The sequence below is a fragment of the Argentina anserina genome, chromosome 2 (assembly GCF_933775445.1).
Source record: "Argentina anserina chromosome 2, drPotAnse1.1, whole genome shotgun sequence".
Lineage (NCBI taxonomy): Eukaryota > Viridiplantae > Streptophyta > Magnoliopsida > Rosales > Rosaceae > Argentina > Argentina anserina.
The window spans coordinates 12467563-12539053 of NC_065873.1; the positions used below are offsets into that span (position 1 = coordinate 12467563).

Consider the following 71491-nt stretch of genomic DNA (forward strand, 5'->3'; position numbering starts at 1 on the left):
GTAATACAAACAGGAGTCACTTTAGAAATGGACCCAGATCACATCATAGAATTTGGATCGGACGCCCTATATTTATATTTCACAATGTATAACTAATCAAGTCTGGTTTGATTGTTCATTTTCCTTTAGCTTTGAACTTTATACCTATCTATTTCTATAGTTTTGAACTTTTGATAGACTTCAAACTTGCCACTTGATGATAGAAAATAAGCATTGCGCACGAGTGTATTGGCGTTGCTAGTCCATTCCAACTTCCGTACACCGTACAGCTTCTTCCATTTTCTATTTTCTTTGGTTGATCTCTCATTTTCTTTATTTCTGTATAATACAATGCAAAAATAATGGGCATTACAAATCGACACTATCTCCGTCTGTCGTCTTGTATAATACAATGCAAAATAATGGGCATTACAAAGATCAAGAAGTTGTGGTTGACTGGTCATGAACTAAGCTAGCCTCTATGGCATGCAGAATGACTTATCTCTTGTGGTTGTGGATAATCATTCTACAAGCTAGTAAAAAGGTATTTGAGAAAGTAATGTGAATTGCGGAAACATGTGTATATTTATGTGATTATCTTTAGAGATGATAACTGTAGTAGTGCATTTGAATCACGTTTAAACATGTGTATATTTCCAATTTATCGATTTATATTTCATGGGGACGAATAATAGTATCTCATCACTACAAAAAATATGGGTAAAGCGCACTTTTGTTTCGTGGGACTTCGACGTTTCGTGGGCACAAACAGTGAACAGTGGCTTTTATTTTGAAAATGATTACATCTGTGGGGAATCTCTCTCTCATATATCCAATTCGTGGCATCGGAAACAATATTACCATCTCACATATGTGAAAGTACTCCTTATGCTGACGGTTTTGCCCCTGACCCATATTGCTTCTACTGAATTAGCACAACAGCTGTCGACATTTGTATGATTCCACTCTCCACCGCTTGGGTTTGTTTATTTAAAAGAGTCCAGGGAAAGGATCTAGGGGTTCAAATCTCTTGAAACTGTGCAGCGAAAGAGGCAGATTTTCTCCGTCTTCAAGTCTTCGATCTGAAACCTCTCGTCTCCAATGCAGATGCAGGGTTTACAAGTTAAGCATCTAATCTGCTCTTTGCTTTTCCTTTATTTCATTATAAGCAGGAATCAATTGATTTTAATATAAATCACCCCTCCGGATTCAATTTGTTCTAATTATTATTTATACAAATTGGTTTGGCAAAGAGCCGACGAACAATGATTCTCTAGGTGGATTGGGTGTTTTAGTAGTTTTGGAAGGTTTGTCATTATTGTTTTGTTTTATCAATTATTACTCAATTGGTTTAGCATCACTTGAGGTTTATCATCTATGCTCTTCAATATTTGTAGAGTTGTCTTCCCCAAATGTAGTTCTCCAATTAACTTGTGTTTTCAATTTTCAATAGATCTTGTCAGTTGTCACCTACTTGTAAGACTAAGCAAATTTTCTACAAGAATGTCATTTTGTGAAATTGCGTTCGTGGATATATGATGTGGATTTGGGGGTATATATATACTTTTTCAAATTGGTGAAAGATAAAACTGGTGGTGTAATATATGATTGAGAAAATTGTACTATGTTTTTCAGTATTAATGGAGAGCGGCAATATAATTGTATGCAATATAATTAGTGAAAACTTTACAGTGATTGAGACTTGAGCATATGTAATCTACCTATCTATTTTTAGAGTAGTCAATGGTTACGATATTATGCAGACAGTGAGCTAATTCAATTATATACGGCTTGGAAGCTTTAATATAATTATTGCGACACTCAACAATACAAAACAAGACCTAATTCAATTACTTTATATGACATTATTGTAGCAAATTAGATTTCAACGTTCTTTAAAATGTTCTTATATGATATACTCTTACTTGTGTAGGTAAAGAATGGGCAAAATCACAAAATATGAAGAATCCCAGATTTGGCTCATTCAATTCATATGCCCTCACTTTGCTTGTGGTCTTCCACTTTTAGGTGATTCAAAATTTTTATTTCTGGTGTTAACAAGAAAGTAGTCAGCAGGTAGAGGAAATAATTTAGACTATTTAGCTTCATTTCTTGTCATCTTGGTTAATTCATAGCAATGTGGTTTGCTAGAAATAAAATGTTAATAGCTAACTTCTGTGGATCTTTAACCTCTTCATACTTTCTAATTTTACGCTATAGCCTACAAATTTCCATATTTTAATCAGTCATCAAAGAGTTATGATGTAGTTTTCATTTTCTTTCCTTGGGAAATTTCGATTATGTGCTATGCTGTGTTTACCAAGCTGAATCTTTCCATTACCCAATAATGCTTGAGATTAATTTGTTTCAGTGTCATGGTCTTACTTCTATGCAGTAAAAATAATTACAAATCAGTTTTATGCAATATGTATTTCTGCATTCGTGCTTCTAGTTTATAATCTCTTAATTTTCTTTTCAGACATGTACACCTGCAGTATTGCCACCACTTAAATAAATATATCCAGGGAATCTCACCAATGATCTTCAAGGTAGTGAAAATCTAAAAGCCTTAAACAGGTTAATAAAATTATGTCTACTTATTGACCACTCATTGATAGTAAACTTTAAAAGTGTGGTTGATATGGTCTGCAGTGTTCAAAACCATCTAGATAACCAAAAAAATTCTTGAGTTTGTGATTATTTACTTATCTCTACTCTACTGTGAATCCATGGTTTTTTTTTTTAAGGAAATGAATCCATAGTTTGTTAACATGACTTTACTAGAGGTATTTAGACCACATGTTAAGCTAAAGCCTAAAGGTTTATATATACTGAAAACATGATAGTTGTGACAAACTGATAGCTTACTTGTGTGGGAATTTATAATTATGTTCTTTAAAAAATTTCCAACTTTTCTGATTCCTTATTATGATACCAGATCATATTTTGAAGCATATTCCTTCCCCGGACACCACTCATGTCTCTACATATATAAGATCCATTTGAAAGGTCTGTATTTAATAAGTAATTCTATTGACCTTAATTGTATACCAAATATCTAGTTCATTAGTAACAGCTTACATGGAGAGTTTTCTGGCTTGTCAATTTTGTAGTAATTTAGTTGCCAACAGCTTAAGCATTGGAGCTTCAAATGACAGGTGATTCCTTCCATCTAAGCTTGGTTTTAGTGTTTTAAGTATCGATAACACGTGAGGATTGATGTAATTTACAGTTGATTTTAAAAATAGTTGTTCATATGTTTTGCAAGCAGCCACGAACAGGTAATAGATACCATGTTGAAATGTTTCTGTTTAAATTTGCAGAAAAGATAAGTGAAATCAATGGTTTGTGCGTGAAGGAGAATTGGTGTATGTCCACAATAGCTACAATTTAGGGATTAGCTTATTTGTTAGTAGACAAGCCAACAAGGTTAGAGAGTTTGAGGGTTTGATGCTAATTAGGTTGTGTTTGTATCAAGGATCTGATATTTATATTTGATGAGTTGAACGAGAATTTCGCTGTTATGTACATTATACGAAAATCCGGTGATTTTGGTCTCATGGACAGTCAATTGACTGCCAGGGTTTTTTTTTATATTATATTAATGGAGCCACGAAACAAAACTAATCGTGGAACACACAGTGGGTGGGTCTCATTGATAGAGAATTCCCACGAATACTTTGGATACGTGATACAATTGGCCATTAGCCACGGGAGTAATAAGCACATTTCCTGAAATTGTCGCTGCACTGTGGCGGAACCCCAATGCCCACATATATACGTGGGGAAGTGAGCAATACCCACGAATCCAGCACGTGGGTGATACCCATATTTTTTGTAGTGCATTTAGATTTAGCCTCACTTTCATCCTCGCTCATTGTGCGGGTTCCATTGATCTAGACGTAAATTTGAACGTAGAGCAGTGTGTTAATTGATCGATATAATATTAACTAGGTGGTGATAGCTAAAAAACCAGCTAGACATCACGTTCGATAAAACTAATTAACTAGAGCATAATGAACTATATTATGAGAAACAGCATTGGCTTCGAGACTTCGAGTTCTACCATGAGTACCATGGAAGCAATTCGCAGAGGTTATAAACTTATAATTAGAAATCGATGCGATCGATACTATATTTCAAAAACAAGTAAATAGTAGGTTTGCGGATTCGATCATATATGCATCTATGATCGACGGAAGCTTAATTTGTGCAAACCCTACCTATAGCAGGCTTGCATGCATGGAGATCTTAATTACTAGGGTACTCAATAATTACGTACTAAACCTTAGACTCAAAACAATTGCATAACCTACAAAGATAAGTGATGAAGGCATGCAGATACTGTATTCAAGTCATAAGATAAGTGATGAAGGAACCAGAATAGAAACTGAGATCGAAATTGATCGAGGATTTTTTCGGATATCATTTTGTATTTTCGTTAAGTGGCTCATGATCAGTACGCGCGTATTCGATCATATACATATAACATATTAGTTGATCGAGTTTCAGACGTGACAACAGATTTGAACTTATAATCTGGAGCTACAGATTCATATATAGCAACATATCTTAGGATCTATATGGTCCCAACTACTCCAAGTGATCGAATATTTTTGCGCATGCCTTTGACATGCCAATTTGTTTCAACACTAATAGAGAGAACAATATATAGAAAACCAGTTTATCAACATCAAACTATATTCTCTGAATTTACATTCATCAGATGAAAAAGTTTCGGCTAGCTAGATCTAATAGCATTGACATATGAGAATCTAATCATTTGAAAACTACAACTTGACTCTTGAGGGGAGAAAAGAGAGGAATTTTACCGGAGATAATGAGATTTTGTGACGACCTTATTATAAAAGAACAAAAGGCTGAAGAGTGCTCTTCTGGTGTAACCTACAGCTCACTGATAGTGATATGATCGATGCTCTATCCTAGCATGAATGCATTTCTTTTCTGTTGTCTAAAAACTGAAGAAAAATGATACTCCGATTACAAGTTGTGACATAAGCCCAACTTGTGAGGACACCAGCATGTGTTATGGACTAGAAATCTCAAATCTAGAATGGACTGATACATGCACAGTTACTTAAACATTAATGAAGAATATTGAATATGTTACACCCATCTCTGCATGTTTTCGTTTTTTTCGTTTTGCTTTTCCTTTTAAATATGACGATGTGATTTTGATAGTTTGATCATCGAATTTTATCACTCTCCTACTGTGATAGATACACTTGTAATTTTGTAAATGAGTTGTACAAAAGAAGCTAATGATTGAGCTCAATAAGTTTGCCAGAATTGGCATCCTCACGAACCCATGCCCGCAGTAAACAATTCTAGTTAGGGGTTAACTCCAAATCATGAAGATTCATTAATGTGGAGGTGCTATCCTCATTTTAACGTACGCCTCCTATTTTAGTGCAACTTCAACAATGAGGGTGTTAAAATTGAGTCATTTTCACTCTCAACAAGGTAAAATCTAAGCACAACTTAGATTCAACGATCAAGCAATGACCTTTAGTCGGTAAGTCTAAAAAATAACCAAAAAGAAAACAGAAAATTCTAGGGTGCGCTGCTGTATGTTATACAACAGCTGCATCCATCACACAATCACACCACCACCCCACGTGCATCATAATCTTTCCTCTTTATCCACCTTCAGATCTTGTTGTATGCTATACAGCAGCTGTATAGAAGATGTACCCCAAAACAACACTATCAAAGAGAATTGACGTCTACCTCATCAACTGCATGCAACTCGTACTTCGATAGTACTGTTTTGGTTACTTTGGACCCTAAAGTAAAACGAACAATCCGCCAAAAACTCCAACTAGTTAAATATCTCACCAATCTTCTTAATATCATTAGACTAGTTGGTTCGTCAGTGACATGACTGTTAACTGATGTCAACCGTGATTGTTAGTGGAAGTCAACCCGCATGATTCGTTAGTGGCGGTGCTGGTTAATTCCAGCTGAACCTTGATATATAATTTTTTTAAAAGAACCCCATTATTTCTTTAGAGAATTTTTTTAGAGTCGACGCAATGTCATATATTAATTAAGAAAATGTACAAAATAATATGAACACATTCTGCCCTCACAGGCTACGATAGTTTTTAAAATATGCAGAACAATCAAAACCCTAAACTAGAGCTCTAACTATCCCTATGTTAAATCTCTGAAGATTGGCCCATAAGTAATCGAGAATTGTTAGTAGAAGCTAAGTTATTTATAGAACTTGAGAATCCAATTAAGCTAGAGGAGCAACCCCATCCTGGGTGTCCTCATCAAAAACCACATCCTCCACCACCACTTCGGGCTCATCAGAAACTACTCCCTCCACCCTCACGGGCTCAGTAGCCTGCTCAACAATGTGCTCATTAGTAGGCTAGCCCAAATCCATATCCAGCTTCTTCATCGACCCATCGGGTCTGACCTTGTACATATTTTTCCCTCTACGGCCCAGTCTTCACCAGGGCCTCTCCCGCCATCTTGGGCTTGTTCATCGAGCCTTTTGGGAGGGCTTATGCTTTTTTGCATAGGGAAATGGCTAGCAGTCCATCTTGGTGCAACAAGCTCAACTCTGCCGTAAATAACAGAAATAGCGATGACTTTTCCATCACCCGGACCACCGCTGACCTTTGTCTCTTCAATTATGTAGCAACCTTCATCTTTGTCGCACATTTAGTTCAAACCATAGGACTAAAGGCAGCAGTAACCTCCACAATTTATGTCGAAGACGACGGAGGAGGAGGAGTTGGCACCACAGTAGTCACCAGCCTAAAACGGGCCGCAAACTCGGTCCCCGTGAAGCTCGAAATTGAGAAGCCAAGCTGTGGTATTGCCAGCGTCATTCCAGATGAAGAAGAGGCTCCAGAGGAGCCCATCGCTGCATGTAGCCCAAAACCTAGCCCAAAAGGTTTATGGTTTCTGAATGGTTGCACCACAGTCAAGCTCCACGATGATCCCGATGGCAAACCAACCACCCTTGCCTCTGAGACGTTCCGCGACCCTGCACACTGTCCATTATGCTCCATTAGCCCACAAACTCTACAGTACCCCGACGTACGCTCATAGCGAAAGGTGGGCATGGCCGGAACCTTAACAGACTCAAACTCAAACCTTATCGGCGGGAAGGCCTCCCAAATGGGTTAAACAGCCGGTGGAAAACCCTAATCCAAGCCATGGCTCCTCTCTTGATCTCATTCGCATTGATTTCCTCCAAATCTCCCAAGGATTCCCCGACCTAAGTCACTACCCCTTTAGTCATCAAAGCCGGCGGCAACCCAGGGACTCCCACAATCACCGGAAATCTAAGAATAGGGATAGAGGCTGGATTTATAAGCCCATCTTATTTGGTCGTGACAAACAAGGCACGGTTGTAAAATCATGGCCCGTTCGAAATCACATAGTCACGTTCCTCTTCACGTGAGAACTTCAAAATATATAGATCACCTTGAGCCCTCATATGCAAACGGTTCTTATACCCCCCCCCCCCAACAGAGGTAAGGGCTCAGATCAACACATTGTGAAACAACAGCTTCTTCATACCTACTAGACGACCTACAATAAATGGTTGTCTTGAAAATCGCAGCATCTCCGACTGCCCCGGCAAAAACAATATTTCCCTTCTCTTTGATGGCGAGAGTTGCAGAAATCAAGAGGAGATGTTGTCTGACATGGTGACTGAAGAGGTGCTAAGTAAAACTAATGCAAACCCTAGAGAGAGAGAGAGAGAGAGAGAGAGAGAGAGAGAGAGAGAGAGAGAGAGAGAGAGAGAGAGAGAGAGAGAGAGAGAGAGAGAGAGAGAGAGAGTAGCGGTATTTGCTTCAACTTTACATAAATCATTTTTAGAGAAATTGTTAGAGAATCTCTTATATCAATGTATAAGAGTGTTGATTTTCAAAGTTGTCGAGTCGTTCAATAATCAAGTCAAGAAGTACTATTAGAGTCTCTTTTAAGTTCGAGATTATTAATGTGATGAAATAAAATAGAGTTAAAAAGGGGCAAATTAGAAAATAAAATAGTATAGTTTTCCATCGTAAATTAGAAACATGTCACCACTTACTTCTCCATTATAAAAAGGTTATCTCATTTAACTGGAAATTAGAAAATAGTCAACAAGGTTTAAACAAAATTATAAACATAGTCACTTTTTAAATATTTTTCAAACTGTTTGTCATTTGTTACTCTTTTTCTTCTTCTTTTTCTTCTTCTAATTCGATCATAACTTTGACTTCCAGGGATGGATTTGAGCGTGGTTGGTACCATTGGAAATATCTCTCTCCCCTCTTTTATTTGATACCATACCCACTCTAAACCGACTATTGTACAAGGCGCAACAACCCTTGTAAGGGGCTACCGTCATCCATAGTGGTGCTCCAAACTATTCCGGTGAAACCAGAACTCAAGGCTCCCTAATTTTAGTTATTCTCTTCATTCTAAGCATACTCATACCAATATCTTTTGAGTTTCAACATAATTTCACTTATTTAGACATTTCTCTCGACATATCACACTATCTATCACTCAAACTATCACGTTACATGTCATATTATCTTTTACACAACCAGCTACAACTGATGTCACACTACCTATCACTTTCTTGGGCATGTTGAATGAAATATAGTCAATTGTTAGTTCTTCAATTGTACATAAAGTGCAGCGAATGAAGTGGCACAAAACAATATTTAGCATTTAGGGTTTAGCGTCACACTAACTGTTACATTGTTTTATGTGACTATGTTGTAACAAGAAGAAGAAGAAGAATGACTAGAAATAACAAACTTTTGTCTACTGTTATGTGATCTTGAACTTCCTAAATCAACTCATACGATCCAAATATTAACATTAATGTTGTCATACAGAACACTACCAGTAAATCACCAGTCACACTACCAATCACACCACAAGTCACATTACTAGTTGTACAAAGCCTCTATGTACGTTTTGAAGCACTTCTCTTTGATGCACACTACAATTCAATATGTTGAACCATCACCCTCCCCTTTCTCTCTAAAAGTTTGATTTCTCCAAGAATAGAAGGAGAAGCTGAGGCAGCCATCTCTTATCTCCACCGAGCTATTATTCATCCATCCTTTTGAAGATCTCTTTAAAAGTGTAACCATGAACACCTTTGGTTTTTTTCTATATGTTTTGCAATTTGACTATTTTGATTCTTATCAATGATATTTGGATTTTTCGTTTTCTATTTAGACTGAAAGCATGTTAGATGATTAATTTCAAAATACCATAAAGCATGTTAAAATATTAGGATTTATAGTTTGTGATTTCACCATGTTCTTGCATGATTGTCGAATATGTGCTTAATCTATTTGTGATATTGAGTTGTTAGTTACGAGTGCACGCTTACCACTACTTGTGAGCAATACACCTAGATGCTTGATGACATGATCATTGGGTTAAGTAATAAGTAGTAAAGTTGATTCAATGATAAGTTAGTTAAGATATGTATTGGCATGAACTTGAGGATACTCCTTATCAGCTTTGATCAACACTTTCATGTTCTTAATGCTTTAATATGTATTAGGTTAGTGATTAGCTAACACTAGGTTTTACATGTTAAAAAGTTTTCAATCTGGAAGATGATCAATCAATTGTGAGAATGAAGTTAGGAAAGTAAAACATTAAAAGTCTCTAAGCACTAGAAGTAGTGTAATAACTCGATTTTTCGGGATCAAATTGTATGAATTCTTAGAAATTAATAAACTCAAAAAATTTAATAAATCGCATTTTTCGCTTCACAACGTCAATTCGAAAACAAAACCGTCTTCGGAAATCTAAATTTGAAAAACGTTACGTTTCCGCGACGCGGGAGTTGACTTTTACTCCGTTGCTCATTTTCAAAAACTTCCTTCACGAAAGTTGTAGAGCTCGTCGATACGATTTCATGGACACATCACGCGTTCTAATCGGACATCGTATGTGAAAGTTATCATCGACGAAAGTTGGTTTCTGATTTTGGAAATTATATAAAAGGAGATGTTTGGAAAACTCTTGTTTCCAAAACAGGAAACCTCACCCCGCATCCTCTCTCTCTCTCTCTCTCTCTCTCTCTCCCTGACCCTCTCACCTCTCGCCGGCGATCTCCCTCCACCGGCCTCCGTGCTCGACACTGCCAGTGTCATTAGGATCGCACGGCCACGACGCATCGACCAGTGGTGACGGCGACGCACCCCAGGCAGAGATTCAGCAAGAGCTCGGAGCCACGATAGTGAGCTCTTCCTCTTCCTCCTCGATGTGATTCGACCTATGGTGAGCCTCGAATCGAGCAGCAACGCCGTCGACCTCCTCCCCTCGAATCCGAGACATTGCGGCGGCGATTGCGGCGGTCTCCGGCCGGTTCTGGGCAAGCTAAAGGTACGGTTGTGATCTCCTCCTCCTACTCTTCGATTTTCATGTTGATTGTGAGTTGATTTGGTTGGGTTTGGCCGGAGGTGTTGGAGGGGCGCGTGTCGCCGTCTGTGGCGGCGCGTGATGGCGTGTGGAATGGTGCAGGGGCGGCAAGAGGCCGTGGAAGGGATGAGGAGAAGAAATGGGTGAGATTTGGGCGGCGGTGGGTGAGCTATGCACTGGTTTTGGAAGTGCCGCGTGAGCGCCATGCGCGGCTGCCGGAGGTGGCGCGTGAACAGTATTTTTCAAACAGTAATTTTTTGTAAAAAGTGATTTCTATATGGTAAATGTAAAAAGTAAATTACGTATAGTAAATGTAAAAGTAATTTACGTACAGTAAATGTAAAAATAATTTACGTACAGTAATTGTAAAAGTAAATTCTGAAAGGTAAATCAGTGATTGGTATTTACTGGAAAAATAATACGTAAACAGTATGTACATGAACAGTGACACGTAAACAGTAATTACATAAACACCGTAAATTGCTTATCAGTAACAGTACAATTGATTCAACATTTGAGGTTTTACGTAATGTTTCTAATCACTTCTTATCCAATCTAGGTAATCGACTAAACAAGTGAAGGATTTGCTTTCGGATAGTGAAAATTATGCTCAGGAAGATAAGGCGAGTAAATCTCACTATGACAAGTCTACCATTGGCGGTGATTCATAATTACGTTTTATTTTAAAAGATTGAAATATGATATATATATATATATATATATATATGAAATAGTGGGTTGTGTATGTGTATAAATAGTAAAATCGATACATATATATATTGGTTGCTATATTATATACTATCACATTCCTATTCAAATGAGTTTATTTATAACCATGATATTTGTTTTATTTAAGCATGAATCGCTTGTCTTTTTTTGCAATAACATGTGAGAAATGTATTGTACGTGGTTTTAACTTGAGTTATGTTAAAACATTTTTTCTATCTTTGGACCTGTTTTCGGACGTGTTGGCATGTCGGAACCTAGCCTTGGCCGGACGACATTTACAATTCAGTTAGAGCTCTGGTCTGTCTACCAGTGTACTGCATGAGGGGTAACAGATGGGTTACCAGCTTATGAGTACCCATATTTTTGAGAGATTGGGAACATATCGGTTGCCCAATGCCCGACGGTGTACTGCATGAGGGGTAACGGATGAGTACCTAGGTCTCATGAGTATCCGTACTATAAATGTAATTGGGTAAACAGATGGGTTGCCCGATTTCTCATGAGCACTTATATTTTCAAATATTATTGGACAACCAGATAGGCCGTCCTGTGACTCATGAGTACATTTATAAGTGAATGTTTTCAGTATTTACTCTTGTATTACTATGCATGTTATATTGTTGTTTTACTCATACGAGCTGCAAAGCTTACCGGGTTTGTGTTTGCAATCCCGGTGCACCTATTCGATGGTGTAGGGGATAGTTCTGTAGGTGTGGATTAGCATAATTGATGGAATACTCTGAAGACTTTAAAGTTTCTTTATTTTATTTTGTGGTGAGGATTGAGAGGATTTTACATTTCCATTTGATATAATGCTTGAATTATAAATTGGCTTTGTAATAATCAATTCGACTGAGACGTTTTATGAACTTAGTAATGATACGCTGTGACAATAAGATGATTTCGATTTATTGAGATTGTTTTAGAGTTTTTTTTCATGGCTTCGATTTTAAGTTTAACACTTGAAATTCGGGGTCGTGACAAGTAGTGACATGAGTGACACATAAGCTACTTTGCATAAGTTTACGAGATGACTTCTGTTTCAAGATGTAGGGATTATCTTATTCTTGAGGTAGCCTCTATGTGAGATAAAAGGGCAGCAGTAATTTCTATGTGAGATAGGTTTCTATGTTCTCGATTAGGAATTGTGAGATGAAATATGTTCTTGGTCGGTTGTTTGTATGACATGACTGAATCGTAGATATCCTGGGTGTTATGTGTTAATGTGTAGTTAATTATACTCTACATCTTCCATTCATCTATCCTTACATTGTTGCGTTGTTTGTGTGAGTCCTTGATTGTCAATTCTATTTGTAAATACATCACCGAGTCCGAATGCCAGAAAATACATCATTGAGTTCGAAGACCAAAAACATATTTTAACATAACTCGAATGTTAAAACCACACGTACAATATATCAATCCAACCTATGACGCTTTTTGATTCATAACTTTCCCGTACGAACTCCGATTTAGGCGTGTCGCATGTCCACGAATTCGTATCGACGAGCTCTACGACTTTCGTGAAGGAAGTTTTCCCGAAAAACTTACACATCAAAAAGTCAACTTTTAGAGTCGTCACACGTAGTACGACTCTCATTCTGAGTAAAATCTAAAACTATTATCGCAACGAATCATAAAAGATTCGGGTCGTATCAAGATAAGGAAGAATGACTTGCACCACTTAACAATACTTAGCAAGGTAGCCACAAATAAAATGGGTACCTTCCACTCCCGTGCTCCCCTGACCAATGCCTAACACTCTTGCTTACCCTGCAGGTAACTGCCTCTGCTAGTGTCCTTATTGTCCCTGTCGTCGTGGGCACTCCCTAGCAAGGTATCCTGCCTTACCACACCTGAAGCATCCCTACCTCCTAGTTTTTGTGCAAGCCGAAGAATAGTGTCCCCAATCACCACAAGCATAACATCTCACTGGTGCCACCTGTTGAATATGCGTAGCACTTATAGGTGCGGCTACCACCCTAGCTAGAGTATGGTGATGGGTCCTCTACATCAATGATGTTCTTGTACTCAAGTCTAAGTCCATGTAGAAACTTGTGATCTAATAAGGTTGCATCCGTTGGTCTAACAAACCGATACAACCGATCAAACTTCTCCTCATACTCCTGAACTGTCATATTCCCCTGCTTAAGTTCGAGGAACTAAAGCTCAAGCTCCTCCTTCACTGTAGCTGAAAAGTACTTATCCCCGAAGAGATCTAAAAACTCCCATAGGTAAGAGTTGACACATCCCTTGTCCTTTTCGTACTCTTCCACCAATCAAGAGCGTCATCTTTCAAAAAGAAGGTGACTATCATCCTCTTCTCCACCTCGGAACACACTACCAGATCCAGGTAGGTCTCCATGTTCTCAATCCAATGGTCAGCTACCATATGATAGAGACCTCCGTGAAAGGTTGGTGCTGCCAACCTCGAAATGTCCCTGATCAGCCTGAGAACTCATCCCTCATCATGGACGATGATCTCTGGACCAGGCTACTCAATATGAGGTTCCTACTCCTCATGGGTTTGTTGAAGGTTCTTTGGGTCATTTAAGTTACTAAATGATTTTCATTGTCACTTAGGTACTTGTAGTGCATTGAAGAGAGTGAGTGAACTCACTTAGAGTTACGAATTGCTAAGCGGAGTAAGGTGAGTAAACCTGACGTTTAACCTAGTTACCAATGGCGGTAACTATACATATTTACCAATGGCGGTAACTATACATATTTACGTTTATTTTTGGTATATTTAGGTTGTTGTGTGATTGTTATATTAGTATATATATATATATATGTACTTCTAAATGGTAATGAGAATGTGCATATATTATCGTTGAATATATATCGTTACATTTTATTTATGAAAGATATTGAGTATAATTTGTTGGATTATATTGTGTGGAGGATGGGACTGAGATGAAATAAAATGTATCTCTCGGTAAAATGGAGGTTTGTGGATGAAATAATTGTATAGTTAAAGTGTTGTTTGCTTGATTTGGCCGGATTGGAAGAAAATGTACCTTCCGACATATATTATTGATATTGTAATTGTTTGTGTATTGTTTGGTTGGAAGAAAATAAAATATGCCTTCCGGCGATATTGTGTGTTTGTGAGATTTTGCCCAAGTGACATGTGGTGTGGGTCAAGTCGTTTTGTCTTGTGGCAGCTAAAAGGAAATTGTTTAGTGATTGTGGAGGAATCGACAGGGAGGATAGGAAAACGCACCTCCCAGTAAAGTGGGTTTATATGTGGATGTGATCGATTTGGTGGTGTTATCTTGTTTGGGTTAGCATAGTCCTAGGATCATTAACTATTTAAAAATCATCTTTTAATTATGTTTTGTTTTTAAAATATATGGACTTTATCGACTACGGCTCATGGGTAAGTAAAATGAGATTTTATTAAAATGGTTCAAAACGGTTGATGGTTAGGGAGGCTATGTTAATTGTTGAGTAGCTTACAGTTGATGTGTGTGCGATGTCAGCTTCTTATTTCTTACCTGTATTTTTAAAAGATTTCCTGAACTACACTTTTATGCAGAAATCACTATTCATTCTTCTGTGTTTGTTTTCTATATGGTGAATTCCTAAACTACGTTATTATGCAAGAATCATTACCTTTCTCCTATGTTTTCTTTTGTAAGTGTAATCTCCTGAATTAAATTTTATGCATGGATTATACCTATTGTATATTCATATTTATTTGTTTCGTGAATTCTTGATCTATGCTTTCATGCAGGATTCACTATTTGTTTTTTTTTTCTTGCCTGCGTGGGTGTGGTTGTGTTGTGTGGGTTGGTTAGAGTATTACAATATATCATAGGTTGGATTGATATATTGTATGTGTGGTTTTAACATTCGAGTTATGTTAAAATGTGTTTCTGGTCTTCGGACTCAGTGATGTGTTTTCTGGCCTTCGGACTCGGTGAGGTGTTTTCTGGTTTTCGGACTCGATGATGTGTTTATGGTATTCGGACTTGGTTCTTTTTATAGGTGCGATGTGGGTGTCACAGTAACCCAAAAATGGTGTGCGTGAGTTGGTGTTATTGTGAGATATATGATAAAGTTGTCTTGAGAAATATGATGATGTTGGTGTGAGATATATTGTTGATGTTATTGTTTATTTGTGGAGTATTTATGTTTAGTTTACTCATATCAGCTGTGAAGCTAACCGAGTTTGTGTCTGCAATCCCGGTGCATCAATTAATGGTGCAAGAGGTAGTGCTGCAGGCAATGGTCTAAAATATCGCTTATCGGTATCGTATCGGTCGATGGGTAAAACGATATATCGGGTATATATCGATATATATCGGTTTTATCGGATTTGCTTATTTTCAATAAAATTTATAAAATTATACTTCAATATGTACCAAATAAACTAAAAAATGTACTAAGTAAACTAAAGAAAATAAATACTTGATTTTATGACAATTAAAGTACACGAACGACACCTAATAATAAAAAATAGGTATTTAAAAAATATATAAATTAAAAATATATATGAAAAAATGAAAAACAAATATAAGTTTTTCAAAAAAAAAAAGGAAATAAATAGTAAAAAAATTAAACAAAAATTGAAAAATAAAATAAAAATAAAAAATTGACCGATATTTGACTGATATTTGACCGATATTTGACCGATATTTGACTGTTGACCGATATAGTCAACCGATATGGCGATATCGTATCGTTTTCTAAATATCGCCGGTATATCGGCCAATATATCTGATATTTAGAATACTGGCTGCAGGTAATACATAGCTGTCGTCGAAGGATTGAGCAGTTGTGCAGTAATTAGTTGTCTTGTAGCTGTTTATCTTTAATGTTTTGGTAAGAGTTGAGAGCAACTATAAACTGTACATTAACTTGTTGTAACTGTGAGTTGTAATTCCTTTGTAAATTGAGTTGAATGTTTAAACGCAGGATTGATATGCATCTGTAAAGTAATTTCAATTGTATTGAAGTTATTTTAGAGTGTTAGCATTCTAAATTTTGAAATTTTATTGTTCAGAATTTAAGGATGATACAATGTGCCTATTAGACCGTTATCACACCCTTGCAGCATCGGGTCGTTGATCGTCATGCAACTAGATATGTGTTGATCGATTCGATTACTCGAGATCAATATTAACCTTGTAAACATCGTTAGTAGTATAAAGCAAGAGGGTATCGTTCACAAACCGGGGATCCAACTAGGGTAAAGAATCACAAACATTTAACAATCAAATTCATAAGAGATATAAAGATTTGATATAGAATCGTATGAAGAACATAAAAATAAATCCTAAACTAATATATACATGTGATCAACCAACCAACACATAAACATCACCAAACAAATCGTCACAAGTAGCTTCAAAATCATAATCTCATCCTATGCAAACACCGAGCCTTAGCGGAGAAGTATTGAGTGATCAAACAACCTAATGTCGAACTAGGTTACTTAGCGCATCCCTAACTCGAAACATGACATGGTAATCCTATCTTAGCGCTTAGAAATTATAAGGTAACATGTCATTCTCAATCTTACCACTTTATTGATTCATCTCTTATCTAATTACTTAGCGCATCTTAGATAACAAACGGATCATGGTTAATTCCTAGTGATTACTAACAAGTCAAGCATGTCACTTACTTTAACAAGTTAACAAAAACAGTTAAGAATCCTATATGCAAAACTAACTTAGCGCCTTGAATCACATATAGTTAACGCACAAGAAAGAGAATCATTAAATCATTGAATTTTAAACTCACGACATCTACATAGAAATCATAAAAAACAAAATCAGAACTACTTTATAACATCTTGTAAAATCGTAAACTACATAAGAGTATTCCACAAATTCGGAACTAGCCAAAAACATAAACACAACATCACACAAAGAATCCAAACCGAAAACATAGTTGAAGAAGTAACGAGTTACACTTTGTAAATCTCCTTAGCGGTATCAAAACAAGGCAGCATGGCTTCAACTTGAATGGCAATCCTAGGCGTAGCGCTTTGGATCGAATGAAATGAAAGGAAGATGGTGTTTTCGGCTTGAATGGCTTTGAGGATGATGAGTAGTGTTTAAGGCAAAGCTTTGGCTAGTCTTGTGAGCAAGGTTGATGATTTATTTTATGTGAAAATGAGGTTCTATATATAGAGAAAGAAACCCAAGGGAGGCTGTCCACAAAGTTGAAACCAAAAGGTTTCCTAGATTTTCTCAATTCGGAAAATCTGACCTTTGTGCCTTGTTGTGGCCATAACTTTCTCTAGAAAATAGAAACAAAGAAATATGAAATGAATCATACTCGAACAAGGAATCATATCTCAACAAGGATTCTTGACACTTAGCACGATTTCATCATCAATTCACTCATCATCGATATAAGCTCTACCTAGACACTTATTCATACAAAAGAAACTAAAATATACTAAATAAGAGGTAACAAAGAGTAAGAATATGGCATAAACATATTAAGAACGTCACACTTTGTGCTCCTATCATGTGTCTGCCATGAAAGCTGAACCACGAGAATAAGAGAAATGAAGGCGAGAAGATTGAAGACGATGGCGCGGTGCTTGGAGGCCGCTAGCAGCCAACACTGGTGAGTAAGGATGGAGGCGTGGTCATTGAGATGATGAGGAAGATGAAGTAGAAATTGAGATCCATGATGGAAGTTGTTCTGTGGAACCAGAAGAAAAAAGATTTGGCAATGACATCGTGTAATTTTCAACAACGCTTTAAGGCGTTTGACAATCTGATTTTAAAAAAAAAATTTGAAATTTTATTCGACTTTTTTCTTATTTTAAATATCAATAATGACTTTTTTTTTATAAGAGGTCAAAAAAACAATCTTTGTAAAGTTCCTATAAATAAAGGTCGGTAAATAAAAAAAACAATTAAGGTGTGTTCGTCAACTAGTGCTCTAGCATTCTCATTGGTAGAAAGGTAGAATCAGAGTTGTGAGCAAAATCCCCGCAGAGAAACAGTGAGCAAACCAGAAGCCACAAGAAGCTCCGTCTCTCCGGCTCTCTCTCTCTCTCTCTCTCTCTGTCGCCGTTTGTCGAAAACCAAATGGCGGAATCTAAAGAGTCCACGTCGTCCAGTAGTCCACTCACTCAACCTCAATCCATTTGGAATGATAATCGATGCACACAATGACCCACTTGAATTGGCATTTTCCGACGGGAAGTGGGCCAATTAGATCCATTCCTTAAAGACAGTTGATCCACGGGCTGACTATGTAAGATAGCGTTTCTGAGGGCTGGCGTGGTATGGGTCCATGAATTTGACATTTGTGGCAAGATCTGGCGAGCTCCTGTGCATCGGAGGCTAGTGTGGGCCAATAATATCCTGTGCGGAGTGTCTTTGCAGCCAATGCGCGGCTGCCGTAATGGTTGCCACAATCACCGCTGTGGATTTCGTTCAAGATCTGCTTGCCTTCTTTGGTTGTGACGCATCTAAGGTCGGCGTTTAGCAGACCTTGGCGATAGAGCGTGTTGTTCCGCAGGTAGTATATTACCGCTCGCCTCCTTAGTTGCTTTGCCATAGTCTCATCTTCGGGTAGCCTGCCGTTACGCTTGAATGTTATTATCTCATCCATCCATGAGGCTTGATCGCGCTCTACCTGGCATATCTGTTGCAAGGTCTGGTAAATGGAAGGATGGTGGAGAATTTCGACCCTGGTATCCTTGTGGCATTGGTGTGGTTGCTCCGTGGCGAGTCTTGCTAAGGAGTCCGCTCTTGCGTTATTGGCCCTTGGTATTTGATTGATGTGGTAGAATTCAAATCGCTTTAACAGCGGTGTGGCGTACGCCAAGTAGGCTGCTAATTGCTCATCTTTGGCAGTGAAGGACCCGGTAATTTGATTGACCACGAGCTGGGAGTCGCTAAACACATTGATGCTGGTGGCACCCGTGCTGAGGGCCAATTGTAGTCCTGCAATCAGTGCTTCGTAGTCCGCTACATTGTTGGAGGCAGCGAAGTTGAATTTTAGAGCATACTCGAGTTCGAGTTCCCCCGGTCTGCTCAAGATGATCCCTGCTCCGCTAGATTTGGCGCAGCTGGAGCCATCTACATGTAAGTTCCATGGCGAAATCTTGATGGGGTTAATGACATCATTTGGTACCACTTCCGTCGTATCTCGGGGAATCATTTCTGCAATGAAATCAGCTACGGCTTGTCCTTTTATGGCGGGCCGTGGCTTGTATTCGATGTCGAATTCTGTCAGCTCGATAGCCCACTTGCTGAGTCGCCCAGAGTGTTCTGGATTCTGTAGTACTTGTTTGAGAGGCTGGTTTGTAAGTACATGGATGCTATGAGCTTGGAAGTAGTGACGCAGTCGTCTGGCTGCTATGATGAGCGCAAGGGCTAATTGTTCCAGTGTTTGGTATCTTGTCTCTGGGCCATTCATGGCCCTTCCTGCGTAGAAAACTAGCAGTTCTTTAGTTCCATCACGGCGAACTAAGGCACTGCTGACCGCGGTTGCGGATACTGCGAGGTAAAGGTACAGCGGTTCGCCCGGCTGTGGGGTCGACAGTAATGGTACTGCGGCGAGGTAGTCTTTTAATCCCTGAAAGGCCTCTTGGCAGTCCGGTGTCCATTTGATCAATTTGCTCTTAGAACGCCTTAACAGTTTGAAGAATGGCTCACACTTGTCAGTCAGTCTTGATATGAATCGAGATAGTGCCACGACTCTGCCTTGGAGGGCTTCTACGTCTTTATTGAGTACTGGCTGCGCCATATCCAGGATGGCTTGTATCTTTTCGGGATTTGCCTCTATGCCGCGTTGACTGACGATGTAGCCCAGGAACTTACTTGTTGTTACGCCGAAAAAACATTTCTCCGGGTTCAATCGCATCTTGTATTTTTTGAGCACATTGAAGATGGTTTGGAGGTTGGTTACGTGGTCTTCAGCCTTTATGCTTTTGGCCAGCATGTCATCGACGTACACCTCAATTTCCTGACCGATTTGTTGGTCAAACATTTGTGTGACGCAATGCACATACGTAGCGCCCGCATTTTTTAATCCGAAGGGCATGATGTTATAACAGTACAGGCCTCTATCAGTGACGAAGGTCGTAGCTTCCTGATCCGTCGGGTTCATGCGTATCTGATTGTATCCGGAGTAGGCGTCCATCATGCTTAGCAACTCATGACCTGCCGTTGCGTCGATTAGCTGGTCAATTCTCGGTAGGGGGAAACTGTCTTTTGGGCATGCTTTGTTTACGTTCTTGTAATCCACACACATTCGCCATTTACCATTAGCTTTACGGACCATAACGCAGTTTGAGATCCATTTAGGGTACTGCACTTCCCGAATGAACTTCATGCCTTTCAATTTGTCAACTTCTTGGCGTATTGCCGTGCACTTTTTGTCGTCGAAGCTTCAGCGCTTTTGTTTAATTGGGTGTGCGGAAGGTTTGATGTGCAATTCATGCATGATGATGTCGGGCGAGATGTCGGGCATGTCCTCATAGGACCATGCAAAGACTTCCATGTCGTCGCCCAAGAAACTTGTTAAATCTCTCTCAACAGTGGGACTGAGAGTTGCGCCGACTTTGATCTTGTGCTCCAAGATTCAGGGTTTGCCGGTGTTTTGGCCTCATATGGCGTAGCCTTCTGCTTGCTCTTGTCCTTTGACGTTTCGCCATCTCGTGCGTCGACGACCTTGTCGGTGAAGTTTACTGTGGCATGTACTGCCAAGATTTCGTGTCGGTTGCGCGTTTGTCGAATCACGCGTGTTTGACAATATTTTGCTACGGATTGTGAACCCCGGACCTGTCATGTTCCATGCGGAGTTGGGAATTTTATGAGCATCATGTGTCCGGCGATAAAAGTTCGCATCCGGTTAAGTGTAGGTCAGCCGATGATCCCGTTGTAGGAGCTGTAGCCATCGACTATGATGAACTCGGCTTCAACGCAAACTGTGCATGGTGCGGTCCCAATGCGTACTGTCATATAATCTGAGCCTAGGGGTTGGGTTATGTCGCCAGAGAAGCTGATTAGCGGTTCGTGGTCTTGTACCAACTTCTTGCCACTACGCTCCATCTTTTCGTACCACCCCTTGAATAAGACGTTGACTGCGGATCCCGTGTCGATCATCATCTTCCCTACATCCCATTGTCCGCCCAAGACTGCGTCTATGAGGAAAGCATCGTCATTGGGTATGGAGATGCCAATTTCCTCTTCCTCAGTGAAGGTGATCGGCTTCCACCCTTCTTTCTGTCGCTTAGCGTTTCCTCCTGTGATGGCGTACACCTACCTTGGGTGATTGCTACGGTCAAAGCGCTTTTTTGCTCGGTTAGACATGTTTGTCTTCAGGGCTCCTCCCTCTATGACGTTGATGCGGCGCATGTTCTCAACTACGGCGACTACGTTCTACTGTACCCTTTGCTGCGCCGGGTGAACCCCCGTATCGCCATTGGCTCTTAGTATGCGGAGGGTGCGGCAATCATTCGTGTTATGACTTCCATTTTCATGAAATCTACACCACTTGCCAGTTTCTGCTTCGGTTTGGGGGCGTAGTGGTCTTGCTGGTTTCCTCAGCGTACCCTGATGCTTGTGGAAAAAGTCTTCCAGGGTCTCTTCCCTAGGCGGTGTGTGGTCCCTATGGCGTCCCATCGCGTTAACTTGGCGAGGGTCTCTGTTGTCGCGACGTTCATGGCCAAGTCTCCTGTTCTTATCCCGGCCCCTGTGCCGATCGTTGTTGCGCGCGTCACGGTGATTTGCCTGATGCCACTCTTTTCCTGCCTTTGTTATGGTCTTCTATGTTAGGGAAGAGCTCACGCTGGAGGGGGATTGTGTGTACAGATGTCTGCGGCGCAGTAGTTTTGTCTGATGGTACTGGGGTTCGCTTTTCCCCGTATGTAACATATTCTGCCTGAGCGTATCGTACTGCTTCAGTCATGATATCATCATATGTAGCGCCGCACATTCGAGTGTCCACATTGATATGGAACAAGAAGTTCTCTGACCGTAGTCCTTCCTTAAAAGCGGTCAAGGCGAGCGTTTTGTTCAGGTTCCGACATTTGGATGCTGCTGTTTGCCATCGCATGACGAAGGCCCCAATGTTTCCCTGCTCTCTTGTTTTACTTGAAATAGGCCATCAGTTGTGTGGGCGGCTCCGGCCATGAGGATAAACCGATTAAGAAATGCTGTGGTGAACTGCGCGAAAGAATCCATAGAGTTCGCCGGTTGTTCGAAGAACCAATTCATGACATCCCCATCTAGTGTTTCGTTGAACAGGTGGCATAAGGTGGCGTCGTCGAATTCTCTACTGGCAGTGACTTTCTTGAAGTTATTAATGTACCGAAATGGATCGCCTTCGCCTGTGTACGGCGTTTTTTTTGGGCTCTTGGATTGAGAAGGGCGCACGGTGTTCATTATTCGCGTAGTGAATGCCCCCGGCCTGGCTGCGAACACTGGTTGGCACCGTGGATTGGCATCATGTTGTTCTATTGCGGTTAGTCGCTGCAGGATTAGAACTAACGTGGCAGACTCGCTGTTGTGAGCAGTTGTGTGGGGTCTGGAGCGGGAGGTGACGCTCGTGCTCCCTTAAATATCAATAATGACTTTTTTTTATAAGAGGTCAAAAAAAAACAATCTTTGTAAAGTTCCTATAAATAAAGGTCGGTAAATAAAAAAAAAACAATTAAGGTGTGTTCGTCAACTAGTGCTCTAGCATTCTCATTGGTAGAAAGGTAGAATCAGAGTTGTGAGCAAAATCCCCGCAGAGAAACAGTGAGCAAACCAGAAGCCACAAGAAGCTCCGTCTCTCCGGCTCTCTCTCTCTCTCTCTGTCGCCGTTTGTCGAAAACCAAATGGCGGAATCTAAAGAGTCCACGTCGTCCAGTAGTCCACTCACTCAACCCGATCCTGAAGATAGACTTCCTCCCGCCTCCCCCAACTCCTCCACTCGCAAGGTCTCCAGCTCTTCCCAATTTGGAAACTCAAATCATATTTTGATGTATTTACTGTGAAATTGAACTTCCATAAGATATATATAGAGCATGTGTTTGCATCTTGGATTATTGATCCTGATTGTTATGTTTTATTTCAATGCTTTGTGAAGTATTTAGGTCAAGCTGAGTGTAGTTTTGGAAAGTATTAGCAACAGATTAGTGTGGGGCACTAGGGTTTATGAGATTGTTGCTTTCCTCTTATGGACATAGAGGAGATGTGAGCTATTCGTCATGTCAATGTCTTAAGGAGGTAGAAGAGTGAAGAATTCTAGGAGATATGGTTTCCCAATTGTAATGGATGCGTGTTCCCAGTCATATAGACCCACCCTATAAGTATTGATATTGGAAGGAATTTAAAGATAATTTTTGAGTCCTAGAGGCTAGTTATTCCTATCAAGAAGGTGTCTCTAAGGTTTAGAAAGGGAAGACCACTAAGAGCTATGAATTTACTCCATTTGCTACTCATTCTGTTTGAAGATCTGTTTATTCATTTTAAACCAAATACATCATAAAAGAGCCAAACCAGTCACATCTCCCAAAGCTGCCTGACAAAGGCCGTAATAGTGTTTAGGGATGCTGCCTCGATGCTCCAAGCAAATCCAGCAACCTGCACCATGGATGGTCTTCAAAGTAGATTGTAGGGATACTGTTTACCCATCGTCTTTACACAGAATAAACCAGTCAGTGTACTGAAATTATTTGTGTGAAATGGTTTCAATATCTTTTATGGATGACACTTTTATTTTCATTAACTTTTTAATGAATCGATTTAACCTGTCTGATCATTCAAACCTCATCTTGACTGAGTTTGGGTGGTTGGGAAGCTGTATTTATTCTGGACTATTGGTGTAGGCTTATACTGCTCGGAGATAAGATTAGTGGTACTTGGTCAATTTTATTTTTTTTATTTTTTATAAACCACCTCTATAATTATAAGAGTTGAAAATGAATTAACAAAATGTCTTAAAGTTTTGCAAAGTAGTTATCTGAAATCCAAATGATTTTTGAAACTTATGCACTCACTTTCCTCTATGTAGTTCTAATTATCATCTTTGGCAATCCTACTCTCTGTATGACTGTGTGTGTGTGCGCGCGTGTGTTTGTTTGTTTGTTTCTATCTGAAACTCATGAGTTACTCCATTTCTTGAATTGCGTCCAAGTGTAAATCTGTTTTTATTGGTTGTTCTGTTGATTATTTACAGTGCATATATTATACACTGTAGCCAAATAACTTTGTGCATACTGTAATGCATTGGCACTTGGTTCATCAGGCTTGCTATGCAGTACTCCAGAGTTGGGTCTCAAAGAAGTTTATGACTGGATGGTAATCTGCACGGCATGGATATGTTTGTTTTGTTTTTAGTTTTACGATTATTTTTCCAATTTATTTTTGTTAAATACATATTGCTTTCATAGTAAAAGTGTGTTTGAATGACAAATTGCAGTATGGTTCTCTTTCCTGTTGCTGTTACATTCTTCATCACTTGGTGGTTTATTCAGTTCGTGGATGGTTTCTTCAGTCCAGTATATGCCAGGCTTGGTATTAACATATTTGGTAAGATTCCAAAGCACCAAGCTGATTTACTTTGGGACTGAGACTGCTAATTCTTAAAAGAGCTAAGTTCTGCACAATAAATTGCTGAAAATAGATATCTATTTTAGAAGAAATATTACCAGCAGTTAGAATGGTAATAGGTATAATATTATGACCAATTTCGATTATTATAGTACAGTGATGTGATACAGATGTGGGTACTTGGGGTAGTTGCTTCTTACAGCATATGTGTCTAATGTCTTGAATGAGTTTCTGTGGAAGGTCTTGCATTTAATACGGAGGGACATGTAAATGAGGATTAGTTTTGGATAACTTGAAATTTGAGGAAGGCAAGTATGAATCGACAAGCCTCCTGTGTCTTTTGCCACATGGTTTGTGTGATCTAATTGGTACAAAGCCGGACTTGAGATATATGGAAATTAAAATGTCATCAGTAAACTTTAAATGTGGGGTAACCCTTAAATTAACAAGTATTAACAACCTGTTTAGCTTGCCATTAGTCTCTACGACTATCTAAGTTTTTGCTAAATTTTGAAACATATATTGAGATTCCATTAAAAGTTGACAGCTAAAGTTTCTGCGTGGATTAGCATTTGTGAACATTGGTTTTCTATAGAAGAATAGACAACAAAGGGGTTCTTGGGTGTAGTTGTTAGCACTAAGTTTTTTCACTACTGGAAGACTTGCGATTACTTCCACTTGGTTGAGCTAAAGTGGAATCTGTAGATTATTCTTTTATTTAAATATAATTAAGGAACTCACCTGTGCTTTTCACTCATTCCATAGAAAAAAGTAAAACTTGGATAGAATTTCATATTTAATTCAAGTGATTCTAGTCTATGTTTAAATTTGCATGCAATTGGTCCTACTCTCAAGTTTGGAAGCTTTTACTTTGTATGATGACAATTACAAGATAACTTGTTGAGATTATAAGAGCTCCCGGCACCCACCCAGATATTTTAATTTTTTTGTTACAAGAAGGAAACGAACGATACTTAGAGTGATGATGCATGCTTGTACTTGGATAATTCTGAGCAGCTACTTGAGCAATGGTTTAATAAGAAGCTTTTCTCAGGAGAAAACTTGTCCCCTGTTGTATGCTTGTACTTATATTCAATATATGTTTGTTCTTTCTTTAATAAAAATTGAGTTTCTTATTAGTCAGAAACGCAGAAATAATTCTTAAGGCATAAGCTGTTTCTTCAACAAAATGATTCAGAGGTTCTTCGCCGAGACTCTTTCAGTTTATATTTGTTGTTCGACTAGAAGTAGAATTTTCAAGTTATGCCCCTTTCAGGTTGTTTAAGTTTATGAATTCAGAATCTAATGATGTTGTTTTATTCGTTAGAAAAAAGAAAAAGAAACTGTTTACTCATTTTAGTCTGGGTGGACCCAATTTAATTTAACCACTATTCATTACTTCATGTATTCTGTATACAATTATTGTTGTTATACTCATATCAGGAAAATTGTTATGGAAGTGTGTAGAATCTGATTATCATATTACTGGTGGAGAAAATGCTCCAAATATGTTTTCAATGATTGTCATGAACTGTTGACATATATGGTGATTTTCGTTTTCTTTTATATATATGTAAGATGATGTAGATCAGCCTCACCTTTTGTGTCCTGTTGAAACAATGTCTTAGATGTTATTATCCTGGTTTCAGTTCATAGTCCACTGTTCTGCATCTTAGATTAGTTATTCCAAAAATTTGTGATTGATGACTAATTTCTCGAATGGGTTCTCTTGTTGCAGGCCTAGGATTCGTTACATCCCTGATTTTTATGTTCTCAGTCGGTGTATTTGCTTCATCATGGATGGGTGCAACTGTTTTCTCGGTTGGAGAGTGGTTCATAAAACGAATGCCCTTTATGAAGCACATCTACTCGGCCTCCAAACAAATTAGTGCTGCAATTTCTCCAGGTAATTACTGGTATTTCAATCTGTTAAACTGCTATTTCTTACTTGAAGATTACTTTAAGTAGCAGCATTGCTATTTTCGTAAACATTTGGCTAGGCTTGAGTTAATGATCTAACCAATCAATCAGGCTAGACCTAACTTTACTCTTGTTGAATCTGACCAGCCACAGGCAGTCCAGAAATTGTTTGATTCATTTGGTTCATGGGCTCTCCAACCCAATTTTGAATTGATTTTTTGTACGACTTCGCTTAGCACCTAGCCGCCAGGAAGTAATATGTTAGTTCCTTGAGACTCCTCCATGGTTCTACTAATTGTCTCATAACAGTCATAGCGATGTACTCAATATATGTTTTCACGTGCATTACACCGTTGGGCTTTAAATTTGAATGCTTATGTGAGATAAAGTTTTGGTTGCTCAGTTGAAGATATAGAGTAATTTACCATCAACACATAACAGTTAATGCAGTCTTAAATCAGTAAATTAATAAACTAATAAGAACAGAAAATTAACCGGAGAATCATACAAACAATGACCTAGCTAGTTCTGACACAATAATTTATTTTCATAGTCGCTATTAGGCTGCATACTTCCCAAACTAATTGATAAATTCTGATGTGCAAGTTATTCATGGTTTATCGACTTGGTAGAAATTATAGATATCTGGCATCAAAGTTCATTTTGTAATTGTTCTCTTGTTTCCATTTTGATAACTGTAAAAAAAAATCAATTTTTTTTGTTGGACAGACCAAAATACCAGTGCTTTTAAAGAGGTTGCAATTATCCGTCATCCTAGGATTGGTGAATACGCATTTGGTTTCATCACATCGTCTGTAATCCTTCAGGTACATTTAGAGTAAGCAATTAATACAAAATCTATTATATATGATACTATAGAGCTTGTCAGAGTAACTTTTAATGGTTCAGTATTTTTAATTTTATGTTTTTAGCAGCTTATCTACTTTTCAGGGTTATTTTGCTCTCACTATTGATGGTTGCACACCACAAATAATTGAATCCTGAAAAAAATTGATATAGAATTTCAAATAAATATCATATATGCATTTCCCTCCAAAAGTAACAAGATATACGAATTGCCTTGGTTCTTTTACAATGCAATCTAAGCTTTAGATGCAAAAAAGTCGAATAAGAAGAAAAATATGTTTTACGGTATCAGACGTTGAAATACACTGCCCTCCAATATTAGTAGTTTATGTTATGTATTACATTGTTTTGTGCTCCTTTTATCTTATAACTGGGGGTTTCATTGCAGAGGGATGATGGAGATGAGGAGTTGTGCAGTGTTTATGTCCCAACAAACCATCTGTACATTGGAGATATATTTTTGGTCAATTCCAAAGAGATTATACGACCGAATTTGTCAATTCGAGAAGGCATAGGTTTGTTTTTCTTTTGCAGACTCAGGCCGCATAGGTTATATATATATATATTTGTTTAAATCAATCCCCGAAGTTTGCGTGCAATGGGTTTCTCATTGTGAGTTTACTTATAACTATTAAGAAAATGTCTTTAGATCGCCTTGTATATATAGGAGTGTAGGACAACTCTATGTACATTATAATCCTCGAACCATAGGTTGAGTAACAGTGGTGGAGGCCTATAACTGATGCTTTTTCTGCAAGAAATGGAGTTTAGTTAGGACCTATTAATATAGTTTTCAAATGTTAAATAGGTTGATAATTATTGTAGTACACGTGCAATGTCCCAAAAAGAATTTAAAGAACTACCTTCAGGCTTCAGACAACATGCTATAATTTCTGGATAGCAAAGGAACAAATGCTGTAGTATAGTTTAAGACTGATAGACATAAATGCAGATTTAATTTTTTTCTCCATTGATGTTTCATTGATTTAGCAAGTTATTGTAGGGTATATGCTATGACCGAGAATAAGCAGAATCACTGTTAGAAAACTTCACTTCTCGAGAGTAACAGAATAGGTGAAAAAGTTTATAGGCTCAGACCCATAAACCTAGATGCAGATCTCCACTGTTTTCTCTTTGACATCCTTCATTAATGCAACAAGATATTTCAGTTTGGAATTGACTTTGCACTGGAAGGTAATAAAAAATTTGTGAGCTTGGTTATTGTGATTAATCAAGCTCAGCTCCCTCAAGTTGTCTTGTGATGACAAAAATAAGGCCAAGCTCTAACAAGAAAGTAACAAGATAATTTTTTGGTTTAATTTCTTTGGAGTGATTTTTTTTCCTGTTATTAGTCGTACTGGCGACTGGGAGTTTGTGAAACAGAACTGGATTCCAAATCATTTTCATTCATGTCAATGTTTGCGAAGTCCAAAATTTCCCGTAGGATAGATTTTATCAAGTCAACAGTTATATTTCCGAATTACCTTACTGATTTCCAATCCATCACTGAACTGGTGGGAGTGCTCCCTCATATATAGGCTCATAGAGATTATAACCAGTCAAAGGGGTTGTTGATAATTCAAGTGATATCTGCTAGGTTGTAACAGGTCTTTAAAAAAGATTGGTTATGCCAAGTGTTTCATTGGTGGACCTGTTTTTTAGAAACTAGAAAGTTTGGTCCTGAATCCTGTATAGGATTGAAGTTTAGTTGCTTGTCAGAATGGTTGTATAGCATCATTTGTATGTTAAATGCAAGCCTGTTTTTTTCCTATTCTGGTTTTTGATGAAGAGCTGACTCATTTATTGAGCTTCCTTGCTGTTAAACTCAAGCTCTGTTATGTGTCATTGAAGTGTGTTGATAATGTAGATGCTAACATAGACATAAGTTTGCATAGCTTAAGTATGCTAGAATCAAATTATTTAATTGCTCAGTTGGACGTTTATATATAATTTGCTTGTAACCTCCGATTGAAATAATTTGCTTCCAGTTTTATGATATCAGTTGCACTTTGATATGATCCCAATTAGTTGGAAAATAGTATTGTTCTGAAGCTTGATAATTATCCTCTTTAGCGGTTAATCTATTTTTTATTTGCTAACTTCTAAACTTTTTCTGGTCAGAAGGAAAAAATAACTTTTAGACTTGGAATACTTGCATTTCAATTTTCCGAGTCCGAGTACTTCATTATCTTTGTGGTCAGTAGAACTTGTGGAAGTGTGTATTATTGCACCATTGTTTGACTATTCTCTTTGCTCTTACTGCAGAGATCATAATATCAGTTGGTATGACAATGCCACAGGTGATTTCTCCAATTGAAAGGGTTCCTCTTAAAAGGATGGTATCTCTGTAAAACTATTAACAGGTGCACACCCTACGATGTTTGGATGTCTTGTCATATTGACCACAGATGATGTGTGTCTAGATCAATGCTTATAGAATACAAGTAGAGATGTGAATCAGATGATAAAAACTCAAGTTTTGCTCTTGGAATGTTAGCTTCGGTTTCCTTCTACTGGTTTCTTTCATCAAATGTATTATGTAGGTCACTAGGTCACTTTTCTTTTTCCTGAATTCACTGTTACTTGAATATATGTATTTTCTGCTGATGCTAGATATGTATTAAGTAGTAAAAAGAAGGGAAATGTATATATTTACTCAAGTCTGTATCAAACTTTGGAAATGTACCTTAGGCTTAATATTCAAAACCCAATACTAGTTCTTAATACTGGTTTTAGAAACTACTTGAAGTTAAACTGGTACAGGCTTACAGCAGAGTACACTACGATTATGCACAGTATTACACAAAATATGCATGGTAGCACGTGTATGGGATAAGCAATACATTTCTTAGTCGAATCATTTTATGAATACAATGTTAGGTCTTGAATAATATGACATTCACGCCATATGTTCTAGTGCATTTGGGTTGGTTTCATTTCGACAGCCTTTTATTTTGCGCTACAAGTTAGCATTGTCACGTCCCTATTTTGGGAGTGTCAATCGTGGGCGTCGCTGGTTATAAGAACATCACGCATATGTGGGATTTGCTCCAAGATTAAAAGTGTGGGAGATATATGGTTGCTCCTTCCGAAGGGGTTCAGACATGCCGACCTGGTTAAATTCGGAGAGCTTGTCGCTAGTCGGGGACTTAACGTTGAAGAGGCGAGTTGGCCGCCCTACACACAGGTTGGGGTCTGGAGCCGATCCCGTGATGAGCTCAAGGCAGGGTGAAACCAGTGCATTGCCCCGTTGGATAAGGCTGGTTCTATGGGGATGGAGCTCTGCATGGACCAAGTGTGGCAGCCGAATGGCTAGGTCCGTGATAATTAGCTCGTAAAATAAGTTCAAAGATGATCTTGGTAAAGTGTTCAAGAAAACTGAAACAGCAGTTGAGATCAACTAACAGTGAACGTTCTTGAAAGTGCGGTCCAAAACTCCGAACCCCCAAATATATCTGATTTCCTCCTAATTGTAATGCCAATCTGACACAACCAATTTGAGTCTCAAATCTTAAATTAAGTCCTCTGTTTTTCTCACTGACAAAAGTAGATCTTGAACTCAAAAGGTTATGCTACAGCGAATCTACGCATTTCAGTCCCTTTTGTTACATTCTGGTATCGAGCAAGGATAGATTTGTCCAAGGCAACCCAGTCAAAATTTTAATTAAATCAGCAACTTAAATGAATCTGTATCTGTTTGCTTTAACGTAATCATCAGATTCATATCATGTTGAGAAATCATTACTTAGTCACAAAACATTCAAGCTCACTCTGTCTCAACATGATATGAAACAGATTTCCCCCTTCGCTCAACATATTCAGAATTCTTCACTGAATCACACCCATGACCCATCCTCTTGTTGGTCTCACTCTTTTGCTGCCTACCTAATGTCCATTCTTTTTTGAGTTGAAACAACTAATGTTCATCCTGAAACTATCTTCTGCGCTGCAAAATTTTCGCCAGGATTACGACCAATTGTTCAGTTAACCAAGTAGTTCAATAATGAATTTCATTACTTTCGGACTCTGGAGTAGACTGCAGAATGAGTTAACAATACATTTATACATTGACTATAGATTAATGTAACCAAGTTCAAGGTGCAACAGAATTAAGGTTACTACAGTTGCATCTAGTATTACACATTTACACAACAGACAAACAGTGTTCCTATTGGTTTAAGAAAGATTTCACTTCCTTTTGACACCTACCAAGTTTCCTCTTCGCGCTGTGGGAGGCAGCTTCTCTGATGGACCGCATGGCAATTTTTTTCCAGTCTCTTGTTCAATCCTTTTCTTCAGCTCTCGGAGTATTCTAATTTGCCCAAGCTTCTCAGGAGATAATTTTTCCCAGTAAATCCCTACATTATGGAATTTAAGGTCTATAAAGTATAAACTTTGAAGTGAAATTATATTTCCAGGAAAAATGAAAAATCAAGTAGGATGCAGAGTTCACCCACCTTGGGGCTTTGGAATTGATTTGTTGGTTAAAATGACCTGGGTTGGAGTGCATATGATGTCAACCGGCACATCATGGATTAACAGCTTCTCAACTGGAATATCATCTACTAATTGACTGTCATGCACTGCAAGAAAGTTTGTGTCACCTTCGATATAAATAGAAACTAAGCACAGTTGGAAAATGTATTTAGATAGTAGTTCAGACGGCAAAAGTAATTTCCTAAACCAATTATCTCAAATAGTGGATGGAATTGAGGCTGAAGCTTATAGCTTTTGCTTAAGAGGAATTACCCTACATAAAGACCCAAGTTTAACTTCCCTCTCCTCCAACAATTGCTTAAAATGAAGGAAACGATTGCAAAAAATTAGTCATTAGAAGGACAAGTGGACAGCTACAGAACTGGAGTTCTAAGTATGTTAAAGATGCAGACCTAGTTAAACAATCATCACTTATGCTGCAAGTTCAACTTGAATAATCAGACTATAAAATGAAGTTGTTCAAGTTGTACTACATGCACTGTTCAACGGTTCAACCATAACAAAATGCAAAACTAATTGTAAATGTGCTACATGGTAGACACATATTAACTTGCCTTGCATGACACAGGAAGCACGTGCACAGTGGCATATGACATATTAATGGCGACAATCTTCAAGGTATTCCTAATGTAGATAGCTAAACAACATCCCTAAAGACAGTTAAAAAAATATATGATGCAAACTCAATTTTAGCTCTTCTTGTTCTCCTCTTTAGATAGTCTCTCTTATTTATCTATCCCTGTTGGTAGTGAGGCTAGATATATTTAGGAAAACATTTAAAAATAGATTAGTTATATTCAAATGCAGACCTATCATGTTCCTTGCTCCAAGGAAGAAATAGGCATCTCTATTGCAGATGAAAGACACCAGGTAGTGCAACGAAACCACACTTACCAGTGGTGACAACTGGTGTTGAATCATCAATCGCTCCCATGTATCGCAGCATTCCATATTCAAGCTCTGCAAATCCCTGCACCACAATTATATTACTGGAAAAACTTATATATTTTTTGTCAAACATACTGAACAAATTAGGTTTACCCAAAATCATAACAGAAGCTGCTACAGAATGTACATAATTTCCATAACAGGTTCAAAATGGATAATCATAAGCGTTGTAAGTAGGAGCTGTCAACTGCCCATACTCCAAAGATACAGAAAATGGGGTCTAGATGCAAACCATATCTTTATTACAATTCAAAGATTAATCCTAGTGCATTTAGATGCAAACCATGTTTTATTCATAGAATCCCTCATCCATTTCCTGTGACTAAGATAGGGCATGTTGACACTAAATTCAGATAAAAGAAAGAACGAGAAATATATATATATTGAGAAAATGATAAAACAATTATCCCTGTAGCCTACACATCACCCTACTCCTATGTGCACCAGTGAAGGCTTGATGCCAAAACACATTATTTACTGCAATGCTAAAGCCTTTTTAAGTGTTGCTGTATTACCTCACCCTTGCCAAGTCGAGCACCTGTCCTGGGATCAACAGCAACAGAACCAATGACAATAAGATCAACCTTGATTTTCTCATCTAATCCGATGGGCCGCCCGTATTTAGCCACCCCAACAGACGTGCACGCCTCCTTCATAGTACTAGGAGTCAACATCTGAGACTCAAGCACAGAGAAAAACCCAGTCCGTAATCGGGGTTGAGGAGTTAACAACTTCTTCTCCTCTGCAGCAAAAAATAAAGCCTTACATTAACTAATACTAATTCCTGCATCGAAACAACGAAGAATTAACCAGTATTCGATAAAATACAACTCGAAATTCCATGAAATTCCTCATACATTTGCTAGAATGTATATATCATAATGTAGAACATTACAACAATGTAAAAAAGTGTCGGAACCTACACGACTATGTACTACGTAAGTAGAATTAGAACTGACCAGACAGTGTGAGAAACCTGACTTGTTTCTGAGGAGAATCCGGGTTGACCTTCACACAGTTCCCGACCCGGAAAGCTTCCAACTGCCCCAACTAAACAGAAAAACACATTGCATCTAAATTTTGGTGCGAGACCCAATAATCAAAAGACAAAACCGAAAGTGGTGTTCTGTTACTTTGTCGGCGGCGGCTGCGGCGCCGACGAAGTTGGGGATGCGGTGGTGGACAGGCCTCGGGTTCTGGGCTATGTTGCGGGCCTCCATCATGTCCCAGATTCTCTTCCGGATCACCCATTTCCAAGCTTTCGGGTCTTCCGTGACGTTGGAAGCTGCCTCATCGGCCATGGCTTGGCGAGCCTGGGCGTCGAGGGTGTGGCGCTCGGCCTCGTAAGCGGCGTCGTCGAAGGGGACGGCGGCGTCGTTTCGGGTGGTTTTGAGCATGCAGAAGAGTTTGCTGGAACTTGCGGCGGGAAGAGAGAGTGGATAATGGCGGGTTTTGGTGAAGGATGGAGAGAGTGTGAATGTGAAAGGGTGGGAATTTCGGAGGAGACGAGTTGAGTCCATTGACATGGGAAACGAGTACCTGTGTGCCTCTGCTTCAGCCTTATAGCTAAGCCTGGATCAGTTAAGAGTGTACAATACATGGTTATAGTCAATATTTTTTTTGTGGATTAATCAAATTATTGGGTTATCATGTAACGAAGAAGATCACGTTATCTATACTATTATAACTAAAACTCAATTTGTCAACAAAAATGCATGTGAAAATACCTGAACACTTTGCACTATATGTTATTGTAAAATTATATTATATTCATTAGAGACGAGTGATAAGAGCACAAGTGTGTCATTTTTAATGTATATATCATGTTCTTACTCTTTGTTACTTCTTATTAGTGTGTATTAGTTCTTTTGTATGAATAAGTGTTTGGAAAGAGCTTAACTCGAATATATGTGATTTGATGATGAAAACATGCTAAGTGTTTAAAATCCATATCAAGCTATGATTCTTTACTCGACTAGAATTCTACTTTTATATTCTCGTTTTTTTTCTATTTCAAACTTTCCAATTATTTTCAGGAAAGACAAATCTTATACGGACAAAGAGAGGGGAGGCCGTGTGAGTCACATTCTGAGTTGGACAAGGAGAGCATGAAGCCGTGAGTTACTATCCAAGTTGGACATGGAGAAGCCATGACGTGTGCAGCCCATTAGTGTCCCCCATTCAGATTTGATTTCTCATTCAGGGATGGAGTTGGAGTTCAAAAATCAAAATCCATATCAAAGAAGATCTCGACATTGAAATAAAACTCTACCTTTCTTCAAAGGCACTGCATGAAAGCTGATCTTGCTCCTATATATAAAGCACGACATCAAGAGAAATTCACCATCAATCTCGCACTAAATATAGCTAAAGCTCTGTCCTAAATACTACTCATCATCCTTAAAGCTGTGAACACCATAACCTTTCATTCCATTCGATCCAAAGCTCTAAGTCTAGGATTGTCATTCAAGTTGAAGTCGTGTTACCTTGTCTTGATACCTGTAAGGAGATTTACAAAGTGTAACTCGTTACTTCTTCATCATGTTTACAATTTTGATGTTTTGTATGTTGATTTGTTTTTGAGTTTTGGTTAGTTCTGAATTTGTGGAAGACTTTATGTAATTTACGATTTGCAAGATGTTATAAATTAGTTTCGATTTCTTGCTCAATGATTCTTGTGTTCATGTCAAAGAGTTTATGTGTTATGATTCAATGATTTTTTTTCTTGTGTTTCAAATTATATGTGATTCAAGGCCCTAAGTTAGTTTCACATATAGAATTCCGTAGTATTCTTGTTAACTTGTTAAAGTAAGTTACATGATTAACTTCTTAGTAATCACTAGGTATTAACCATAAATAGTTTGATTGTCTAAGTGCCCTAAGTAACTAGATAAGAGATAGATTAACAAAGTGGTAGGATTGGGAATGGCATGCTAACTAGTTTCGATGCCTTAAGTTAGGAATTTAGTGATCATGTTTCGATGTAGAGGTGCCCTAAGCTATCTATTTCGGTGTTAAGTTGTTACTTGTAAACTCTATACCTGTCCTCTACGGTTCGGCATTTGTATAGGTTGAAAATGAGATTTAGTTGCTTACTTTGTATGATATGGTTTGACGATTATTTGTGAGTTGATTGATTGATCACATGTATATATTAGTTTAAGTTTATTTTCTGTTTTTATATCCATTTCGAAACCTATCAATCTTTTAAACCAATTAATGATTTAGATGTTAGGTGCTTCTGTGATTCATTCCCTGGTTTAGATTATCGGCTTGTCACGATATCTTCTTTCTTTATACTACTACAACCTCCAATATGCTACTACTACATTGGTTATCCATCAACTATGTTGCTACTATTTCAATTTTCACCCTTTGTATACACATAAGAAAAATAATACCTTTTTATTTTCATAGATCTGGATTCGACTAGTAAGAATTTGAAGCAAATTTATAATTTTCTTCCTTGAAGGTTGTAATCTATTGATAAGTCGAGTCATTGGGACAAGATCGGAAACCATTGTAATAGATTGGTGGTAGAGCGATCATGTGATCGCCGACATCAAATGATGAATTGAGGTGAAGATTTAGGAAAGAAAATGATTAGGAAAGAAGGAAGCGTACCTCTATGACATTGTCGAAGTCTAAGCGTACCTACAGAATTAGAAAAGAACATTTGAAGAATAAGAGCGAAGAAAATGAAGTCTGAGCCGAGCCAAACCTAACTTATTCCTTTGACACATGACATTGTCAAAGTCTATGCGCTTGAGGCACATAGCACTTTCCAGACTACTTGAACAAAATTTGGCTTTTAGGTTGGGTAGGCTAAATCTATATAATATTATATTCAGCTTTGAAGTGTTTCTAGATTTATCCCCACTATTTTTCTTAATAATCTTTGCAACTTGCAAAAATGGCTTTAGTGAGAGACGTAATGATCTGATTTTTCGGCATCAAATTATTTGAATTCTTAGACTTTAATAAAGTGTGTAAATTTATTAAACCGCATTTGTTTCGTTTCACGATGTCGTAAAAAATCGAAAATGAAACTGTCTTCGGAAATCTAAATCGGAAACGTTACATTTCAGTGACGCGGGAGTCGAGTTTTACTCCGTCGCTCGTTTCCGAAAACTTCTTTCACGAAAGTTGTAGAGCACTTCGATAAGAGTTTGTGGACACGTCACACGTCTTAATCGGACGTCGTACGTGAAAGTTATTAACGACGAAAGTTAGTTTCCGATTTTAGAAGACGGTATAAAAAGGGAATTTTAGGGATTAGGGTTTCCATTTTCGGAAAACCCCTCACCCCGCAGCCTCCTTTCTCTCTCTTCTCTCTCTCCCCGATCTCTCTCTTTCTCTCTCTCTCTCCGCCGGCTATCTCCCTCCACCGGCCCCTGTGCTCGACACCGCCGGTGTCATTGGGACCGCACGGCCACGACGCGTGACCGGTGGTGACGGCGACGCACCCCAGCGCCGACGGGGCATAGCCTCGGCTCCGTCGATCTCGACATCGCCAGCGTCACAAGAGCTCAGAGGCACGTTGGCGAACTCCTTGTCTCACCCCTCGACGTGATTCCACCGGCGGTGAGGTTCGAATCGAGCTGCAACTCCGTCGACCTCTCCCTCTCGATCCGAGACTTCACGGCGGTGATTGCAGCGGTCTCCGACCGGTCCTGGACAAGGCGAAGGTATGGTTGCGATCCCCACCTCTTGCCCTTGAATTTCCATGTTGAATGCGTGTTGTTTTGGTGGTTGTGATCGGAGGTGGAGGAGCGGCGCGTGTCGCCGTCTGTGGCGGCGCGTGAACGTATGTGGAGTAGTGTAAGGGCGGTAGAAGGCCGTGGAGGGGAAGAGGAGAGAAAATGGGTGAGATTTGGGCGGCGGTGGGCGAGCTACGCGCCGGCTTTGAAAGTGGCACGTGGGCCCCACGCGCTGCCACTGTGGGCCACGCGCGGCTGCCGGAGGTGGCGCGTGAATAGTTATTTGTCAAAAAAATAATTTTTGTAAAAAAGTGATTTCTGTACGGTAAATGTAAAAGTAATTTACGTACAGTAAATGTAAATGTAATTTACGTAGAATAATTTTAAAAGTAATTTCTGAAAGGTAAATCAGCGATTTGTATTTACTGACAGTATTTACTATGAATAGTACATTGGTGTATATGAACACATAAACAGTACGTATATGAGCAGTAATACGTAAACCGTATGTATATGAAAAGTAATACATAGGCAGTACGTTATTGAATAATGAATACGTGAACAATATTTTCGTAAAAACCAGAAATTGAGCATGTCACTTGGATTGTACAATAACATATGAGGATTGTTTTGTATGTGGTTTTAACTTGAGTTATGTTAAAACGTTTTTGTTGTCTACGGACTTGTCTTCGGACGTGTTGGCATGTCGGAACCTAGCCTTGGCCGGGCGACAGTTACGATACAGTTAGAGCTCTAGTCTATCTGCCGGTGTACTGGCATGAGAGGTAACATATGGGTTATCGGCTTATGAGTACCCATATTTTTGGATATTGGGTAGCAAGTGGTTGCCCAATGTCTGGCAGCGTACTGCATGAGGGGTAACAGATGAGTACCAGGTGCTCATGAGTACCCGTATTATAAATGTATTTGGGTAAACAGATGGGTTGCCCGATTTCTCATGAGTACTTATATTTTCAGATATTATTGGAAAACCAGATGGGCCGTCCAATGACTTATGAGCAATGGTCTAAATATCGGTTATCGGCATCGTATCGGTTTTGTAAAATAAGGATATAACGGGGATATATCGAGATATATCGGATTATATCGGATTTATCGTTTTTGTTAATTTTTAATTTAAATTTAATATATTTATAAACATATACTTCAAAATATTCAAAATATATTAAATAATATTAACTACTAAGTACTAATTGAACAAAAATAGGTGCACAAAAGATAGATTGAGATATTGATTATGCATTCATGCATTATAAACTCTCTCATCATCAGAATCAAAGTCAAAATCATCTTCTCCATTATCTTCATTCTCATCTTCTGAGATAAAATCATCTTCATAGATCACCTTCTGTCTATTTGCGTTGAAATTCCTCAAAATGACATCGTCTCCTTAAAAAAATCACCGAAAAAAAAAGTAACAAGAAAAAAAGTCACCGAAAAAAAAAGTCAACGAAAAAAAATTATCGAAAAAAAAAGTCTCCGAAAAAAAAAGTCCACGGAAAAAAAAAGTCCACCAAAACAAAGTCTACCGAAAAAAAAGTCAAACGAAAAAAAATCCACCGATATATCCCGATATATCTCGATATATCACCTATATATCGCATGTTGACCCGATATTTTGAGTTGACCGATATATTAAGGCGATATGGCATTTATCCTATCGGTTTCTAAATATCACCGATATATCGCCGATATATCCCCGATATTTAGAACACTGCTTATGAGTACATTTATAATTAAATGTTTTCATGATTTCTCTTTTGTATTTATACACGAGCTATTTTGTTGTTTTACTCAAATGAGCTGCAAAGCTTACCGGATTTGTGTTTATAATCCCGGTGCACCTATTCGATGGTGTAAGTGATAGTTCTGCATGTGTGGATTAGCAGATTTGACGGACCACTCTGAAGACTTCGACGTTTCTTTATTTATTTTGTGGTGAGGATTGTGAGGATTATACATTTCCATTTGAAATAATGCTTGAATTTTAAATTGGTTTTGTAATAATCCATTTGACTGAGTTGTACTATGAACTCAGTAAAGATACGCTATGAGAATAAGATGATTTCGAATTATTGAGATTGTTTTTGAGTTTTCATGGCTTCGATTTTCGAGTTTCATACTTGAAATTTCGGGGTCGTGACAGTTGGTATCAGAGCGTAGGTTGTGTATTTGGTGATCTATCAATATCATCCAGGAGCGATAACCCGACTGTAGCGGACCCCCATCACATGCGTTTCGGTATTGATATGTCGCTGGGTACGCAAGAGTGTTAGGAGCCACACCTTAAGGTTTGGTCCTCTAGTAAAGTATTGTGACAATACTTCGATGATTCACCTTCTGCTTGAATATCTTAAGTTAATATATGTTGAATCTATTTTATTTTGGTACAAGACTTCACATGTATTGACTAAGTGTTTAAATGTTTCAAGGTGATGAATTTGGAGAAGGGCCGTGCACAAGGCCGAGGATGGGCAAGAGGCCGAGGTCGAGGTAGGGCTGGAGGCCGAGTCCGCAATGTGGAGAACCTCTATGAGGAGGTGGCACCACAAGAAGAACATGTTGACCCCGTGACAGTCATTAGAGATGATTGTCGCGTGCTTAAGCTGATCAAGGACATCAGCAGTCTGTCAGCGCTATCATTTCATGGGGGCCTGGATCATATGGTAGCGGACCATTGGATAGAGAGTATGGAAATCTACTTTGAGATGATGGTGTGCTCTGAGATAGAGAAGAGGATGATAGCTACATTCTTCTTAAAAGATGATGTTATGGATTGGTGGAAGAGCACAAGGCGGACTGTGGATGTGTCTACTATGATCTGTGATGGTTTACGGCACTCTTTCGAGAAAAGTACTTTCCAACTACAGTGCAGGAGGAATTGGAACTTGAGTTCCTTGATCTAGTACAGGGAGATATGACGGTCAGGGAGTATGAGGCCCGTTTTGCACAGTTGTATCGGTTTGTCAGGCAAATGGGTGCAACTTCCTTAGCCCAGAAACTTCTACGAGGACTTAAGCAAGAGTACAAGACCATCATATCAGCACTTTGTCTGTCTACCAAGGAGTTGATGTATGAGAGTACTCTGAATTTGGAACAGGCTAATAAGACTCGCTGAAAAGATGTGGAAAATAGAGATACAAGAGGAAAATGCAAGGCAAACAGTTCAGGCAACGGGTCCTTAGGACAAAAAGGTGGATCTTGGAAGAGGCCGAGACACTATTACCAGACTTCGGCTAAGGTAGCAGCTTCTTCTGTTAGGACCGCACCTGTTAGGCCGATGGCAGCAATAATGTGTTTCGTTTGCAACTAAATGGGGCACTACGCCACAACTTGTCCGAAATTAAAGAGAACATGCTCCTATAAGTGTGGGCAAGTGGGACATATGGCTAAAGACTGTACTTGACCTCTGCATGATAGACATGAACATCCTCAGAGACAGTTACCAGCGGGCCAAATTAGAGTGTTCGCAGTGGGTCAGCGAGGCACAGGAGTGGAAAGTACTTTATCTATTTTTGACTACCTTGCTAGAGTATTGTTTGATACAAGAGCATCACATTCATTTATTGCTAGTTTGGTAGTGGGGATGCTAGGATTGATTCCTACACCTCTTGAAAACTCTCTATGTGTCACTTCACCTTTTGGAGTGTCCCTCGAACTGGAGATAATCTGCAAGGCTTGTCCTATTGTGATTGGAAGTAGAGAATTCTCTGCTTCTTTGATAGTGATTCCATACCACACCTATGATGTGATCCTAGGAATTGATTGGTTGAGGCCGCAACACGCATTGATTGATGGCTTTGACATGGTGGTGTTCTTCCATAGGCCTGGAGAACCAGTGTTTCGTTATCGTTGCCTCAAAGCAGATAATGCCATGAGAATAGGAACTTTGGCACATGTGGAATCTGTTGATCAGAAAGTAACTATTGTAGACATTGTGGTAGTATCTGAGTATAGTGAGGTGTTCCAAGAGATACCAGAGTTACCACCTCGGAGAGTTGTAGATTTCTGCATAGATGTGGTACCTGGTACGGCACCAATGTCAAAAGCTCCTTACAGAATGGGACAAAACAAACTTAAAGAGTTGAAGGTGCAGATAGATAAACTATTGGACCAAGGGTTCATTAGACCTAGCGTCTCACCTTGGGGTGCACCGGTGCTGTTCGTGAAAAAGAAAGATGGTTATCTGCGGTTATGTGTGGACTACATGGAACTGAATAAGGTAACCATTAAGAATATGTATCCCTTGCCTAGAATTGATGACTTGTTCGATCAGCTTAGACGAGCTACGGTGTTCTCTAAGATTGATTTGAGATCTGGTTACCATCAACTCAGGGTGAAGGAAGAAGATATATCGGAGACAACTTTTAGGACCCGGTATGGACATTATGAGTTTGTGGTCATGCCATTTGGTCTGACAAATGCACCAACTGTCTTTATGAGTTTGATGAACCAAATCTTTAGCCCGTACTTAGATGAGTTTGTTGTGGTGTTTGTGGATGACATTCTGATATACTTTTAAGTCTCAAGAAGAACATGTGGTACATCTGAGAACGGTGTTGCAGACCTTAAAGGAAGCCAAATTGTATGCCAAACTCGAGAAGTGTGAGTTCTGGAAGGAAGAAGTCAAGTTCATTGGTCATGTAGTCTCAAAGGATAGAGTATTAGTGGACCTGTCAAAAGTGGAGGCAGTGAAGAGTTGGAGTCGCCCAAAGAACCCCACTGAGATTCGTAGTTTCCTTGGTTTGGCAAGTTACTACCGGAGATTTATCGAAGAGTTTTCTAGTATTGCATCGTCATTGACCAAGAAGGACGTTCAGTTTGTGCGGACATAAGCATGTGAGTAGGCCTTTAACAAACTAAAGACCAGCTTGACCACAGCTCCAGTGTTGACAATTCCCACTAGTGGGGGTGATTATGTCATTTATAGTGATGCTTCGCTCCAAGGCTTAGGTTGTGTGTTGATGCAGCATGGAGGAATGGTTGCGTATGGCTCTATACAGTTAAAGGTCCACGAGAAGAACTACCCCACTCATGATCTAGAGCTCGCTGCAGCTGTTTTTGCCCTAAAGATTTGGAGATATTACTTGTATGGTGAGAAATTTCAACTCTTTTATGATCATCAGAGTTTGAAGTATCTATTCTCACAGAAAGAATTGGATATGAGGCAGAGGAGATTGATGGAACTTCTTAAGGATTATGACTTCACCTTGGAGTATCACCCTGAGAAAGCAAATGTGGTGGCTGATGCCTTGAGTAGAAAACCAAGTGGTATGGCAGCTTCTCTTATGATTCAAGAATGGATTATGCTCGAAACCATCGGGAAGAGAACTAAATGTCTTTCTTGGTAGTGTCTCTGTGCAACCTACATTAATCTCAAGGATCATTCAGGGTCAGGCACAAGATAAATTCTCACAAGCTAAATTGGCAGACCTTGTAGTTGATACGCTTGATGAATGTCCATCCGAGTGGAGAGTTGGACCCGATGGAGGGTTGAGGTTTGGAACAAGATTGTGCGTCCCAGATTGTACTGAGCTCAAGGAAGAGGTCCTTCGCACAGCACACCAATCTCGTTATACAGTTCATCCAGGGAACACCAAGATGTACAAAGACCTATGCTGGCAATTCTGGTGGAACGGGATGAAGAAAGAAGTAGCTGAATTTGTATCAAAGTGCCTCACGTGTCAGCAGGTGAAGGCAGAACATCAATGATCAGCGGGCATGTTGAAGCTATTGTCTATTCCTCTTTATTGTCTATTCCTCTTTGGAAGTGGGAACATATATCTATGGATTTTGTGACTGGACTGCCTAAGTCCAAGAAGGGTCACGATGTGATATGGGTGATTGTCGATCGATTGACGAAGTCTGCACATTTTCTTCCAATGTCAATGAAGTACCTAGTGGATGTATTAGGGAAACTATATGTGAATGAGATCATGAGACTCCACGAAGCTCCGGTTTCTATTGTTTCGGACTGAGATGCACGTTTCACATCGAAGTTCTGGGGTGGTTTGCAGAAGGTTATGGGTACTACCTTGGATATAAGTATTGTCTTTTATCCTCAAACTGATGGACAGACAAAAAGGGTGAATCAGGTAATGGAGGATATGTTGAGAGCTTGTATGCTTGATTTTAAAGGAAGCTAGGAGGATCTCTTGAGGTTGATTGAGTTTGCCTACAACAACAGTTACCATTCTAGCATCGGCATGACACCTTATGAGGCTCTTTATGGTAGACCATGTAGATCACCTATCTGTTGGGCCGAAGTTGGTGATGAAACAATAATGGGCCCAGAGGTGGTTCAAGAAAACACGGAGAAGATCTCGATCATTCGAGATAGGATCCGAACCACACAGAGTAGACAGAAGAGCTATGCAGACTTAAAAAGGAGACATGTGGAATTCGAGATCAGCGATCATGTGTTCTTAAAAGTCTCACCAATGAGGGGTGTAGTGAGATTTGGCAAGAAATGAAAGTTGCTCCGAGGCATGTTGGGCCCTTTGAGATTCATGAAAATGTAGGAGAACTAGCATATCGACTAGCCTTGCCTACTAGCATGTCTGGCATTCACGACGTCTTCCACATTTCTATGCTGAGAAGGTACGTACTAGATGAGTCGCATGTAATTTATCATAGCTCCATAGAGGTGAAGGAAAATGCCACATTTGTTATTGAGCCGGTTCGTATTCTGGATAGATCCACAAAGAAGCTCCGGAGGAAAGAAGTAGAGCTAGTCAAGGTGTTGTGGAGCCATCATGTTGAGGGCGACGCCTCTTGGGAACTAGAGTTGGATATGAAGGCAAGATATCCACAACTGTTTGTTGAGTAGAGAACTTGAATTTCGGAAGTTCCTTTAAAGGGGTAGATTGTAATGATCCGATTTTTCGGAATCAAATTATTTGAATTCTTAGACTTTTAATAAAGTGTGTAAATTTATTAAATTGCATTTGTTTCGCTTCGCGACGTCGTAAAAATCGAAAACGAAACTGTCTTCGGAAATCTAAATCGGAAAACGTTACGTTTCCGTGATGCGGGAGTCGACTTTTACTCCGTCGCTTGTTTCCGAAAACATTTTTCACGAAAGTTGTAAAGCTCGTCGATACGAGTTCGTGAACACGTCAGGAGTCTTAATCGGACATCGTGCGTGAAAGTTATTAATGACTGAAGTTAGTTTCCGATTTTGAAAAGGGGTATAACAAGGGAATTTTAGGGATTAGGGTTTCCATTTTCGGAAACCCCTCACCCCGCATCCTCCTTTCTCTCTCTTCTCTCTCTCTCCCCGGTCTCTCTCTTTCTCTCTCTCTCTCTCCGCCGGCGATCTCCCTCCACTGACCCCCGTGCTCGACACCGCCGGTGTCATTGGGACCGCACGGCAACAACGCGTCGACTGGTGGTGACGGCGACGCACCCCAGGCGGAGATCGTGCAGTGCCGGCGTCGCAAGAGCTCAGAAGCACGTTGGCGATCTCCTTCTCTCACCCCTCGACGTGATTCCACCGGCGGTGAGGTTTGAATCGAGATGCAACTCCGTCGACCTCTCCCCCTTGATCCGAGACTTCACGGCGGCGGTTTCCGGCCGGTCTTGGATAAGGCGAAGGTATGGTTGCGATCCCCACCTCTTGCCCTTGAATTTCCATGTTGAATACGTGTTGTTTTGGTGGTTGTGATCGGAGGTGGAGGAGCGGCGCGTGTCGCCGTCTGTGGCGGCGCGTGAGCGTATGTGGAGTAGTGTAAGGGCGGTAGAAGGCCGTGGAGGGGAAGAGGAGAGAAAATGGGTGAGATTTGGGCGGCGGTAGGCGAGCTACGCGCCGGCTTTGGAAGTGGCGCGTGGGCCCCACGCGGTGCCACTGTGGGCCGCGCTTAATGGTCTAAATAGCGGTTATCGGCATCGTATCGGTTTTGTAAAATAAGGATATAACGGGGATTTATCGAGATATATCAGATTATATCGAATTCATCATTTTTGTTAATTTTTAATTATAATTTAATATATTTATAAACATATACTTCAAAATATTCAAATTAGACTAAATAATATTAACTACTAAATACTAATTGAACAAAAATAGGTGCACAAAAGATATATTGAGATTGTTCATGCATTATAAACTCTCTCATCATCGGAATCAAAGTCAAACTCATCTTCTCCATTATCTTGATCCTCATCTTCTGAGATAAAAAATCATATTCATAAAACTCTCTTACCTCTCGGACTTCCCTCAAGGGTGGTACCACACTACTCACTTCGGACACTTGTTCATCTATTGTCAATACTTCATTGACATTATCTTCAACAAGCCATTCTTGTGCTTACCTAGCTTCTTTGGCAAGTACTACATCTTTTCCCTTATGGCATTTATTCTATCGATTTCTAAATATCACCGATATATCCCGATATTTAGAACACTGGCCGCGCGGCTGCCGGAGGTGGCGCGTGAACCCCACGCGACGCCATATGCGGCGACGCGTGAACAGTGATTTGTCAAAACAATAATTTTTGTAAAAAGTGATCTTTGTACGGTAAATGTAAAAAGTAAATTATGTACAGTAAATGTAAATGCAATTTACGTACAGTAATTGTAAAAGTAATTTCTGAAAGGTAAATCAACGATTTGTATTTATTGACAATATTTACTATGAATAGTACATTGGTGTACATGAACACGTAAACATCACGTATATGAAAAGTAATACATAGGCAGTACGTAATTGAATAGTGATACGTGAATAGTGAATACGTGAATATTAATTTCGTAAAAACCAGAAATTACGGAGCAGTAAAACATTATTACTGTTTCGGCATTTAAGGTTTTACGTAACGCTTCGAAATTTACTTGTTATCTATTCTAGGTAATCGACACAACAAGTAAAGGATTCGCTTGCGGAATTGTGGAAATTTCGCTCAGGATTGTAAGGTGAGTAAAATCTCACAGTGACGAATCTACCCTTAGCGGAGATTCATAATTACACTTATTTAAAAAGATCGAACTTTGATATGTATATGATATAGTGGGTTGTGTATGAGTATAATTGGTAAGAATCGATACACATATATGTGTTGCTATATTATATACTGTCATATTCCCATTTTTCAAATAAGTTCATTTATGACATTGATATTTATTTATTTGAGCATGTCACTTGGATTGTACAATAACATATGAGGATTGTTTTGTACGTGGTTTTAACTTGAGTTATGTTAAAACATTTTTGGACGTGTTGGCATGTTGGAACCTAGCCTTGGTCGGGCGACAGTTACGAAACAGTTAGAGTTTTAGTCTGTCTGCCGGTGTACTGGCATGAGAGGTAACAGATGGGTTACCGGCTTATGAGTACCCATATTTTTGAATATTGGGTAGCAAGTGGTTGCCAAATGTCCGGTGGCGTACTGCATGAGGGGTAACAGATGAGTACCAGGTACTCATGAGTATCCGTATTATAAATGTATTTGGGTAAACAGATGGGTTGTCCGATTTCTCATGAGTACTTATATTTTTAGATATTATTGGACAACCAGATGGGCCGTCCAATGACTCATGAGTACATTTATAATTAAATGTTTTTATGATTTCTCTTTTGTATTTATACACGAGCTATTTTGTTATTTTACTCATACGAGCTGCAAAGGTTGCCGGGTTTGTGTTTACAATCACGGTGCACCTATTCGATGGTGTAGGGAATAGTTCTGCAGGTGTGGATTAGCAAAATTGACGGACCACTATGAAGACTTCGAAGTTTCTTTATTTATTTTGTGGTGAGGATTGGGAGGATTATACATTTCCATTTGAAATAATGCTTGAATTTTAAATTGGTCTTGTAATAATCCATTTGACTGAGTTGTACTATGAACTCAGTAATGATATGCTGTGACGATAAGATGATTTCGAATTATTGAGATTGTTTTTGAGTTTTCATGGCTTCGATTTTCGAGTTTCATACTTGAAATTTTGGGGTCGTGACAAGAGATTTAGCTTATGTTAGAATTTATTTTACCTAAAGATTTAGCTTATGGTGGGAACATTCGGTAAGCCAAAAAAATTCTTAAGAATATTCTCTTTTGGTAAGCCGAATTTAGTTAAGAATTTAGCCTATGGTAGGAGGTTCTCTTAGAAAGATATGAATTATTAGTTGTTTACGCTAGTTTTTTTTACTAGAGTGGTTTTTATAGAAATTACTTATTTACAATTACAAGGATTGAATCATGAGATTCAAGAGTTTTTTTTTCTTTTTTATGCAGTACAAATGATATATTGAATAATTTATTTTCCTCTGACTTTCTTTCCAATTCATCGATCGTGAATACAATCAGTTAAAATCCGATCAAATACTATAACAGTCAATTGTCTACTGCCATGTCAACTTTTTTTGCCCAGTGTATTTAGGCGGCTCGTGTATGAAATAAGCTCTCACTTCTATCAAACATATAACTAAACTAAAAGTCGAGTGCTCAAATATAGTTATGTACCAACTTACGTGAATTAGTCTCGCACTCATGGATGTAATCCATATCAATATCACCAAACTTGTCGGTGTGCCGATTATTAGCAACAATTTTGAATTATGCTCAATGATTATCTACGTACAAATTCTTCCAAACAGTATAATTTGGGCCACTTGTGAGCAATGAAGGGAATAAATTATAGTAGAATGCTTTGGGACATTGAAAGAGGAACCAACCATGAATCACTACAACAAACATGTTTGTTCATAGCACTGAACAATATCATTTTTTACGCAAGTATTATAGATTATATGCACCTGATCTTTTGATTGCATTTGAAACATTTTAAATGCTATTAAAATTCTTAGCGGATTGAGCGTGGGTATTGAAAAAAAAGCCGGTTTTTTTAGAATGAAAATACGTGCTGGTGTTAAAAATCTCAAACGGACGCACTTTTATTAATAGCCTGGCGCCCCAGATCTTTTTTTTTTCTATTTCTCCTTTAACACAAGCAAGAATAGCTTGGCGGAACTCTCTCTCACATGCACATGCGATTGCAAACACTTCACTCTCGATTGAAGACACATCTCCATCAATTGGATTCACCTCTTTCAGACCCATTAGAGGTGATTTTCGCCACTGAATTGCTTTTTTTTTTTTAATTCTAGAATGAGATTGGTATAATTCATTGTTTTTATTTTATTTCTCATGTTAAGGGGAGCACTTCAAAGTATTGAATTCCAGTTTGAGGTAATGGTTGTTATTTTTTGGTATTGCTTAAAATATCTCAATCTTGGCAATTGAAAATAATTTCCCGTTTTGTAGATGTGTATTGCTAATTTACATGTTATGTCAAAATCCGAGTTATCGTGAGCTCCGCTTGTACAATTTTGTAGGTCAATATATTGACATCTAAGGGCTATATGCTATACTGGAACTGTTTTTATTTTTAAGTTTTTAGAAAGAAAAACAATTTCCCTCTATTTATCTATGATGTATAGTTGCATAAGTCGACTTGTTCTAATCAAATGATGAAATTATTAACTATTTATAATATGTATGCATTTGAGTTTACGACCACGGCCTTGAAGAGCATACTTCCAAAGTAAGAATAGGTTGATTGACTGAGCGGAAGGGCCAGAAGGCTAGGCACAACATGTAATCAATATATATATTGCGTATTTGTTTAATTTATCATTGTTGTTTCGATTTATTTATTTCTAACTGGTGTTGGCTTTTTATTTGGATATTAATCTCTGATGTTCTTTTTGCTCGTAGGTGAACTTTAGATTTTTGGCATTGTGAAAAGCAGTATTTGAGCTTTTGTTGTAAGAGATCAGGTATGAGCAATGTTTTTAGATGCGAAAGCGAAGGCGAAGGCAACATGGTCAAGTCTCACAAGGCGAGAGTATCGGCGTGCAAAAGCGATTTAAGGCGATCGCCTTTCCAACAAACATTAATTTAATACAATACATTTTTAAGTAATATGAATATCCTTCAAAATATATAAATATGTCATTATAACCATAACATTCATCCAAAATAAGATTCTAATCAAATTATAGAATTAATATATAGAGTCATACTAAATTAAAGGCAAGAGCTACACTTCAATGCGTTTAATCTTCTTGTTCAATCTTCATCGTCATATCCACTCACACCCACATGAATATTATTACAATCATCAATGTTCAATGCATCAATATGTGGATGTAAAGTAAGGTCTTCAATCTCATCTTCATTCCTAAGTAAAGAATCCAATGTTTTCATTTTCTTCTTAGATTTGGATTTTTCTTTACCTAAAAACAAAAACGTACTAGTATAAATATGGATTGATACATATATTCTAGACAAACTAAATAACTTGAGGATGAATAAGAAAGTACTTACTTGAGCTTTCAACATTCTTCCTTTTAGAAGAAGGTGCGTAAGAGGGCTCATCAAATCTCATGTCATCATCCAACAAAGGAACATCATCTATTATTGGCTCATCTAGTGGCTCTACACATATAGGAACTCTAATTGACAAATTTTGTTCATAACATTCAATCGGTACATTCCTTATAGCTTCCACCTCAAACACACCTTCTTCAAGCCAAGAGTGATCATCTGGCAATATAGGATCTTCCACCTCTGGTATCCATTCATCATCGGAATCAATTTCTTCCACTAAAATGGGATCAAGCTTCTTCACTCGTCTTCTAATGTTTCTTTCCCTTAGTAAAGAGTTGTACTTGACATAAACCAATGCATTTAATCTTTTGTGCTCAAGTCGGTTCATTTTCTTAGTGTGAATTTAAAACAAACATTAAATAAATTTAGATGACATAAATATGCTACTGATTATATAAATTAGTAATGATTAAGCAATTCCTTACCGACTCAAAGGTACTCCAATTCCTCTCACATCCAGAGGCACTACATGTTAGGCTAAGTACAAGGATATCAAACTTTGTCAACTCAGGTGTTTCCTCTCCAAAACGCTCCCACCAACTCGCTGAAAATATAAATTATATTTAAGCTATAAATAATAGAATATAGACAATTTTATTATAAAGAATAATATATGAGGCATTACCTGGACTTCTTAGCTTCTCGGAATGTATTGTTATCTTACTTCCGAACTCTCCAAGACATTTATCAAACATCTCCAATTGGATATTAGCCCTTAGTCGATCCTCCAATGAAATCATTATATCCATGCATTTATGCAATCCTTTATTGACTTCTAAAACAGTTGAGAAGTTGTCTTCATAATGTAGTAGAGGGTTTAGAAAATATCCGGCAGCATGCAAAGGTTGATGTAGTTGAGGAGTCCACCTTGCATCAATTTTGTTCCAAATTGGTTGATAATGTCTAGGGTTCTTCTTCAATTCAAATACAATCTTCTCCTTTGCGGCATCCATTAATTCATATATGTAGCCCATAGCAGGTCTTACCTCCGAATCAACCTCCCTCAAAACACACACTAATGGCATCACACCCTTCACACAAAATGCAACATCACTCCAAAAGTTCTTTTCAAATAGAACAATTGCACGAGCCCCTATGTCTTCATGACTTTTTACAAAAGGACCATCAATCCACTTCCTGCTGTTAAACATCATTTGAAGAGGTTGTTTTTGGTTATATATACTTTGAAAGGTGAGAAAGGAAGTTGCAAAGCGAGTTACCGCCGGACGAATGATCTCACTGTTGTTTGTGAATTCTCTCATGAGAGAAAGGACCCATGTGTGACCATAGAGAAACTTCACCACTTTCTTAGCACTTGCAATGGTCTTCTCAAATATGATTAGCTTGCTAATATCTTCAAGCATAAGATCAATAGAATATGCTGCACATGGAGTCCACCACAACTTCAACCTCCTTTGCATAAGTCTAAGGCCCGCATTTTTGTTATTTGAACTACATTCTCTTCCCCAACTTCTCTAACCACTTCATCTAAATACTTTAGCATTAAACTACCATTTTTTACACTACCGGATGCATCAATGGACTTCAAAAAGAAAGTACCCGCCGGACTATTCACAAGAAAATTAAGAAGTACTCTACCATTTCCATCGGTCCAACCGTCCGACATGATAGAACACCCATACTTTTCCCAAGCTTTCTTATGCTCTAACAAATACTTATCAATATCATCAACTTCTTCCCTAAGAATCCAAGTCCTTAATTCATGCATAGAAGGAGGCTTGAACCCTACACCATACTTGGCAATTCCCTCTACCACAGCTAACCAAAATGGATCATTAACTGTATTAAAAAGAAGCACCCTAGAAAACATAAAACGCCCAACCATCCGACAAACTTCTTTTCTTAACTCTTTTTTGTAAGCTTCATTCAATATGGTTTGCCTAGGTTGAGAAGAGACAAAACTATCAAGTGGTCCTTTAACTTTTGGTTGAGCATCACTACTCCCACATTCTTCTAATGGAGAATCTATACCATCACTTCCACCACCAATTCCTTCCCCAATCTCACGGAGCATAGCACATCTCTTAAATTTCAAATCCTTAAAGTTCTTTATAGCTAATTGATACTCATTCTTCACATCAGAAGGGACTTTATTACAAGCTTTCATACCACCCGAAATACCTACTAAATGATGCTTAAGTCTAGAAATAGTGCCACTGCATACTTGATTATATAAAACACATCTAAAATATTTCTCCCATTCCATCTTTTTTATAAATTTCCATGCTTTATCTCTTCCATCTACCCCTTTCTCACTCATCACTAATATTCAGTATTCACGAACACCAACAAACACATACAACAAATGCTCAGAAACTATTAATCAATTTTATGGTATGTACTCAACTAAAAGCAAACGAATATATGCAAAAATCAAATCAATTATAAAAAATGATTAAAGTTGAATAACCTCAAAGCTAAGTAAATCTTCAAGTTTCAAATAGGCAAATTATAGGCAGCAAAAAAATTGGTCTTCAATGGAGAGGGAGAGAGAGTCACGGAGGTAGAGAGCAGAGAGAATGAGGGAGGCAGAGAGCAAAGCATAGAGAATGAGAAAATGATATAACTCTAGGTTGAATGTATAATTGATAAAGAGGGCTTTGTGTCGTTTGAAACAATTCAAAACGTTCCGTTTTGCTTAAATGAGGTGCCAAAATGACATCGTTTTGGCCACGAGAAAAAAAAATTGCGTCGTCTTCCTCCTTGTCTCTTTGAGCCAGAAGTCGCACCGCCTGCGAGCCCAGAAGTCCTACGATGCTGCGAGGCTGCGACCTCCCCAGCCGGAGCACTAGTGTCTCTTCAATCAAGACGACGACCGGAGCACTTTCGACTCTTCGTCTCTTGGAGCCAGAAGAAATCCTGCGAGCCAAGAAGAAGTCTTGCGAGGCTGCGACGTCCCCGGAGCACTGGTCTCTTCAATCAAAATGACGGTCGAACCCAATTAAACCGACGACGGCCGGAGCACTCTATGGAGTCTTTCAATGAACCCAAACCAACCTGGGTAGCTGTTGGGCCGGAGATTGAAGTCGCTTCGCGTCGCTTCGTCGCTCCGTCGCTCCGGCGGTCGCCTTTCTATCACCTCGCCTGGGTTTGAAGTTGTGGGGCTTTTCTCCTTCGCTCCGCCCGAAGGCGCGCACCGGCGACGTCTCGGCGCGCACCGGCGACGTCTCGGCGCGCATCTGAAAACACTGGGTATGAGAGCATTATGGATTCTTTAAATTCATTTGTTTTTGTCACTGTTAGTAATATTTTTTTTTTGTTGCATACAATTTTGAAATGCATGATGCATGTTGTATGAGTTTATTGTGTATTTTGTTTCTTCATTATCTATAAAGTAATCCATGTATTTTATTGATCGATTAGAATTAGTTTGCTTGTTTCAATTTTAGAGATTGCTTGCGTAAGTATTGTTAGGGCTTGGCGCGGGTTCAGCCCGGACTATTTTTTTCAGGGCCCGGTTGTAGTATGACAGGCCGAGCTTTGTTCTTAAAAAATCAAGGCCCAGGTAAAACCCGGCCCGGGTCAATTAATTGCAGGGCCCGGGTAAAACCCGGACCGGTATCATCCAGGCCGAGCACGCCCGGTTTTCCGGGCCTAACTCTGTTTTTGGTTATGTTCCAGTGTCATTGTATCTATTCTATAAGTTTAGGATCACTTACGAAAGCCAATTACATAATAACACTTAATGTCCCGGGTTTCCGGTTTTTTTTTTGTTTAAGGATTTGAAGACCCGGGACCGGACCGGACATAACAAAACCCGGCCGGTTTATCACATGACAACACACGAGCCCGGAAAAAAGCCCGGCCTGCCCGGACGGGCCCGTCGGTCCGGTCCGGGTTTTTTTTCTTCTTCGGGCTTTTTGCCCAACCCTAAGTATTGTTTTACTCTAAAGATCATGGATAAAGAGTGAGTGTGGCTTCCTAAGTAAGAATTATAACTTAATCTTTTGAGTCACATAAACTTTCAAAGCAACATACCAATTACTAGACTCATAATGATTTTTGTTTTTCATGTTCTCTTTGCTAACAATCATAGATCTAGTCTCAAGTACCAACAAAGAGCATTACATTAAGTCGGGTCAGCTGAAAATAATTTAGGATATTCATCAAAGATGTTCTACCATTTCTTTGATTGTCCTAATACGAGCCGGCAAAAAAGCAATATTGTTTTTGAACATTTAATTATAAGGGGGATGAATTCCATGTACAAGAGAAAATCACATTGGAATAAGCATGGAGAGAAGCAAGTGGTGAAAATTTTGACAATAAAACCACAAAGGATGAGGCATCTAACTTATATAGTCTTGATTACTTTTATGGATGAGTGTTTTATCCAACCTACAAGCTATGTGGAAGAAGCCATTGAACCGAGACAATATGATGAATATATTCATGAAGAACCTTGAAGATGCAAAAACTCCTTTGTACCCAGGTTGTCCTAATTACACGAAGTTGTCAGCCATAATATCTTTATATGAATTAAAGAGCAATAGTGGAATGTCTAGTGCTCATTTCAATGAGCTTTTAGATATCATTAGTAGCAAATATACAACAACATTTTTATGAGAACCTATCCCTGACATGACATATATTGAGCATGCGGTTGGCACTAAAGTAGCATGACCTGCACAAAAAGTTGTTCTAGAGTACAATATTCCAAACACTGAGGAAGTTGAAAGCCTATCATCTCCTTCGGTAATTGTTTACTTTTTGTGAATTTTACTGCCATTAATTTAAAATATGAGTGCATTGTTTACTTTTTTTGTAATTGTTCCCTATTGCATCTCTATGGAGGCCAATATTCGACTTTCAGTGCATTGAAGATGTTGTAGGTACTACAATAGATTGGTCATCTGATAAAGTAGTTATGTTTTAAAAATCTAGTATGTTTATGTATTAACCATTATTGATTTGATCTTGTTACTATTTTGATTGATTAAAGCACTCTACAACTTATCTAATCATGATTTTGTCTTGTGTCTTTTGTAGCAGCATCTTGTTGAAAATGATGAGCTCTAGGAATTCAACAGTAGTGCAGTGAAGTAGCCCTCTTTTTATTTGGTTTAGTTTGTTAAATTTCTACAAGTAGTTCAAATATAAACATTTAAAAGCACAGCTTCTCTATAATGGACTAGTCTTTAAATTTCTTTTGAAGGGAACTCAAACCCTATTGTATGTATGCTAGAATGATCAACTATCAATCATTTTGAACCATTTAATCAATGATTTTGTGTTGTGGTTGTCAATATCAATTTGAAATGCTATGATCAGTGTGAGTGAGAACAGTCATGATACTTTGAAAAGAAAAAGAATAATAGTGCTCATTGACAGTAATCTAAATACCATTACAAATAAGACAAAAGTGTTATTAATAATAAAATAGCAACATGTGAGAAACGCTGTGGAAATAATTTTTATAGCAGTCGTTCAACACTATGGAATAATAATCAATAGCGTTTATTAAAAGTTGTGAAAAGATAATTGATAGCGTTTCTAAACAGTATACTTACTAATAATCGATAGTATTTCTCAAATGCTATTATAGCGACATACTTATTATAGCGGGGTTGTTATAGTCTTTTTATTACCCCTATTACACGATACAATAACATTTTTTAGTTGCTATAGATGATGGTTCATGGTGTAGTGAATGTAGTTTGCTAGGTTCTTTGCTTTGAGATTTGAATTGTGTGCAAAAGTATGGGGCATTTCTCTTCAATCAAGCGAAATACGTAGGGCCGTTTTTCCATTCTTGACTTGTCATCTTTGTAGAACGTAAATACTATATTAGTCTTATGTCATGTGTATGTTCAACTGGAGGCAATTGGAAAAAGGATCAGTGCACCTCCTATAGCTGGTTTACTCCACTCGTAAGGCCATAGCTAGTTAGGATTGGAGTGCCATGTATAAGGAAATAAGATTAATCACATGTTTGGCTTAGATCCTCATTATTTGAAGTTGTGGTGAGTAGTCACTGGGCCCACTTCCATAGCCCTTACAAGCGCATCATTTTTCTCTTTTTGTCTTTGTTTTTCCGTTCGCTATGTTCATCTCTGTTCTTACTCTCTCTTGTGCATATTCGAAATTCATCATCGTCTTCAACCCTCTCTTCCTTTTTTTTATATTAGTTAGATATTATTTATGGGTTTTAGTCATCAAACAAATTGATGGATTTGGTGTCTGAGTATTTGAAGATGACAAAAAATTGAGTGATTGGTGTGATTGATTAAGGTCTTGACCCCGATCTGTTGCAAATGAAAATGGACGAGTGATAGAGTGATTTACTAATGTCTAATCGAGATCAGGTTTGCAATACAATTTATTTGTGCTAATACATGAACAAATTCAAATTCAAGTCTACTTTTGGAAGAGAATCCTCTCTTGAGCTCTTTCTTTACCTGAGCAGTCTGATCCATTCATTATATAATGACATGTGCCTTCTCTCCTTATTCTAGTATGTCTTCCATCTCTTATTCTTCTTCATCTTCATAATAAAGGATATAAATTTGATTGCTTCAATAAATAATAAAATTACTCTCTGTTTAGGTCAAAACTTTGATTAGAATCATATCATGGGTTAGTAGGTAGTATGTTCAAGATCCGAATTTGGTTTTTAGGAATTGAAGGGATGATGAATAGAGATTGACGTTGTATATGATTGGGTTTGATTTCTTTTCATTTCATCTTTATCTCTTGTATGAAGAACGATATTCATGGGAACAAGAAGTCAGAACTCAGTTAGATTTGGAGGATTTTACTAAAATAAGGTTAAATGAGAGAGAGAGAGAGAGAGAGAGAAAGAGAGAGAGAGAGATGTGGCAGAGTTCAGATTGAAGACATATAAGGTTTTATCATCAAAAAAAATTTCATTTGATGAAAAAAGAGAGCTCTCCAGAACTACAGACAAGAACAATGGGAAGGAAAGAAAAAAATAATATAGGAGAAGAAAGAAAGAAGCAAAGTGAAAGCGTTAGGAAATTAATGAGTAATTGTAGACCATTGAATTCATGTGAAACCATGTTTCGCTATCTCTATCTGGCTCAAACGTCAGGAGATAAAAGGTCAGGTGAGGATCCTCTTCCCTCTAATTTTGACCATTTGGTAGGTTTTCGGATATCTCAAATTCAAGCATCTAGGTTAGAAAGATATGAATTACTAATTAACCATTTTAATTTTTTTATTGGAGTACGTGGTTTGTTATAAAAATTACTTGTTTATAATGGTCAAATCATTAGATTCCAAGATTTTTTGTCATTATGCAGTACAAATGACGCATTTAAGAATGTTTTGTTGTTGTGGCATGTGAAAAGAATTCATACTCTATATATTTCTATGGTGGAGTATGTCCATGCATAAAAGGAAAATGATGCATTTAAGAATGTTTTGTTGTTGTGGCATGTGAAAAGAATTCATACTCTATATATTTCTATGGTGGAGTATGTCCATGCATAAAAGGAGGATTGGTGTATCCATTTCACCACTGTTCATATGTTTATTTGGCACGCGTCTATATAATTGTTGGAGAAGAAGCTATATTCTATGTTGACATTATATAACTTCAATTGTTTCTAGATAACTACAAAACATTATTCAAGTTTCTTATTCTTGTCACTACCAAACGCATTTTCAAACCCTAAAATTGTAAAATGCAATCTCTCATTTTCATTTGAATTAATTTCAGTTTACTCGCTTAAACTTTATATGCAAAGCTAGTCAACCCCTTAACTTTTGATATATTTTCATCATTTTCCCCCTTATACTCTTAAAGAACATCAGAGAATGACGAAATTCCTACTTTTTTTTTAATTGTGAATATAATCGGCTAATATTCTGTCAAAAACTATCAAAAGAAGGCTTTAAATCATGTGTGTAAGACCAATACAAAATTCCTGACAATTTTACAACAATGCTTAAGCTGTAAAATTAAGTCTTGTAACATAATTATCCATGTAATCTATATATAAATTTGAACTTTGTCCTTCTCTAATGTCCTTTAAAAGTATAAGGGGAAACTAATTAAAATAAAAATTTAAGGGGTGGGTTGATTTTGAGTCTAAAGTTTAGGGGATAAACTGAAATGAAGTTTTATTATTTTGCAAAATAATTTTATAAATAGTGCGGCTATTTTCACTCTACAGTCTATTTTGTTCACCCCACATACTCTTTTCACCCCCACTTATATTTATCTATTTCCAAATTTCTTTGTTCACCCAATTTCGATACCAAAATTGCCTTTTTCGATAATATACTTTGCCCAATTAACTTAGCTTAAGATTAAACTAATGCCTCAAATTTTGATGTGGCAAGCATACCTCATTCTTCATATAATGATATAAAGATACGAAAGATCGGCAACATTTTACATGCTCAAAGTATCAACGGTACTCTAACATGTTAGCAATATAAAGACTGTTGGTTGTCATTAAAAGTAAAAATTAATGGTCAAAATTGATGCCAACATGACCGAGTATCAAAACTCTGAGCATGGAATAATTTTTTTATGAAAGATCAAACAAAAGGAAGCTAAAGTGTGTTCAAGTATCAAATTTGATAATCTATAGCATGCATGCAACGAAGTGAATACTATAATTTTATGTAGATGGTGCAATTTATATACTTCTACAAATCATTGGACTTTTACTTATGATTTGTTGAATAAAACAACTTTAAGTTAGCATGCTCATACACAATCGTACGTAGGCTTCATAAGTTGTGATTTGAGAAGTTAAGTTACTAGTTTAATAATCACCAAACCCAAATTGTTCTAGCTAGTTAGGATAAATATGTATTAAGAGATACAAAATCTTACCTCATCTTTCGATTCCAAAGTGATTTCAGTCTCCATTAGTGTGTTAGCGTAACTGCAAAAAGAATGAAGATGATGAAACCTTAATGCAGAATTAAGGTTTTAATCTTTTTAGTACTTATAAATTTAACTATTTAATATAGATTAGTATGTATATATGTGTGTTTTGTAAAATAACAAAACTAAATTTTAATTTTAAACAATTCATTGTCTATTACTGCAATTTTATATCAGACATTACAATATTTCAATAAATCAAATAGATTGTGAGGTAAATAAAGTGGATTGTGGGGTGACAATAGCCTCACCATTTTGTAAAACATTGCAAGACATGCCCTTAACCACCTTTTTACTTTTTAATTTTTATTTTATTATGTTATTTATTATATTAGCCATGTTGATGATTTTCTATCCTTCAGTGTTTTCATAAATGAGGGTTATTTTAGACCATGTTCTGGTTATAATAGCATAGATAATGTATGTGACTTTACTCCAAGATTTCTTTGACTCCTTATTCTTTCATCACCTACATTTTAAATATGCACTTGGCTTAGCAAATTATGGTTTAAAAATGCAGAATTAGCCAGTTTTGAAGCGTTCCACTCAGCAAACAATCTCGGCCTATATATCACTACAACAATGACACCCTTTTCCGACCACGGATTTCCGACTAAAGTTTTTTTTGGTCGGTAATAATGGTATTTCTGACCATATACAATTGTCCGTTGGAAATACAATTTTTGGTCGGATTTTATTTCCGACCAGTAGCCGATCCGTCGGAAATTTGGTCAGAATAAATAAATACAACCAGTTTCTGTTTGGTCGGAAAGTTGTCAGAAAAAATGTAGTCATTTTCAATGATATTTTGTTTGGTCGGAAAGTCGTCAGAAAAAAAAAAACATCTCTGATTAGCCTTTATTTGGTCGAGTAGTTGTCACAGAACTCCATAGTTATTTATTATGTGAATAATTTTTTTAATTTAACAAAAGATGGTCACATGACATAATTTAATCAATTAAAAAGGTTTTATTTCAATAAACAAATAAAGAACAAATTATTGTGACAATCCTATTAGACATATTTGATAGTTTTTTAAAAGGGGTTTGGAACCCAGTCTCACTGGGAGGCTCATCCCCACGCCATTATATTATTAAAATAATTATAAGGGGGAAGGTTATAGTAAAATGAGCGGAAAATAGCGGAAAGTTGCAACCCCTACAGTTAGGTGTTCGTATATATAATCGATATACTTTTTCTTCATACATCATAATCGTTTTGTCCTTTTTTAATTTTTATAGTTCTTTGTGTTTTTCTACATTTTCATATCCACTCATATCAATTATGTATAAGAGTTTTAGACGTGATCATCGAGTGCGCAAGCATGGACCTACTCGTATTCACACAACATCTCCGCCGCCAGTTGAAGACAGAAAAAAAAATCTAGCAATTGTGACAAAAAAATAGTGTCATCTAGTACCTCACTGGTTGGATCAACATGTACTAATATTGTTAAATCAAATGCCCTTAAGTTGTCAGATGAGAAGGTAAAATTGGGAGTTCGCAAAATGCCGGATTGGTTTTACCCAGGCAAAACCCCAGAGTATCATATTGATCTAACTCGAGAGAAGTTTGATCTTGTTGCACACATCATGGAAATGACCAAAACTGAAAGCGACGTCTCCTCTGACGATGAGTAGTTGTAGAAGATGTTATTATGTTTGATACTCATTCGTTTTGCATATCAATTGTTTAGTTTTCCTATTTATTTGTGTTAATAAGATTCAATTGAAACAAATTGAATTCAAATATCGCACTTAGTTTTATATGTTCAAAATAACATTTTGACAGTCAATACTATCTTATATGATACTTATTCATAATTTTACAAGTAATAAAAATGAAAAAATGCCGCATTGATAATAATTAAGCAAGCGACCTTATGGAACTGCCCCCAGCTCTAAGAGTGTAATGCCCATCCTGATAAATATTAGACACCAAACATAATTAAATACCATAAAGGACAAAATAGTAAAACTATTGGCATATGGCTTCCAGATCTCTCGCTCAGTTGATGCCTCCTCTTCTAAATTCCAATCAAACAAAATTCCTATTCGGTCATGACACCAATTAAGCTAACGAAAAAAAAAACTTCCTCCCAATTCATCTCGCAATGAATTCCTGAAAATTCAAATCCCTGCAAAACATCTTCCCGCGTCCTTTCCTAAATCATGGCTTAATTGTGTTGGTTGCACTATCATGGAGCAAATCAGAAGAAACTTCCTTCTGTCATGGCTACCAAGAAAATCTCAGACTACAAGCAGCGAAGGAATGAGAGTGTTCGCCGTAATAACGAGTTGTTGGCTTCTCTGCACATCCCACCCATCGGTCCCCAACCCACTGCCCCATCCATACGCCCACGGTTAAATGATGTTTCCAATTTAATGTTCTTTACAGTTGTTCATCAATCCTTCTTGATTCATGTATAATTTTTTTGCAGGGGTTCTTCAATTCCATGTATGGTCAAAGCTAATCAAGACACCACATGTTTGAATTTAGGATTTGGGATTTTGTTTCGGTTATTTGAATAACATCATATTGGTTTGACCTGTGAATTGTTTTTTATGATTGCCGACTTTAATTCATTGTTCTATTGTAATCATTGTGAATTGTTTTCTTTTGCTTTCAATATCAAATTACAAGATACCTATATACCTCTCTTTGTATATCTAGCTACCCTTTTAAAGATGTAAGGTTTCGCACTCTGTGATCACTTTTGAAACTTGTGTATGAATTATATTCTTGTTATACACATGCTATATAGCCTTAAACAAAGATAAATTTTCTTCTGAAGATAAAAACAAAGATATATCATTGGAGAAATTGTTTTAACAAATTGTCAATGAATAATAACCTACTACGTTCAAACCACAAAGTTGTTAGAGATCAGATATTGTAGCGATACAGTGTGCATCACTATGTCAAAAAGTAGTTAGTATCAATATTATGAATTATCTCTTCATTGAAGCATATTAGGTGCATTGAACATGCATTGAGAAAGTAATTGGTTATGTCAAAAGTATGCATGAACAATGTTATTGGATGATTTACCTAATTTGAAAACCACTTCATGATGTATGGCTATATGAGATATACTTGGCTAGTTGTCTTTAGTCACTTTGTGGTTGATAGTTTCCACCATGCACCATTGTTTGAGAATTATACTTATATCAAGTCTATAAGAATATAGCCACATACCTTTAGTTGAGACTGCGGCTTTTAGTAGCCAACTGATGTCCGAATGTACTCCTCAACTCTGATATGGAATGATGCCTTCTATCCAAAAATCATTCCATTTGTTTCGTTGTTTTGTTTTCTTATTATGAATCACCAGAGTGCTTTTATTCAGTAATCGATAGTTATGTACCACTTAGAGTTTCTCTTTTGCTTTTAAATACAAAGTATAGGCACATACATCAGAATTTTGACAGAAATATCTAGAAACTGAACCAGAACTTTGAAAATTTACTAGTATTTAGAGAAAAATCGTTTTAAGGTGATTCCAAGTTTGAGAATTAATTTACTATGTGTTCTATAATTCTTCCTCAAAGTCTCAATCCAAACTGATTTGTTCATGAATAAATGTGAAAGTGACTGGTTCAGGTTACTGGAAGGTGTTTTTTATGTTTTGTGAGAGAAACCCCATCCCTCTCTTTCCTTGCCGTTACGATTTTAGTTTAATGCTTTATATAATACGGTAGAATCAGACGGAGATAATAAAACCTCTTTCACCATATACTTAAAATAATTCTATGATTTTGTAGTCATGACAAGGAAAGCCAGGGGAAAACAAATGGCGGCGACCACTTCAGCTCCCGAGTCTTCTACAAGCGCTCAGCCTGGAGACTTTCCCCGTAATAAAGCAACAGATGGTGTGGAAGAGGAAGAGGAAGAGGAAGAAGAAGAGGAAGAAGGGTCGGACACTCAACGAACCAAACAAACAGGAAGAGACCTTGTCAAAGGTTCCAAAGGCTACATAACGAAAGGGGTGACTTTTCGAAAGAGGTATAACTAATTCAATTGTGCATGTTACATTTTTAATGTTGCATAACTACGAGACTGAATACACTCAAACAGTGCTAAGGTTTGTTGTTATGATATTACAGTCATGATTCAGTCTTTACTCTCATATGTAATTGATTTATGTTTGTTATTGCTAAGGATCATATCTACTGATGTTGCAAGCAGTATTTGGCCCCCTATTCAGCTCAGAGCTGACAGGGCCTTATATAACTTTCAAAAAAATGTCCCCAGCATTATTTGGATAAGTTGTTTAAGCTGTTCAAGAATAAGAATTTCAAATTCGATTGCACAGAAGAAGAAGTAAAACGTGTGTTTGAAGCTTATATCAAAAATAACTACAAAAACTGGATGAGTGCAATTCAGAATAGCGTGTTTGACATACATAAGAGTGCTGCAGCTAGATATACCAACAACCCCGCGTACATGCCGCCTCATATCTGGACATTGATGGTTGATGACTGGCTTAAGCCAACCTGACAGGTTATATTAAGTCTTTCTTGAAATATGATTTTTTGTTGCAGTAATTTCAAAATTCGTAACATTGTTCTTCAATCATATTATATGCTTACAATGTCTGATGGAAATTCATTCTAATGTTATTATATGTATAGGAGACAAGTGACAAGAACAAGTTCAATCGTGACAAGCTAAAGTTAGTGCATATAACGAGTTCAGTTCCGATGGCCAAGTACGTATATGAGGAGGTACGTGAACTGAAATTCTCCATGTACTGAAACATAATAAAAGTATGCTATATCTACATAACTTCACTTAGAGTTGATAAGTATAATATGCGGATATATCTGCATAATATGAAAATGTTGGTTTATGAGTTTAAGTTCCTACTGTATTAGTGTTGTACGACTAATTGTTTTTATCTTTCTCCATTGATAAGTAGCCTTGGTGTTTGAAAATGATAGAAATAGGAGACTGATTTGATTACTCATTCGCTGATTTTATTTATTTATATGTGGCTATCTATGTCGGTCCTTGTTCATTGAAATTAGTTTAGATCTACTATGCTATCCTATTACAGAATATATATATATATATATATATATATATAATCTGATAAGAATGATACTAGGATAAAACACATATATACACATACAATTGGGAGGTAATTGTAATAAACAAAATTGAGAAGAAGAAGATGAAGAACATATCGACAAGACTTGAGGTGCGTGTTGTTGTTTAGAAGCATAACCATTAACATGCACAAACTTCTACTTAGTTGTTCTTTGTTTTTTTATGGTTGCTTTGCAATATAAGAAGTCCTCTGTAACTCTTTTGAGGTCATGAATGAATATCACAACAGCCTTTTTGTCAATTATATTTACAATTCCAGCATTTACTACTTCTGTTCTTTACTCTCAAGCTTTCAATTATGCAGATTACAATGTTATTGAACTAGAATCCTATTTAATTCCCTTTCGTACGTCTTCTATTATCATGGGTTAAAGCTTAAATAACTGTGGCTATGAATTTTGTACTTATTATCATGAATTTGTGTTGCAGGGTGCTTCTTTAAGTTCACCTCCAAATGACAGAATCATTTCACCTACTCATGGAGATTTTGAAGAGGAACGTGCACCTTGATTAGGAGTCGGTAGCTGTCGGACAACTTAACTATCTACTTATCTCATTTATAGTTATCTAAAAATATTTATATGAGGCAATGTAACCTCTAAGTGACTAAACTATTTGCTCTTGTTTTCTCATATCTCTCCACTATTTCTACTGTTATGGATGTTAAAGATGATGTCTTGCATTATTTGTACTAGTAAGGATATTATGGATAATTTGTTATGAATGAAATTTCGTTTGTCTAAATGTTCATTATGCATTTATTTTCTTCTTTACTTTGTTTGAAATATATTTATTTCAATATCATAATTAAAATTAATTGTAATTGAAAATAAGAAATCCATACGATCAATAGAGTTCCGACAACGCCGGTCGATAAAACTGTGGTCGGAAATAATCAAAGGAAAAAATAACATCCGACGGAACACGGGGTCGAAACTAAATGGTCAGAAATAAATATTTTGACCATGGTGTGGTCGGAAATACCTCGTCGGAAATGATATTATTCCCGACCATTTTCTGATGAGGGTTTTTTAGTCGGAAAGATTGACATTTATGACGGAGCTTCCAACCTTCATTTGGTCGTAAATGGCTATCATTTCCGACCAAAATGGTCGAAAAATAGTATTTATGACCGGGGTAGTACCGACCGAGCCCGACCAGATTTATCGGAAAGAGTACTAACGACCAAATGAGGGTTTTTTTCGACCATTTTCAGAGTCGGAAATCATGTTTTGTGTTGTAATGTATAAAGTTTGGAGGATAGAAGTATGGAATCTCATGGAATTTCTCCTCTGCATGTCAAATCAAATGACACAATTCTTGAAGTATTTATTGTATCCTCTTTCGTTTCATTCAATACCCAATATAGAGCTTTTAACTAAATATTCATCACCGTACCATACACATAATAATACTTGTTCGGAGTTTCATGTTTCTTCCATAAACCTATTTTTAGGCCAAACACCAAATTACAAATTCAAATCTGACTATCTAGTATAGCCTTGTAATCATTAGTAATGGAATAGTAACCAAATAAAAAAAACAAAAACGGACATGATCAGGAGTAATAAAAGGTAGCACCGTAGAGGTAATATAAAGGAGTACGTCTCTAGTACATGGATTCCATAGTATTATAGTTGGATTTTCACAATGATCATATAATACACAAATCAAGCCATCGTAGGTATCACTAATTACTATTTGGAAATCTACAATAAGTGATATATCAATTACCGAAAATCAAGCTCTCTTCTCGGAACAAGGTTATCATGATTTAAGTACTTAAGTGATGCTTGGTACTTTATAGTGCAGAAATTTATCTCTCACGGTAGGATGAAGTTGGGCTGATTATGGTGTGCGTAATGTGTTTGTTAATGAAATAAGACTCGGACATCAATGACCGTCACTCCGGGCACATACATTAGAAACAAAGCAAATTAAGACTTGACAAGTAAGTCATGAGAGGATCTTGCTGATGACAATTCGAGATCATTAAGAGATTCGGTGCCGGAGAACCAACTCTTGTTGCCGATGACAAGAGAGAGCGTTGAGTATTGTCAGTATTGTTGGGTGGAAATTGGAAGCTTCAACTTGTAAACTGTGGGAAGGGTTGGTTATACTGCTCTCCTCGAGTAGCCCACAAATAGTGGAGAACACGTGGAAAAGCAGAAAAATAAGCCATTTAAAAAAAATTAGGATAAAATTGTACATACATGTATCTAATATTCAAATTATTGTGATTCATAAAGTTTCAATTAAAAACTCAATTGTTTTTCTGCTTGTTGAAATAATTGCTTTTCTGATGTAGTCGTTCCAATTCCAAATAAGCATGGGTATTGCAAAGTCCCACATATACCTATAGTTTTTTTTCTTTATCTGACATATAGCTGAAAACTCATTTGCACTGTCTGACGGTATACCCAACAGCCAAAATCCGAATGAAAGGTTCTAATCAAAAGTTTGGATAATTGTCACGCCCCAAAATATAAAATAAAAACAACCAAAGTTTGGATAAATGGTGGGCAGGGGCAGAGTGGTCCCCAAATGTAGCCTCTCACACGTGTTAGAAATCCAAGTTTAGGGCAAAATATATATGTGCAAGCGCTGAGGTTGTGCTTGTAGTTTTGTACTATGTTGTTGTGTGTGTGAATTGGTATCTCAAATCAATCCCAAACCTACCTCCCTCACGTCTGTGTCTCTCAGGCACTTCTTCTTCTTCTTCTGCTCTCTGTCTTCAGGCAAGTCACTTCTCTCAGTTTACTCTTTAACTCTTTTCAATTTTAAAGTAATCTGATTGGAATTAAACCCAATGATTCGAGCCAAAGATTCAGACTTTGTCTTTTTGTGCCCGGAAAAATTTAATGGCGAGGGATCTGACAATCAACGAGTCCGACCCTTCAGCTTTTTCCCGCAACCAAACAGGCCTTTTAGGGTTTTTGAGTTTCAGAGAGCCTCTTTGTTGATTCGCCAGCTACATTTTGTTTGACACAATTTAATTCAAAGTTTATATTTTGTTTGTAAAGTTTAGAGCTTTTTGCTGTTTTTGGAGGGTTGGTGCATTTAATTTCGAACCCAGAATGTGTGCATTGTTGGGGATGTCAGGGTGTGAAGTGTGAAGGGTAATTAGTTTTGCTTACATTGTCTGCCAGAGCTTATATTTGTTGGCTTTTTTTTTGGTTTGTTGCAGGGCTTTGTACAATGGCAGAATCTTCTAAAGTCATTCACGTTCGGAATGTGGGGCATGAAATTTCTGAGGTTTTGTTCTATCCTAAACACTCACTCTTATATGTGCATATAATTTTGAAGTTGAGTTGATGTCAAGTGTTTACGAATTTTATTGGCTCATTGGAAGTTGTTTGATCACAAACTCCTTATTGGGTTAAAGTTATTGTAACCGAAATCATTTGATTCGGGGCGGTGCAACTCTTGATGAGCTGTAAAAGTTATGAGATTTATTTACTTTCCTTAGTTATCTTAACATAACAATTACGGTTACTGGCTGACAAATTATGCGACTAAAGTGCTGATGGGAAGCTTTGAATGCTACGGCATTCAACCTGGGGAGAATATTCTCAAATAGATTTATTAAAACTTTAAAATAGGGATTCCAAGAGGCATTGAATGGCCTTCCTAGGAGGTTCTTTAGAAAAAAAAATCTATGGACATTTATTTGGAGAGCGCCGGATGTCAGAGGGACTATCAGAATATGGTTGGGCAGAAGATGGAGAAAATATGCTAGAGGGGATTGGTGATGTTAAACTTTGGGTTGTTTGCATCTTCTTCAAAAGATGTTACAGCTTGGGAACTGGGGGGTAAATCATGTCCTGTGTGATGAGGATGTTTTGTCAATGATTCATGTTCTCTATTTTCTTTGGTAGAGTGATACTATGGTATTTTTGGTGTTTTCGTTTCATGCTCTGTTCCCTTTGAGTGCTGCCAACTGGCAAGTTACTCTTTCCATAACACTCCAGAGTTGGTTTGGAAGAAACTTTCCATGCAGTTTTCTTGTCTCTTTTGGTGTGTGAAAAGTAGACACGCTGTTTAGGCCAAGACACTTGCGTTGTGTAGGACGATGTTGTTGTTATTCTCTTTTGGAAAGTTCAATGCCTAGGTATTTAATTTTAGAGATAGAATCACAGAATACACACACACACACACACACACACACTACACTTTTTTGTAATAGTATACTGGAAGGTTTTGATTTTGTTTGTTGGACAGAATTTGTTGATTTCAGGTCTCTTTTTTCTTTTTTTCTTTTTGGGGGATGGGGGATGCAATGACAACCTTATTTGAATGATTTCTGGCTAATCTAACTTTAAATCGACTTTAGTGATATATAGGTGTCTTGAACTCTAGATTTTGGAAACTCACAGAAAAGTAAGTATATGTTTATTCAATTATGATGATAAAAATTGATAGTCTTGTCTTTTGAATAAAGTGAATTAAAAACTAGAAATGAAGCAACTTTGGGCTGTTTTATGCCAGTAAAGCTTAAGGCAGTAAACTTAAATGTCTAGCAACTAAAGATAAACTGAGCGAAGATAGTAAGGTAATTTAAAGAATAGTAAAATGTATTTCTTTGTAAGATGTGGACCAACAATAAAGAGTGTCACCATTGGTTTACATGGGAGGCTACGTCTGTTTTGGCTTGAGTGGAGAGCACACGTACTAATTTACTGTTTTAGAAAGTGTAGTGTGTCCTAGGTGTGTAATTTTTTCATGATCTGGTAGAAACAAATAATTAGATTACCTTTGGGGGTCCTTAGGCATTTCTTCTAGTTACTTACCTATTAGGAAGATGTACAGTTAGAATTCCATGTATGGATATAGTTTCTATATACATATATGTGTGTGTACGTTTTAATGATCGTAGTCCATTCAATTTCGAATTCGAATCAAGTGAATTTACTCTGATATTCTCTTGGCTATTTTCATAGATTTAAACCAGATTTTTGTATTGTATATAACTATATATAAATCTCTGTATATGTAAAATTAATAATTGTGTCCCTACAATTATGGTGTCTGAGGCTGTCGCCTCTTTGGCCACACCTCATGTCCGGGCATGAGAAGAAGTGGTGATGTGGAGTTGTGTCATATTGACAATTGTTTTGGTTGGTTTGGTAGGAACAGAATAGTGGGATCTGGAGGGAATTTACCCCTTGAGGTAGATTACATGTGGGACAAATTTTGGTATTTGGTATTTCTACCAATTATCTTATTGGATTGGGATGCGGCTCTGCTTTAGTATCACGTCTCTCCATTTCTTGAATCAATAGGGTTGGGCAATATATAATTTTATGGTCAATGGGCATGCACTTATATTAGGGAATAACCCCTCTGTACGGTACACAGATGATTAAGCAAGTCTCAAGGCTCCACTGAATCACAGAATTTATTTGGTGCACTAATTGTTTAAAGTTCTATAGTAAGGACAGTTAAGGGAGAAGAGATGACATCAAAATGTTGTAGCGACTGTTACTGGAGAGAAGTTCTCTCAAATTAGTTTTATTATTTACATATTCAGAATATTATTTCCGTAATTTCTGTCCGTCTATTTTCTGATGGAACTTATGTTTGTACCAGAATGATTTGCTTCAGCTATTTCAGCCCTTTGGAGTCATAACTAAGCTTGTGATGCTTCGTGCAAAAAACCAGGTTTTTTTTTTCTATCTTTCATGTTTTTATATCATAGCACATGTTAAAGACAACAATTATGTTTTGAGTTATAGCAAACCTATATATGACGTGGCATGTGTCATCTGCTGCTTTTGCAGGCTCTTATTCAAATGCAAGACTTGTCTGCTGCAGTAAGTGCATTGCAATTTTATGCAAATGTTCAACCTGCTGTAAGGTATAGAGATGTTTATTTTTCTCTGAGCACTCTGGTGCACACACGCTCTAAATATCATGTTTCTAATGTCTATCTATGCTTATCCAGGGGAAGGAATGTTTATGTCCAGTTCTCATCTCATCAAGAACTAACAACAATGTATCAAAATGCTCAAGGACGAGGAGATGAGGTTGGCACCTTGTAGACCTTATCTTTATGTTGGATGGTGTTTTAAGGATTTAACTATAAAATTGTAGCACCTTCTTTTGATATGAATACTGTTTACTACTTTGCTATTTGTTTGAGTTTGCTGTGGAACTATGATATGTAGCTGTTGTCGAAGGTCTAGTATTATTTTCTTCTGACTCATCTGAACAGTTAATATTGGAAGGATGAATGGTTTCAATATGCATATGGTCATAATTCTAATGGATGTACAATTTCATGTATAATAGAGAAAGCAAACCTACTTTACTGTCACCATTTCATAGTGGTTGGCAACATTAACACCTTTTATTTTGTTATTTTTTTTGGGGGGGGGGGGGGGGGGGGACACAAATGATGCAGTAGAAGATTATCCCGTGTCCCATCAGATAATATAGGTTCGAAAGTCTATTCAATCGTAGAGGCACCCTTAATAGCTTGATAGCAGTACTGTTATAATTTTTAAGAGCTTACATATAATACCGAGTCCTTGTCCCTTTTATCTTAATCTTTTACATTTTGTTTCTGTGTTCCACTAAAATGCCCATCATATACATTCAGTTATTTTTGTGGTAGTTTCTGTGGTTGTTTAGTGTAATATTATGGAGGACATAGGTTCTTAGACCAAATATTTTCCAGTGAGGTCTAGGAAAACCTGAATAAGTTTAATGGTGTTATATGAAATGCCATTGCCTCACCCGCATCTTGACTTAGAAGAACCAGATAATATGGTCTGTCTTATTATAATTTTTAGAAGAAATATCAATTTCATTATTATTTTCAAGTTTTCTCTCTCTATTTATGCTTCTTTATTCATTCTCCTCTCTCCTCTGTCTCTATGCTGGTTTGCTTTTGGGGAACTCTCTGGGGATGCACAGCCAAACCGAATTCTCTTAGTTACGGTCCACCACATGCTATATCCTATAACAGTGGAAGTGCTGCATCAAGTATTTTTTCCTCATGGATTTGTAGAGAAGATTGTCACGTTCCAGAAGTCAGCTGGTCAGCTTCCACAAGTCTTCTCTCTCTTTCTATCTCAGTCTATACCTCTTTCATTGTAAATTACAACTATCCAGCTTACTCTTGGTCCTTGTCAAGATGGATATGTTTTGTTTATGTGGTGAAAGTCATGTGCTCATTGAAGATTAGTGATTCAGTACATATAATAAAAACTTAGGAAATTCTACATGCCTGGAATTCTATCTGTGATATTTGTGCTTTTTGTATTCGAGAAAATACGTAGTTGTTAGCTTATTGATACAATTTTTTACTAAACAGTAAAATCTTTCAATTGTGTTTTTGAAACTATGTAGGTTTTCAAGCCCTCATTCAGTTTCAGTCCCGCCAAAGTGCTGTTGCAGCTAGAACTGCACTTCAGGTATTATTTAAGTGTTCGTTTTTCCTGTCAGTTTGGAGAACAAGCTTGTCCTAAGGTCTGCATCCTAGT

At 37.6% G+C, this 71491-nt stretch overlaps 6 protein-coding genes and 1 long non-coding RNA gene across 8 annotated transcripts in view; 4 read left to right on the forward strand and 3 right to left on the reverse strand.

Annotated features, from left to right (window-relative positions):
- Positions 1–1022: 1022 nt before the first annotated feature.
- LOC126784531 (uncharacterized) lies at positions 1023–3519 on the forward strand. 2 transcript variants are annotated; one of them, XR_007670942.1, is made up of 6 exons: positions 1023–1101; positions 1913–2055; positions 2459–2528; positions 2918–2988; positions 3093–3137; positions 3303–3519. It is a non-coding gene; the product is annotated as an uncharacterized LOC126784531 (long non-coding RNA). The 2 variants fall into 2 exon arrangements; XR_007670941.1 differs by having other exon boundaries at positions 1913–2007.
- Positions 3520–22876: 19357 nt separating this feature from the next.
- On the forward strand, positions 22877–30173 carry LOC126784789 (protein LIKE COV 2). Its single transcript, XM_050510299.1, has 7 exons — positions 22877–23047; positions 24358–24410; positions 24532–24641; positions 26401–26568; positions 27312–27409; positions 27838–27964; positions 29715–30173. Exons 1-7 carry the CDS (start codon positions 22946–22948, stop codon positions 29798–29800), a joined length of 744 nt encoding a protein of 247 aa, XP_050366256.1. The 5' UTR covers positions 22877–22945; the 3' UTR covers positions 29801–30173.
- Positions 30174–31481: 1308 nt separating this feature from the next.
- Positions 31482–34443, reverse strand: LOC126784784 (5-formyltetrahydrofolate cyclo-ligase-like protein COG0212). Its single transcript, XM_050510291.1, has 6 exons — positions 34028–34443; positions 33854–33944; positions 33410–33636; positions 32841–32916; positions 31907–32032; positions 31482–31807 (listed from the first exon to the last, which is right to left on the reverse strand). Exons 1-6 carry the CDS (start codon positions 34418–34420, stop codon positions 31638–31640), a joined length of 1083 nt encoding a protein of 360 aa, XP_050366248.1. The 5' UTR covers positions 34421–34443; the 3' UTR covers positions 31482–31637.
- A 5862-nt stretch (positions 34444–40305) lies between these two features.
- Positions 40306–42450, forward strand: LOC126783963 (uncharacterized). Its single transcript, XM_050509484.1, has 6 exons — positions 40306–40444; positions 40486–40687; positions 41036–41115; positions 41374–41534; positions 41589–41837; positions 42139–42450. The coding sequence occupies exons 1-6, from the start codon at positions 40306–40308 to the stop codon at positions 42448–42450; spliced, it is 1143 nt and encodes a 380-aa protein (XP_050365441.1).
- A 7460-nt stretch (positions 42451–49910) lies between these two features.
- Positions 49911–51159, reverse strand: LOC126783964 (uncharacterized). Its single transcript, XM_050509485.1, has 3 exons — positions 50634–51159; positions 50434–50552; positions 49911–50339 (listed from the first exon to the last, which is right to left on the reverse strand). The coding sequence occupies exons 1-3, from the start codon at positions 51157–51159 to the stop codon at positions 49911–49913; spliced, it is 1074 nt and encodes a 357-aa protein (XP_050365442.1).
- Positions 51160–51413: 254 nt separating this feature from the next.
- On the reverse strand, positions 51414–52289 carry LOC126783965 (uncharacterized). The gene has a single exon (XM_050509486.1). It carries the CDS (start codon positions 52287–52289, stop codon positions 51414–51416), a length of 876 nt encoding a protein of 291 aa, XP_050365443.1.
- A 14891-nt stretch (positions 52290–67180) lies between these two features.
- LOC126784777 (polypyrimidine tract-binding protein homolog 3) overlaps positions 67181–71491 on the forward strand; it is a 6961-nt gene continuing 2650 nt past the window's right edge. The window contains exons 1-6 of the mRNA XM_050510282.1: positions 67181–67259; positions 69594–69665; positions 69785–69861; positions 69949–70030; positions 70923–71046; positions 71358–71422. Of these exons, the coding sequence (XP_050366239.1) occupies positions 67203–67259; positions 69594–69665; positions 69785–69861; positions 69949–70030; positions 70923–71046; positions 71358–71422 (477 nt within the window). The 5' untranslated portion in view covers positions 67181–67202. The remainder of the gene's footprint in view (positions 67260–69593; positions 69666–69784; positions 69862–69948; positions 70031–70922; positions 71047–71357; positions 71423–71491) is intronic.

Coding starts and splice junctions, on each gene's coding strand:
- LOC126784789 (XM_050510299.1), top strand. CDS start 22,946: ATGGCGGAATCTAAAGAGTCCACGTCGTCCAGTAGTCCACTCACTCAA. Junction 24,411..24,531: donor AAGAAGTTTATGACTGGATG/GTAATCTGCACG, acceptor GACAAATTGCAG/TATGGTTCTCTTTCCTGTTG. Junction 24,642..26,400: donor GCTTGGTATTAACATATTTG/GTAAGATTCCAA, acceptor CTCTTGTTGCAG/GCCTAGGATTCGTTACATCC.
- LOC126784784 (XM_050510291.1), bottom strand. CDS start 34,420: ATGTCAATGGACTCAACTCGTCTCCTCCGAAATTCCCACCCTTTCACA. Junction 32,917..33,409: donor CTCGACTTGGCAAGGGTGAG/GTAATACAGCAA, acceptor ATTGTGGTGCAG/GGATTTGCAGAGCTTGAATA. Junction 31,808..31,906: donor ATCAATTCCAAAGCCCCAAG/GTGGGTGAACTC, acceptor TCCATAATGTAG/GGATTTACTGGGAAAAATTA.
- LOC126783963 (XM_050509484.1), top strand. CDS start 40,306: ATGGAAATCTACTTTGAGATGATGGTGTGCTCTGAGATAGAGAAGAGG. Junction 41,116..41,373: donor GCGAGGCACAGGAGTGGAAA/GTACTTTATCTA, acceptor ATGTGATCCTAG/GAATTGATTGGTTGAGGCCG. Junction 41,535..41,588: donor TGGAATCTGTTGATCAGAAA/GTAACTATTGTA, acceptor GTGTTCCAAGAG/ATACCAGAGTTACCACCTCG.
- LOC126783964 (XM_050509485.1), bottom strand. CDS start 51,159: ATGTTTAACAGCAGGAAGTGGATTGATGGTCCTTTTGTAAAAAGTCAT. Junction 50,553..50,633: donor CGAGAAGCTAAGAAGTCCAG/GTAATGCCTCAT, acceptor TTATATTTTCAG/CGAGTTGGTGGGAGCGTTTT. Junction 50,340..50,433: donor ATTGGAGTACCTTTGAGTCG/GTAAGGAATTGC, acceptor ATTCACACTAAG/AAAATGAACCGACTTGAGCA.
- LOC126783965 (XM_050509486.1), bottom strand. CDS start 52,289: ATGAGTGAGAAAGGGGTAGATGGAAGAGATAAAGCATGGAAATTTATA.